This window comes from Bidens hawaiensis, unplaced genomic scaffold (assembly GCF_021521415.1).
Source record: "Bidens hawaiensis isolate Kalapana, Puna unplaced genomic scaffold, B.hawaiensis_p1.1 tig00019363_1, whole genome shotgun sequence".
In the NCBI taxonomy this organism is placed as follows: domain Eukaryota; kingdom Viridiplantae; phylum Streptophyta; class Magnoliopsida; order Asterales; family Asteraceae; genus Bidens; species Bidens hawaiensis.
In genome coordinates this window covers 91,768-163,856 of record NW_027492943.1, presented here as the reverse complement: position 1 = coordinate 163,856, position 72,089 = coordinate 91,768, and the positions used below count along the sequence as shown (strand labels likewise).

The window sequence follows — 72,089 nt, the reverse complement described above, 5'->3', positions numbered from 1 at the left end:
CAAATTCAAATATCCAAACATTTCAAATACTTGATTTCAGTATCCGTTATTTGAATATGAATAAGAAATTTCATATTTTGATTAAGATACTGAAATAGATATCTGAAACTCTGAATTTGAATGTGAATTTGTAAAATCTATGACATTAAATCTATGTTATGTAAAATCGAGCAAATAAGAGGGGAAGACGTCACAAGATGTCGAGGATTAAGATTGGCGGCTGATGGCGTGAGAAGAAATTTGTAAATAACCTAATTAGTACCTTAATGAAGTAGTCATAAACTCGTAAATGATACTTTAATGACAAATTGGATTTTAATAGTTGTCACTAGTCCCAATTTTCACACTATTTGTTTTCATTAGACCTCTATTAAAAAAAACTTAACGACTTTAGTTTTTTCCAAATTTCAAACTGATATTTTAGGGCTTTTGATCGGAATGAGGTTAGAATCCTTGCCAAAATGGACTTGGCCAGTAAAATAACATGAAGATAGAAGCTTAGGAAATGATTTCATTGTTATTATCTTGGGAAGTAATTAAAAAAAATTATATTATAACGGCTTCAAATAAATCTATGTGTTGGGTTAACGAATTAATTGGGCCTATGCTATCTCAGTGGGCTGAACTCAAATGGGAAACAGTTCATATGAGCCCACAAAAAAAGTTAGTGGAACGAGCCACATGGAGGAACTACTACGAAACTGCAAGCCAATAAGCCGATGGTGAACTGATAATTGCAATTAGCTGGTGGTTGATTGATAAGGTAGAGAATTTGTGTTCCGTCACTCCGCATGACACATGACAGAAACATGATTACGCATCGGAAATAAATTTAACCAAAATGAGGAAGCGTCTTTTGTGTGTGATATTTTCACTGTCCAACTTTACATCAATGATTAAAATGTTGGAAATTTAGTATAATAATTATTGTAATATAATTATTATTACTAAATGTAATTATATTTGAATGAGCAACCGATAAGTTGTAAGAGTTAATTGAATTATTCAAGTCTTATAAGTGGTGCATTCAAATACAACTTAACTCTTCTAGTTAATGGTGTATTAACTCAAGGCTTTTTGGTTGAGACATGGCTCATGTATATATACTACCATATGTCTTGGATCATTTGTTTTTTTGGTAGAGAGAAAAAATTGTTCATGCAATCCCACACGCAACCAAAAGAATTTCCCGATTTTTCAATCTTACGCGCTCTTGTTTCAGGTATAGTTCAGGTGCTAGGCAATCCCGACAGTACAATTAGCTTAGGTTGTTGTATCCTGGGAAACAGACAGGTTCACCTGGAAAGTATAATGTCAAAACCATCTTTCTTTTTCTTGGATGTAAATAACATTTCAAAATGCACAATATGTTTTAACTTTTAAGTGTGGTAAACTTCAACGAATATTATCCTTCGTTAACAAAAATTTTTAGAAATTATATATATATTTAAAATGCAAGTTTAATTTGTCTCACATTTACAACTGTTCATCCTTTTTACAAGTGAATATGCTTTGTGTACTCACGTCCAAAACACACCTATACATACACTAGGACCGGCTCCGAGAACGGTTAAAAAATTTGGGGCCGAAGGCGAAATTTTTTTTGGGGCTTAATAAAAAGGGGTATCTTGTTGGGTAACAATTTAATTTTTAAATGAGCCTTAATTTTTTGAGTCTTATGATTTGGTTGTGTGGAAAACATTTTTTTTTATAAAAATATGGTTAAAATGTCTCAAGTGAGGTTAGAACTCACAACCTTTTGTTTAAAAGTCATGCCACTTTACCACTAAACCAAGCTAGTGGCTGTGTAATTAAGTTTAAACATTATATATACATATTGTTTTTCATAAAAATATATATAATTTTTTTTTAAAAAAAAATTTGGGCCTATCGGGGTGTCGGGCCAGGGTCCGTCGACCACCCAGCCCTCCCTTATAGCCGGCCCTGACATACACCAATACATACATATATACACTTTACACATAGCATTGGACACGTGCTTTGTTTTCTGTTTATTTTACTTTACTGTCTTCCGAAAACCTATGCAATTTATGATGAAGCCACTAGATAGTGGTAACTCTTTCTCTTCATCTGCTTAATCACATGGTTTTCTTCACCTCTCCCACTTTTCTACCTCACTTCCTTTTCTATTCTATGCCTGGCGATTCATCTAGAGCATGGTCACAACATCAGGTAGGTTATTGATGTATATAAAAATATACATCTTTTTAACATCAAATAATTTTCTAAAAACTGCGACTTCTATCAAATAACATAGTTCAACTAGCTACTTATCATGTTAAAATGTTTTTTCAGGTGAATCCAAGTATCAAACGAAGAAACGAATGAAAAGGCAAAGAAAAATCAAAGAAAACCCAAGAAAACAGCAAAACACACCCCATGCTTTCTTGTGCAAGAAAAGACAAAAATCTGCAAGAAAAGACAAAATACTGGACAGCTGGACATGGGGCCGTGCCTCAGAGAACATGGGACCGTGGTCACCTTTCAGAAAAGACAAAAGAAAATATAACAGACACCAAAAAAACACGGGGCCGTGCCTCAGGAAGCACGCGCCTGTGGCGAGTCAGCATGCACGATCTGACAGAGCATTAAATGCGAGTGGACAGCTGGACACGGGGGTGTGTCTCCTGAGGTACGGGGCCGTGCCTGATCTCCCAGACAACCTATAAATAGAGAATCATGTTGCACTCATTTGGTGTGTTTGAAGAAACTTCTATACGAGTTTCATTTGTAAAAACACCCACATTACACTCATATTGAAGATCTTGGGGAGGGTTTGAAGGCTTGAAGGCTATCATCATCATCATCATTGAAGAAAGAAAATTCGTCCACATTGGGTTAGATTGTTCTAGTTTGATCATGTGTTTGTTATCCACATTGGGTTAGATTGTGTTAGATTGTTCTAAATGAAGAAAGAAGATTCATCATCATTGAAAAAAGAAAATTCATCCACATTGGGTTAAATTGTTCTAGTTTGAGCATGTGTTTGTTATCTTCATCTATTTTAATTTAATAACCATGCTCATTATCAGCTAAAACTCCATTTACCATCTAATTTCTATGATGAAGTTTTGTTTTACTTGATGATTATATTAGATATGTGATTTAGTTTAGTAAAGTACATGGTTATTTTGCAATTATCCTTTGATGAAAAATGTTTTATCACTTTGACTTAACAAATCAAGGTTGATGATTAACAATAATTCATGATTCACTCATGTTCTTGGAGACTAGATTTGGTAAAAAGAATACATTGATAACTTATCAAGATAAAACATGGATCCTTATATTATACTTAGAAATGATGAGATATAAGCTATGATCTATTTCTCTAGTTTTGATAATTATGAAATAACATTGTTAACACGATTGCTTAGGTTATCATGCTAGTTAAAGAAATCATATTTTAAAGGAATGTGTAATTATAACCTAATTAAATCAACCAAGGGGAGGTTGTGTGACTAAACTATAACCACCTGAAGTTGTTAGAATTTGTATTTGAGAAATCGAAGTTAATCATAATCTTTCTACTTTACTAAACTACTTGCCTATTTAAATTGACATGCTCGTGGTAGACATGAGATTAAGCAAGGGTGGACTTGAAAATATGCATGCTACTTTCTTTTATGTCATAGAATATGTTCACTTAGAAATGAGCTGCTATTCTATCATATATTATTATGGCAAGTTTATCACATATTTACGTTTTAATCATCAAGGAAGAATGTAGTGGATTCTTGATCTTAGATGGTAAAGTTCATATAATTGATTTACTCATTTAAAATTTCTCTTCTTGTTCACCTATATATTATAATAAGTTATTCTATTAAGGTTGAAAACCACCACAAAATGACTAAACTCCCCGATTGAATTAAAACGAAGATTTATTATTAGAAATATTTGTGTCCACTCCGACCAAAGGTGGCGGAACATGCCGAGATGTAACGATTGCCCATAAGCACATGACACTATTTAAAGCTACAATATTTAATAAACTCATTTCATTTCACAACATGGAAAATGTCACATAACAATATTCATAACAATTCATAACAAAATATAACAAAATATAGCAAATCAAATATTGTTCATTTTTGCTAATATCCTAATGGTATTTGTGACGTTTTCTTCAAGCATCCAAAATCAACCAAGATGTAAACCTGTAACATTTCATAAAATAAAGTTTGTCAACACAAAGGTTGGTGAGCAATTCATAGATCTTGAACAATATGTATATAATAAGAAAAACCACAATCTTGTATACAAAACAACAAATAAATAGCAATAATTTGGATAATATGAGGTCTCTAATAAGAATACATTAGCGGCACCGTCTATAAGAGAATACCAAATAGATTCGGATTTCTTGAGGTCGTTAATAAGAATACATTAACGTCACTGTGCTATAAGAGAATACCAGATAGTTCACGGATTTATGATTCAACCCTCCAAAAGTAGTAAACACATAAGCATATAATCATGTAAGCATAGAACACCAAATCGAGCATTTATTTAAGTAAAGTATACAATAAAGTTTGTGGTTTAAGACTCAAGTATAAAGAATTTAAACACAAATAATATGTGCAAGCAAGTTATGTGAGTGTATATATATCAAGAACACGAAGTCCTCCATGAAGCCTTGCCTTACGAGGTCCGAAACTTAACCAACCGGAGTCGGAGAAGTAACTACCAAAGGTAACAAGGGGTGTGTATTATATATATGTTGTACCACCATAATCAAGTGTTAGTAATGTTAGATGAACAAGTTAGAAAAAAAAGACTATAGTTAGTTTGACTTGAGAAGTCAAACCTTCAAGAATACATATATAAACAAACAAGCAAAGCACAAAACAACAAACAAAAACGAAAATGTGTGCAGGTGGCCGTAGACGCCGCGCAGCCTCCCCTTGGCCCCTTGGTCACACGACGCGGCCCGGGGGGGGGGGGGGGCTTGCCCAGCTCGTCTAGTGGTTTGTTTCGCCTCCAGAAGTTCGTTTTTGATGTATTTTAGTCGTTTTAAGTCCGTTTTCGAATCCGTAAAAGAGGTTTTTCAAATTGAAGAAATGGGAATGTTTTGGTAACATAAAAATCCAATATTTATATATCATGAGTTTCGGTTTACAAAACGGGTCGGTTTACAACGTAAAACAATGCATAAACGAATACAAACAAGACCCGAAATTGACGAATGTCACAGTATTCCCTACTTTAGGAAATTTCGTCCCGAAATTAGGATGAAGACGATGATGCAAAAAAATGTGGATACTTCTCTTTCATTGCGCCTTCTTGTTCTCAAGTAAATTCCGCGCCACGCCGTGATTCCCATCGAACTTTGACTAACCGGATACGACTACGCTTGGTTTTCTTCTCGTTGCGATCCATGATCTCGACGGGTCGTTCAACCATGATCATCAACTCATCGACATGTACTTCGTCGAGAGGTATATGGAGATTACCCTCGGCTATGCACATTTTGAGATTCGAAACATGAAATGTCGAATGAACACCGGCAAGTTCTTGCGGTAGTTCGAGTCGATACGCTACTTTCCCAACATGTTCAAAAATTTTGAAAGGACCAACGAAACAAGGAGCTAGCTTACCCTTTTTTACGAAACGGACTACCCCCTTCCAAGGAGATACTATTAGAAGGACAAGATCATCAGCATTAAACTCGATCGGTTTTCGCTGTTTGTCGGCGTAACTCTTTTGACGACTTCTAACGGCTAGGAGGTTCTTACGGATTTGATCGATCACATCTGTAGCTTCTTGGACCATTTCGGGTCCCGTGATTTAAGCTTCACCGATTTCGTTCCAACTAATTGGAGATCGACATTTACAACCGTAAAGAGCTTGAAAAGGAGCCACATCAATGCAAGAATGGTAGATATTGTTATAGGAGAACTCGATGAACGGAAGGTGAGAATCCCAATTCTCACCGAAATCAATAAAACACGCTCGTAGCATATCCTCGAGTTTTTGAATCGTACGTTCGGATTGACCGTCCGTTTGAGGATGATAAGCGGTGCTAAGATCGAGACGTGTTCCCAAAGTTTCTTGAAGAGATCGCCAAAAATGAGAGGTAAAACGAGCATCGCGATCGGAGATGATAGTCAATGGCAAACCGTGTCGACACACGATTTCCCGAACATATATTTGAGCATGCTGCTCGACAGAATACTTTTCGCGGATCGGAATGAAATGAGCAGATTTGGTCAAACGATCGATGATCACCCAAATGCTATCGTTGCCTTTTTGGGTGTTGGGTAATTTGGTGATAAAGTCCATAGCAATGCCTTCCCATTTCCAAACGGGAATCGGTGGTTGCTCGAGTAGGCCAAAAGGTATTTGATGTTCGGCTTTGACTTTTGAGAAAGTAAGACATTTAGATACAAACAACGCTACGTCCTTTTCATACCCGGCCACCAGAGGGTAGCACGAAGATCGAAATATATCTTTTCCGCACTGGGATGAACGGGATACCGCGAATTGTGAGCTTCGTCGAGTATCCAAGTACGATGATCATCCCGATCGGGAACCCACAAACGATTGAGAAAGTACAAAAGACCATCGGGTTTAGTTTCGAATTGAAGTTCGGCTCCACATGACATTTCATCGTACATGTTACCTTCTTCAATGGAGGAACGTTGAGCTTGGAAGATACGGATTTGAAGGTCAGTTTGAACAACAACGCTTAAGAGTAGATCAGATTTGACATTAACCTTTCGACTTAGGGCGTCGGCTACAACATTCGCTTTACCGGGATGGTAGCGAATCTCGCAATCCTAATCACTAAGTAATTCGGCCCATCGTCGCTGTCTCATGTTGAGATCATTTTGGTCAAAAATATGTTGAAGGTTTTTATGATCGGTAAAAACCACACATTTCGTACCATAAAGGTAATGTCTCCAGATTTTGAGAGCGAAAACGACGGCACCAAGTTCGAGATCGTGAGTCGTGTAGTTCTTCTCGTTGACCTTAAGTTGTCTTGATGCGTAAGCGATGACTTGACCTCGTTGCATGAGAACGCAACCAAGTCCTTAATGGGAGGCATCGCAAAATACAACGAAATCGTCATTTCCATAGGGAAGGGATAGAACGGGAGCATTGCAAAGCATGTCCTTGAGAGTACAAAAGGCTTCCTCTTGCTTCGAACCCCAATCAAAAGGTTTTCATTATGAGTGAGATAGGTAAGAGGCAAATAGATATTGGAAAAAATTCGAATGAAACGCCGATAATATCTGGCCAAACCGAGGAAGGATCGAATTTCCGTGGGAGTCGTTGGAGTTTTCCAATCCTTAACTGCCTTAATTTTAGCGGGATCAACATGAATACCCTTGCCGTTTATGATATGTCCCAAAAATTGAACTTCCTCGAGCCAAAATTCACATTTGGAGAATTTGGCATAGAGTTGTTCGTTTCTAAGGAGCTCGAGAATGGAACGCAAATGATGTTCATGTTCGGCTTTGGTTTTAGAAAAGATAAGGATGTCATCAATAAAGACAATAAATAATTTATCAAGGAATGGTTTGCAAACGTGGTTCATGAGGTCCATAAATTCCGCGGGTGCATTTGTAAACCCGAAGGGCATAACCAAAAATTCGAAATGTCCATATCGAGTACGAAAAGCGGTTTTAGGAATGTCTTCTTCGCGAACACGTAATTGATGATAACCCGATCGAAGATCAATTTTAGAGAAACAAGTTGCGCCTTGAGGTTGGTCGAATAAGTCGTCGATACGTGGCAAAGGATAACGATTTTTAATAGTTAGCCTGTTAATTTCTTGGTAATCGATGCACATACGAAACGAACCATCCTTCTTTTTCACGAATAAGACGGAAGCGCCCCAAGGAGAAGAGCTTGGACGAATGAAACCTTTATCGGAAAGTTCTTCGAGTTGGTTTGATAATTCTTGCATTTCCGACGGGGCTAAACGATAAGGAGCCTTAGCCACGGGCATTGCGTCGGGCACAAGATTGATTTGGAATTCAATCTGACTAACGGGAGGAAGACCGGTGACATCATCAGGAAAGACATCGAGGAAATCACGAGAAATGGAAATATCTTGGAATTTCCTTTCCTTTTTGTCCTCACCGAGAGAGCTAAAAATGGAACGTACTTTTGGCGTAAGTACTTTTGCGATTGAGCACACGACATGAGATTAAGCCTTCGAGGCGTTGAGTTGCCGAAGACCTTAAGAATTTTACCGTTGACAAGCGGAATGCGAATGAATTTATCGAAATAAACGACTTCGGCACGGTGCAAATATAACCAATCCATGTCTACTATGACATCGAAACTTCCCGTTTGCATTGGGATGAGATCGATGGAGAATTTATGATTAGCAAGGATGAGAGTACAATCATGGATGACGGAATTGATGGTAATAGAATTTCCATTGGCGGCTTCAACAGGGAACGGTCGGGAAAGCTTAGGTCGAGGCATCACAAGTTTCGACTCAAATTTCAAATAAATAACACTTCTATCGGCACCAGTATCAAATAAAATAGAAGCCAAATGATGGTTCACCAAAAACATACCGTTCACGACATCGTTTGCCACTTGAGCTTGATTCGCGTTCATCATGAAAGCTCTCCCTTGATTTCCATGGTTGACTTGAGGTGCTTGTTGTGGAGGTGGAGGTGGTGCTTGGATTGCTTGGATGGGTTGGATAAGTGGTGCATTGAGTTGGGGAATTTGTGGTTGGTAGGTTTGGACTTGATAGGCTTGGGTTTGGTAGTAAGGTAAGGTCATGGTTTGGTTAGAAAAAGTGAGGCGAGGGCAATTGTTGCGGAAATGGTTTGGATCTCCACAATTGAAGCAAGCTCGGGGTGGTTGGGGTTGGTTTGGTGGGTAGAGTGCATAACGGTTTTGGGCATTTTGGGGAGTGATTCTTGGTTGGTTGGCTTGGGTTGGTTGTGCGGATCGACATAAGGTATTGAGATGAACAAAACGGTGACAAATGGTACATTGGTGACATGGCAAATGTGATGGATGGTGACATTGGCAATTGTTACAAAGTGGTAAGGTACCGGTGTAGGGTTTTCGGGTTTGAGGTGGGGCTTGGGTTTGTTGTTGTGGTTGGGTTACGGAAAAGTTTCGGTAGTTGTTTTTGGGTTTCTTCTTGTTGTTGTTGCTGTGACGGGATGAGTTGAAGTAGTTGATGGCTTGTGGTGCGGGTTCAACCTTGGCTTGGGGAGCGGGCTTGGGCTTGGCTTTCTCACTCGAATTTTTGAGGGTTAGGGTACCCGCCTTCACATGATTTTCCGACAGCGCGCCGGCCAAAGTGATGGCATCCTTGAGGGTCACGGATTTTCTACTCATAACAAAGTCCCGGATTTGCATTGGGAAACGCCCAATGTATTTATCAATTTCACGTTCGGTTAGGGTAACCAAATGAGGAACAAGGATGCTCAACTCATGGAAGCGGAGTGAGTAAGCGGCGTTATCACCACTTTCTTGCTTGAGGTTCCAAAATTCCTCTTCGAGTTTTTGAAGTTCGTGCTTGGGGCAGAACATCTTCATTATGAGTGCTTTGAGATCGGACCATGGAAGAGCCATAGCCGTTTCCGAACCTTGGAGGTGCATAACACTACTCCACCATGTTAAAGCGGTTTCTCTAAACATGCTTGACGCGAAATTTGTAATTTTTTTTTCGGGGCATTCCCTGTGTCGGAACACACTCTCGGTCGATTCGAACCATTGCAACAAGGTAGTCGCACAATTGGTTCCACGGAACTCGGACGGGTTAGCACTAGTAAATTGCTTAAGTAAGTAGGATGCAGGTTTGCGTTCGACGGGTGTAACAACGGGTGCGGGTAGGGTAGCTTGGATTTGGGTTATAAGTTCGGGAATCACAGCGGCCATTTGTTTGGCGACGAGAGTGGCCATGCGTCGGGTGGAGTTCTTTCGCGGTTGGCGTCTTAGCGGAGGCATGCTAAAATTTATAAAGAAAATGGGATAAGTTTTTGGGTAAAAAAAAGAAATGAATATATGAGTGTGTAAAATAAAATAAGATATCAAATTTAATTATTATTATTATTTTTTTTTTGTGATTGTGAATCCTAGAGTTAGTGAGGAGGGGATGTTAGTGTTAGATAAAAATATAAATCTTTGTATATAAACAAAAAAACCGAAAACAATAGTAAATGGTTTATGAGAAGTTAAAGCTTTAAAATTTGAGATTTCAAGATTTATAGAGTCGGAAAAATCGTGCATGATCCACCATGACTTGATTTCCCGACACTAAAAAGTTTTTAAAACACCACATTGGAGTCTAAACTTGTGTACGTACCACCGAAACTTTTTCATGTTTTCGACTCAAATAACGATAATAACACAATAAATCGAGATACAACGTCATGTCAAAACGCTAGTATACGTACCACCGTAGTTCCATTGTTTTGACACTGAAAATAAGGATGGCGACCGGAACGCTCACATTAGACTACTTAAAGTATTGACATTTATAACACGATTTGTGGCCTAGAAAACGAGCATTATAACTCAACCATCCCCGGTAAGTAAATCACCTTCGATTCTTGGAATCTTTTTGTCAAATGGTAATTTATAATGTCTCGTTTTCTATGATGGCTACAAACCAGAAATAAACGTAACGTTTAAGGGATTTGAAACAACGGGATCCAAGTTAATCTTGTAATCCATAAAACACAATGAAAACTACTTTTTGCGTTTTAAGGTAAGGATACCTTGGAAATACTATGAAAGTGTGTGTATGTGAACATTTAGGATATTGGTGAATTTTAAACAAGTTTATAAATAAATAACATGCGATATGAATAATCAATTATAGAGTAAACACGTATGAGCACACGTATAGGATCCTAAGCATAACAATTCTAGGTCGTTACGTCTAACGACCTATCTTATTGTCATGGCTCTGATACCAATCTGTCACACCCCGACCAAAGGCCGCGGAACATGCTGAGGTGTAATGATTGCCCATAAGCACATGACACTATTTAAAGCGACAATATTTAATAAACTCATTTCATTTCACAACATCGAAAATGTCACATAACAATATTCATAACAAGTCATAACAAAATATAACAAATCAAATATTGTTCATTTTTGCTAATATCCTAATGGTATTTGTGACGTTTTCTTCAAGCATCCAAAATCAACCAAGATGTAAATCTGTAACATTTCATAAAATAAAGTTTGTCAACAGAAAGGTTGGTGAGCAATTCATAGATCTTGAAAAATATGTATATAATAAGAAAAGCCACAATCTTGTATACAAAACAACAAATAAATAGCAATAATTTGGATAATATGAGGTCGCTAATAAGAATACATTAGCGGCACCGTCTATAAGAGAATACCAAATAGATACGGATTTCTTGAGGTCGTTAATAAGAATACATTAACGACACTGTGCTATAAGAGAATACCAGATAGTTCACGGATTTATGATCCAACCCTCCAAAAGCGGTAAACACATAAGCATATATTTATTTAAGTAAAGTATACAATAACGTTTGTGGTTTAAGACTCAAGTATAACGCATTTAATTTGAATAAGTATGAAATGTCACCCCCAAAATGAAAGATAGAAAACGGGGTATGAAAGTACTCACGTTCAAGTAATAAAATTGAAAGTTGATAATTTGGAGATTTTCCGGAACGACGGGTTTAACGTATGAAGTCTAAATAAAAGAAAATCTTGGATCTAGAAAGGTTGTCTTGAATATCTTTAAACAAAATAATTGTTGCAAAAAGTAAACAACTAAATTTTAAGGTTTAAAATGTAACTATTTAAGAATTTATATTAATAACCCTTTAAAAATGTAAGTTTGCTCGAAACCGGGTTAAAGTATCTAACCTTAATATTTACTTAGCCAATGTTAAGTAATAAGGTCTATAATGCAAATTCCATTGGGTTAAATATACTAAAACGGGTCTTTAACGAGTGTTCGGGTTGTTGGTTCTGGTCTTGACGAATGGTCAAACCCAAAGTCAACTTTCCAAAATATTAATTGTTATGAGATAACTCATAAAAACTTTATAAGACTTAACCAAGTATGTAGATCTATTGTTTTAGAACTAACAACGTACGTTAAGCGAGTGTTTGGTTTTTTCGGTCCAAACTTTGTTATGAGATCAAGTTGGATCCAACATTTCCAAGTACTTAAGAAAATAATAAAAATCAGTTTGTAAACTATTTTTAATGAAATATACAAGTCTTGATAGCTAAAAACACACTTGTGTGTCTTAAGCGAGTAAAAATCGGATCGGTTCGGTTTCCATCTCATAAAAAGTTCATAGATGGATTCCACATACCCATATATCATATACCTTCTATAATAATGTACAAATGAAAATATTTAAGTTATACAACTAAAAGTCAACAACGAATCTTTTTAACAAAAGTTCGGTTTGGTTCGGTTTCCATCTCACAATGAGTTCATAGATGGATTCCACATACCCATGACTTGTAAATGTGACTAACAACTAAAATGAGAAGAAGTTAAACACAAATAATATGTGCAAGCAAGTTATGTGAGTGTATATTGTCAAGAACACGAAGTCCTCCATGAAGCCTTGCCTTACGAGGTCCGAAACTTAACCAATCGGAGTCGGAGAAGTAACTACCAAAGGTAACAAGGGGTGTGTATTATATATATGTTGTACCACCATAATCAAGTGTTATTAATGTTAGATGAACAAGTTAGAATGAAAGACTATAGTTAGTTTAACTTGAGAAGTCAAACCTTCAAGAATACATAAATAAACAACCTTGAATCTATGGAGGATTTGAGAGAGAATTTGGAGATGTAGAAAGTGTAAATATGAAGGAGATGGGTGTGTATATAGGGTAAGGGTCAAAGCTTATTTACAAGGTTCTCTTTTATGTTTTATATGAAAATAGGTTGGTTAAACAAACAAGCAAAGCACAAAACAACAAACAAAAACGAAAATGTGTGCAGGTTGCCCTAGACGCCGCGCGGCCTCCCCTTGGCCCCTTGGTCGCGCTGTGCGGCGTGCCCAGTGGGGGGGGGGGGCTTTCCCAGCTCGTCTAGTGGTTCGTTTCGCGTCCGGAAGTTCGTTTTTGATGTATTTTAGTCGTTTTAAGTCTGTTTTCGAATCCTTAAAACAGGCTTTTCAAATTGAACAAATGGGAATGTTTTGGTAACATAAAAATCCAATATTTTATATATCATGAGTTTCGGTTCACAAAACGGGTCGGTTTACAACGTAAAACAATGCATAAACGAATACAAACAAGACCCGAATTGACGAATGTCACACTTGGCCTATAAATACAAGTGTATTTCACTCATTTTAATCTTGCTCATTCACTTCTTTTTTCTCCCAAACAAAGATTATATCTTCATCTCTTCAAGGTTTCTTAATAACAAGAACCATTCTTTATTTTTTTTTGTTACTTATAACTTATGGCACAACATATATATAATATACACCCCTTGTTACCTTTGGTGGTCACTTCCCCGGTCTTGGTCGGTGGAGTGTCGAGCCTCGTAAGGCAAAGCTTCATGGAGGACTTTCGTGGTCATTGTTATATATTTTCCGCATCTAACCATCTAAATTTATTATTTCTTACTAACCATGCTTAAATTCTGCTCATTTTAGTTTGTATATCATATTATGAAGTGCCATGGTTATGGGTTTGAAGAGACTAGCCTCGGTTTAACCGTAAATAGTTCCAAACTGTAAACCGAACTTGTTTACTAGTTTTGTTAAATAATTGTTTAAACATGCTTATTGTTAGATTTAAGTTTCTAAAATCATTTTTATAAGTTCTACGGTTATGGGTTTGTAGAATCTTACCTTGGTCTTAACCCGAAACAAGATCCGAACCGAAAACCGAACTTTCGTTTAAAGACTTTATTGTTAACTTTTTGGTTGTAAAACTTAAGTGTCTTCATTTATAAATTATTATACAAGTTCCTTGATATTTGGACATGTGGAAACCATATATGAACTTATTGTAAGATGTAAACCGAACCAAACCGAACTAAATCGATTTTCACTCGCTTAAGACACACAAGTGTGTTTTGAGATATCAAGACTTGTATAAATCTTTCAAAACACTTTATAAACTGATTTTAATTATTTTCTCAAGCACTTGGAAATGTTGGGTCCAACTTGATCTTATAACAAAGTTTGGACCGGAAAAACCGAACACTTGCTTAACGGACGTTGTTAGTTTTAAAACAATAGAATTACATACTTGGTTAAGTCTTATTAAATTTTATTGAGTTATCTCATAAAATTCATTATTTTGGAAAGTTAACTTTGGGTTTGACTAAATTATCAAGACCCGAACCAACAACCCGAAACACTCGTTAAAACCCTTTTTTGTATCTATATTATAAAGGGGTTTGCATTCTTACATTTTTACCCACCTTATGTAACATTCGTTAACTTTCGGACCCGAAAACCCGACTCGTTTATTTATTTTTAATTATTCAATATAAATAATTATAACTTCGAGCATCATGCAAATTCAATCCTAAACTATCAAAATAATCACTTTTGACCCACCACTATAAACTAGGGACCTAGTTGCAATTTTTATTCAAAATTTCTAACCTCCTCTCTTCTCCCTTGCGACAGCCGACAACATCCCCCCCCCCTCCTTTCTTGGACCAAAATTTACGGACTAAATCAAGCAAATTGATATAATCAAATCATTGACAACCTAAAACGCGTCTACCGACAAGATATACATGGTAATTAGTTAGCAAAGACGACGAATTGATTCGTAATTGCGAATAAAACGAACCGTGGCCTAAATGGTTCTTAAAGCACTATATAAACGTCACTATAATTCAATTAAATCACACCATACCACCCCTATTGCATTGCGACCCTAACCCCTAACCTAATTTCAACATACACAGCCGTTAAGACCTTCGTCGATCAATCCAAGAGCCATGACAACTCATCTCGTCGTTCACCCTCATTTCATCATCAATTACGGTAATTAAACTTTTCTTTGTACTCGTTTTTAATCAACAAACGAAAGCCCTAAGTCAATTTGAATCAACACCAAGCGATTTAACCAATTTAAAGTCTAGGGTTTGATTTAGGGAAGAACATAAACTGCATATTGTATTTAATTTTCCTGTTGTATTGTTTCATCAAATTGTGGCGCTGGCCTGATGGCCAACGATGTTGTCCTAATGCTTGAACCGGCCTGGGGCGCGGGTTCGAATCCCCCAGGCTCGGTTTTGTTTTTTTTAATTGTTATTATTATTTTTAAATACTCTTAATCAAATATTTTGATATTAATACATGTATATATAATTAAATATGCATTTTCTTCATAAACGAACTCCGGATTTAATTTCGTGTCATTGAACCTTTATTAACCATGTAATATACATATATGTGTATATATATATATATATGGTGTACATAATAGATAAAAATAACAGTAAATCCTTTTTATCAATCGCTTAAATGAGATGTATTTGTTCTCTTATCAAAGCTCAAACTTTTTATCTCGTATCTTTCCGTTAACATATTATTGTATATAATATTTAGTAATAATAATAGTAATAACAAGGATAACAATAACAACAATAACATTTATAAATATAACAATAACCCTTTATATCTAACAATAATGTAGCTTTCAATATTTTTAACCACATCGAAGCCCGTCATAAAACTTAACCTTTCGTTATGACTATATTTAACTCTCTTTATCGTTAACAATTAGGATTAATTGTCGGCAAACCTCGAGGAGCTTGACCGTTTCCATCCTAGCCTTTTCTTTTATTATCTCGTCCTCGTATATCTTACGCTATAAGGTAAGTTACATATCCCCCTTTTTCATCTTTTAAGTTTTGAGGGTGACATGTATACCTTATTTACATTACACATTTTTATTTCTACATCTATTCAAAACACAATTCAATATATGTTTATGTGTGGCTATTGCATGGTCTATGAAAATGCTCTATGTGGTTAATTGTTTATTTTATGTTTGATGGTTGGTATCTCATCCTCATCTATCCTCATCCAGTATGATCATACATTTACCCAAGTACATTGATTTTGTATCAATAAGAACGGGTCCACATCTATTTAGTTTTTTACATTTTCATAGAAATAGTAATACTCATCATTTACATATGAATTTTGGTTTTTATCTATATATGTATCTCAACTAAAACTTATGTATTCTCACCAAAATTCGTATTGACAAACTCTATTTTTATACATGCTACAGGTACAAGTAATTTACATTAATCAAGATTGAAGATATTAGTTTTACCATAGGTTATTTATTCAAACAATAAATATGTTGTAATTGTTCTGTTTATTGAATTTGTGTACTTGTTTTGATATTAATGAATTAAATAATTATTGTCACTTTAATTAGTGTCTTTCGAGCTACTGTCCAATCAATACGTTACGCCCCGGCATGTTCCGCCTTTGGGCGGGGTGTGACAGATTGGTATCAGAGACGAAGGCTATAAGATAGGTGGTTAGATATAACGGCCTAGTAGCATGCTTAAGGTCCTTATACGTGATATGCCTTTACGTGTTTGCACCCTGAATTATATTATTGATTGCAGTAGCTTAAATATTATTTAATGATTTAATATTATTCTTGTACACAAAATCACACACTTAATCCGAGGCTATGCCTCACTCTCAAAATTGTTTTCAAAACTTTAGGACGACTTTTTAAAAAAAATGGGAATTTCCTTAAAAAATCCCGCCTTTTTACTCCCCTCTCCTTGAGGATGATTCGTGGGACGGATATGTAGTAACTGTAAGAGGGACACACTTGTTTACCGAACCCTTGACACCAAGGCTTGCGAGCCTAAGGAAGTGCAATGCGCATAAATCTCAATCAACCGCGAGACCTGGTTGCCTTCATGGAGTGTTCGTTAAGGGTGTGGAACTTATTAGGCCAAAGCATATCACACCAAACGTACCCGAATCTGCTACCCTCATTGTATCAAGCGTGGTCATGTGACGATCACACTCTTAAATCAACGATGAGATTTTTGTTATTTTGTTAAGAATGAAACTTTTTTTCTCAAATTATCAATTTCATCAATACCCTAAGTTAAAGTTATTAAAATTTTATTTTGTATTCTTGTGAATTTTCACAAAACTCGAAATTTCACAAGTTATACAAATTTTCTCTTTCCAAAATCATAACAAATTTTTCACGTGTCGTCATTGTAGCATGTCTTCTTCCCGCCTTATCAACCGTAACCGTCGCAGCGGCAACTCTGGCCGCAGCATGTCGTCCCGCATTGCTAAAGGCATTGTGGAAGCCCTCCCAACGATCATCTCTCAATTGCAAACTGTGAATGCTTCTTCATCATCCACAACTCTGAACCCAATTGCTTACCCCCTCAAACAATTCAAGAGTGTCAACCCGCCCGAATACTTCGGTATCGACGGTGCTACCATTCTCCTCCAATGGTTCGAAGAAATGGAGAGAATATTCCTCCATTGTGAATGTCCTGAGGATAAGAAAACCACTTATGCCTCGAGCATGCTAAAAAAGAATGCCCTCAATTGGTGGAACGGTGAGAAGCGCACGCTTGGCACCGAGGTTGCCATGGCCTTGCCATGGGATGACCTCAAGAAACTCATGCTCAAGAATATTTGCCCGAAACATGAGCTTCGAAAGTTGGAAGAGGAGTTTTGGAATTTGAAACAAGAAAGTGGAAATGACGCCATTTACAACGATCGTTTCCATGAATTAAGCCTTCTCATCCCTCACATGGTCACTCCCCTTGAACGTTCAATCGACAAGTACATCTCGTGTTTGCCTATGCAAATCCAAGATTCTGTCCTAGGTTGTGACCCTCAAACCCTCCATGATGCCATCACCTTAGCCGATACCCTCACCGAAAACCACGTTAAGGCTGGGACCTTGACGCGGAAAAATTCCAAGAAGCCCAATGATAAGTCTGCATCCGAGCCCACCAAAGAACCCAAACCCAAGTATTCTAAGCCCGAATCCTTCAAGCACAGCAACTCTCCTTATTACCGCAACAATAAAAGAAGGTCCAATTCCCAAAACTATGTTCTGGCCCAATCGCAAGCCCAACCCACCAAGAAGCCCTACACAGGACCCCACCCATTATGTGATACGTGTAACTTTCACCATTCGCCTAACCTCAAGTGTCGATAATGCACCCATTGCAATCGATTTGGTCACCTCTTTACCACATGTCGTGAACGTAACCAACCTTTGATGCAACCATTTACCTCACCTCTTATCCAAACCTTACCTTATACTCAAACGTTTACTCAAGCACCCCCAACTATTAGAGCTTGTTACAATTGTGGAGACCCTAGCCATTTTCGCAATGCATGCCCAAGACTCACACACATGAACCAAATTCAATCCTACCCAACTCAAACCGCTCAATATCAAGCCTACCAAGCCCAAGTAAATCAACTTCAACCAATCCAAGCTCAACCCATCCAAGCAATTCAAGTCCAACCCATTCAACCAATTCAAGTCAACCAAACCCCAATAAACCAAACAGCCTCAAGTGACCAAGCTACTCAAGGGAAAGTGTGTTACATCAACTGTTCCCAAGTCTAAGCCTAACCCTTTATGAAGACATGCTACGCAAAGACATTTCTTTTATTTAGTTCTTCATTTAAATCTAATGTATTGACTTCATTAAATCTCCAGTTTTGTTAGGAATGAGAATTATGGTTATTTATAATGGTGTTCAATCACTCATTTATTCCTATTTTTTCATTTAGTGCACTATTTATTATTACACGATTTATTATCATGATTTAAGTGGTCAATGACCGGTCAATTACCGGGACTATGTGCATGGTGATGTGCATAGTTATCTAATAGTACCGGTATCATAAACTACCTATGACCGATTTCCTACAAACGTGTTGGAAATTGGGACTATGAACATGTGTTGTACATAGTTATCTAATAGGAGTCACATGTACAAATTTTATTTCGATATTTTAATACATGGCTACCCAAACCCTCCAAACTCACCTCATCCTCATGGTACTCTTATCTCATCTCATCAATTTTATAATCTTGGTTTCAAACCTTATCTATTATTATACTCATAAGTCATGTGATTTGTTTGTTGTGTGAACCTATTTATTATTACGTGAGTTTTTTCGTCATCTCAAGTATTTTCTCTACATCGTATGTGTAAGTTACTTATATAATTTCAAATTTTTCCTCTATCTATTTATTTCATTTTGTTGTTATAACTCTCGATGGTTAACTTCAACAATTTCGTCATTTTCATTTGGATTATTTTACTAGTTAATTATGTTCATCAATTTTCATTCAATTTTTTTACTTCATCGCTCTTGATCAAGTGATTCCATTTAAATATCGATTTAAAAAAAAGTTTTCTTACCTTTGTTTTCAAACCCGCACAACGGGACGAACCATGTGCATCATGCGACGATCTAAATAATTATAAGAGCACGCATAATTATCAAAATCCTCGCCTAAAAATTTATGGTGAATACGGTTGTGTGTCATAACTCGGAACCCAGGGTGATTTTGGCTAACGGTACAAACATCGATGTGATAAGGGCATGGTGGATACGCCGCTGGTACATCCTATATATAAGTGTCTTTATCATGCCTTCCGTTTGTAGCGTTATTTGGGTCACCTGAAGATCTGTGTTATTTTTTATATATATAAAAAAAATCATTTCTTTCTTAGACCCTTACTTACTTTATTTATTTTATGGTTTTTCTATAATTTCGGGACGAAATTTTCAAAAAGTTGTAAATACTGTAACATTCGTCAACTTTCGGACCCGAAAACCCGACTCGTTTATTTATTTTTTTTAGTTATTCAATATAAATAATTATAACTTTGAGCATAATGAAAATTCAATCCTAAACTATCAAAATAACCACTTTTGACCCACCATCATAAACTAGGGACCTAGTTGCAATTTTTATTCAAAATTTCTAACTTCCTCTCTTCTTCCTTGCGACAGCCGACAACACCCCCCCTCCTTTCTTGGACCAAAATTTACAGACTAAATCAAGCAAATTGATATAATCAAATCATTGACAACCTAAAACGCGTCTACCGACAAGCTATACATGGTAATTAGTTAGCAAAGACAACTAATTGATTCGTAATTGCGAATAAAACGAACCGCGGCCTAAATGGTTCTTAAAGCACTATATAAACGTCACTATAATTCAATTAAATCACACCATACTACCCCTATTGCATTGTGACCCTAACCCCTAACCTAATTTCAACATACACACCCGTTAAGACCTTCGTCGATCAATCCAAGAGTCGTGACAACTCATCTCGTCGTTCACCCTCATTTCATCATCAATTCTGGAATTAAACTTTTCTTTGTACTCGTTTTTAATCAACAAACGAAAGCCCTAAGTCAATTTGAATCAACACCAAGCGATTTAACCAATTTAAAGTCTAGGGTTTGATTTGGGGAAGAACATAAACTGCATACATTGTATTTAATTTTCCTGTTGTATTGTTTCATCAAATTGAGGCACTGGCCTGATGGCCAACGCATGTTGTCCTAAAGCTTTTACCGGCCTGGGGCGCGGGTTCGAATCCCCTAGGCCCGGTTTTGTTGTTTTTAATTGTTATTATTATTTTTAAATACTCTTAATCAAAGATTTTGATATTAATACATGTATATATAATTAAATATGCATTTTCTTCATAAACGAACTCCGGATTTAATTTCGTGTCATTGAACTTTATTAACCATGTAATATACATATATGTATATATATATACATATGTGGTGTACATAATAGATAAAAATAACAATAAATCCTTTTTATCAATCGCTTAAATGAGATGTATGTGTTCTCTTATCAAAGCTCAAACTTTTTATCTCGTATCTTTTCGTTAATATATTATTGTATATAATATTTAGTAATAATAATAGTAATAACAAGGATAACAATAACAACAATAACATTTATAAATATAACAATAACCCTTTATATCTAACAATAATGTAGCTTTCAATATTTTTAACCACATCGAAACCCGTCATAAAACTTAAAATTTTGTCATACTATATTTAACTCTCTTTATCGTTAAGAATTAGGATTAATTGTCGGCAAACCTCGAGGAGCTTGACCATTTCCATCCTAGCCTTTTTTTTATTATCTCGTCCTCGTATATCCTACGCTATAAGGTGAGTTACATATCCCCCTTTTTCATCTTTTAAGTTTTGGGGGTAGCATGTATACCATATTTACATTACACATTTTTATTTCCACATCTATTCAAAACACAATTAAATATATGTTTATGTGTGACTATTGCATGCTCTATGAAAATGCTCTATGTGCTTAATTGTTTATTTTATGTTTGGTGGTTGGTATCTCATCCTCATCTATCCTCATCTAGTATGATCATACATTTACCCAAGTACATTGATTTTGTATCAATAAGAACGGGTCCACATCTATTTAGTTGTTTACATTTTCATAGAAATAGTAATACTCATCATTTACATATGAATTGTGGTTTTTATCTATATATGTATCTCAACTAAAACTTATGTATTCTCACCAACATTCGTGTTGACAAACTCTATTTTTATACATGCTACAGGTACAAGTAATTTACATTGATCAAGATTAAATGTAACACCCTGGCTAAAGCGGAATACGCCCGAGTGTGACGTACAGACTGCTCAAAACACATGTGACACTATTAAGTGACAATAATATCGTTAATTAATTTAAACATCATGTACACAAGTTTGTAACAAGAAATACAATGAAAAATACAAGAACATTTAACAAATTGTCCATTTATTATTATAACCTAAGTTCTAGTGTCCTCGTCACGACAACATTCTCTAAATAAGGTACATGTGGCATATATATAAAATAATGTCAACTAAATGAATAGTTGGTGAGTTCACACAAGTTTTGATATAAGTACATAAAAATCTACAATTCCGTGAACAAATGTAAATAAACAAGTAAAGTCCTTTCCAGTTGGGATTGTGCACCAACGTACTCGGATAATAGCGCAAGTAAGTGTCTTTTCCAATTGGTAACAACCAATGTACTCGGATCGGGGGTCCCTATTCCACTCATAACATCGAGGTCCTGAGTGCATAGGGGGGCGTATGATCATACTTATTGAGGAAACCATGAGCAAGTAATCTTTGAGCAAGTAAGCAAATACACACACAAATCCATGTAACGAATTGTAGTTTGTAAATAATAAATAAACGAAATTGTAATGTTGATAGGATATATATGCTACCCCCAAAATATGTAAAGGCGTTAAAAAGGGGGTGTGAGAAACTCACCTGAAGTTGAAGACAAACTGGAAATAAAACCGAAAGTGCATAAATGAAACCAAAGCAATTGAACGTTACGAACTAGAATTAAAAGTACAAAATTAATATTAACTAACGTCTTATAAAAGTAGATAAATCGGGTTGTCGGAATTTAGAGTTGTTGAATGTACATTTTATTATGGAGTTGGATATTATAATATTATTTTATATATTAGCGAATTTTAACGAATTATTAATTTAATATTACGGGATTTATATTAAGTTTGAATATTATAAAGGTTACGGAAATATTGGTGTTACGATTTTATTTTGAAAACGAAGGTGTTAACGAATTATAAAGTCTAACGAACGAAACATAATATATAAAAGTTTAAAACGAATTTGTCGGGTTTGAAAGATTGGTTTTTAGGTGACAAAATGATAGATTATAACTATTTTTATTTAACTCAATATAATTTTATTTGATTTAAATAATTTTTATAATTTTTTTTTATTTGGTTAACAAGTATTAAAAGATAGGTTTTAAAAAAATAAAAGAAAACAAAACAAAAAGAAACTGCTATGACCCGGATTCGAACCCGGGTCCCTTGATTGACATGTTACAAGACTAACTAGATGGACCAGACCATTTGTTTGTTTGGATCTCAGAAAATAAAAATATATAAAACAAGCTACAGGTTCATCTTATTCATAAAACCCTAGGATTTCAATTCATTCATTTGGTTCTATGTTTGCTTAAACATTGTTACGAGTTTTGTTAATCGGCTAAAACTATAACAATTGATATAACAATTACCTTGTATTGTAACGAATTGACGGAGAACCATGGCTGGCCGGAGTCGGAATAAAACGAACCAATTATAGGTTACAGAGGGTATATTAGATGGAGATGAAGGTGTGAGCGAGTATAGATGAACGAGTAGGTTCTATTTATAGTGTCAATTGGGTCGTTTAAGGTTAAATGATTGTTTATTACGTTTTAATATAATTTCCGGTGGTTAATAGGTTTAATTGCGGCTTGATTAGGTGTTATTACGGGTTATTAATCGAATATTATCACTTTTCGTTACATTCTAGGGTCGTTACGGCTTTTAATTGGGTCAAATCGCGTATTAGAGTGGGTTTTGGAGTTGGCCGGAGCCGAACTCCGGTGGCCGGAATCTAGTACCGGAAAAATGTGGGGACAGGGGTGGGTGAGGGCTGGGTTTAATTATTATTATTATTATTATTATTATTATTATTATTATATATATTTTCACATTTAGTCCTTCATGTTTCAAACAATTTTTAAAACAGAAAATTAAATGCATAATTACCATTCGAACCTTGAACTTTTGAATTGTTATATATTTGTAAATGAGTTAATATGTTTTTGGATTATTTTCACATTATACCCGGCTTGTTTGGAGCTCGATAAATAAAGACTTTAATAATCGTAAATCATTGAGGATAATATATTACTGATAAACAAGAAATAAGAATAAATTGAAATGACAAAACGAGTCGGTTTGACGAATATAAATACCGAAAACATAAACATACATGAAACGAAACTTGGGATACATCTCGAATCCTTTGTGAAGTTATGTTTATTTAATGTTTTAAGTTCGTTTAAGTTTGAGTTTTGTAATCTTTTATTATTTAAGGTTTTGAGTCAAGTTTTATCTATTTATTATGTTTTATATCTTTTGGTGTCTTGAGTGTTAAGCTTTAATTCTTTATATCATATCATGTGAAGGTTAAGTTCGTGTTTTGTTCGTTTTACTAGTCAATGACTACATGATTAGTTCACTTAAAGTTTCGATTTGATTTCATGTAGATGGTGGCTTTGGAGTCAAGGAAAAAAAGTTCTAGAAGTTTCTCATCGTTACTTGGAGTTCAAGAAAGGGACCTAACATGAATAAACAAGAAATAATAGCAAAAAACGAAAATTCACCCCCAAAGGGTGTCGCGCCGCGCCTAGGCAAATGCCTAGGATGCCTAGGCCGGGCGCCTAGGCCTTCTGGTCAGCCAAAAATTGCAAGCCCAAGCCCATTCTCGCTTATATAAACATCTTCATTCCCTAGCCGATGGGAAGCTTTTTGGAAGCCGATTTTAAGAGTTTTTCCAAGGTTTTGAAGGTGATTTGAAGCTAGGAACTAAGGAGGATCGAGAGAGCTTTCATCCGGGTGTTCGAGGATCAATCGCAAAGGGTTTTATTGCTCTAACTTTCGTTCCTTGTTCATTATTCTTGATGTCTTTCTTCTTTGTTTTTAAGACTTGTTTAGGATTGTTTTTAATAATGATTCTAGGCTAGACTTCATGTCTACCTAGGTTTGATGAACATGTTTGAGACTTGATTCTTGCTTTGGACAATTGTTTGATTATGGTTTTGTTAATTTAATAGTAAAAGACTTGATTTTTCTTTCTTGATGCATATGAGTGTTTATTATCTTGATTGATTGTTAATTATAGCTTCACATAGATCTTTTATCTTTTGATTGTGTTCTTTAGATTTAGGGTTTATGTTTAAATCATTACTTGGTGTTTTGATTATTGTGATTGAATGGGCCCATTAGATCATAGAAGCTTGTTGATAGTTGGTTAGGGTTTTGAATGTTTTGCTAAATTCCAATAGCTGTAAGGTTAGGAGTTGTTCATGTGTCTTGGTCAATCACATGCTAGGATAGTAGTGACAATATTTTTGCTTATTGTGTTGATCCATGTTCGTGATATCATGTTAGTTTATCAAGTTATCTAAGGTTTAGTGTTTCGTAAGATTGCTTGCTATAGATACTATTAATTAACCCTAATTGATGACTTTGCGGAAATCAATAATACTGATTGCTTAATAATCTAATAATTGTTCTTTGGGATTTCATTTGATTCAGTCAAAGGTCTTTAGGGTTTTGTTAGATGAATATGTTTAGAAATCAGTTTCCATAATCATGTTATTTGTCCATTGCTTGATGATTGTTGATACATGGGATTCTTACCTAGGTAGATTCCTTCTCTGATTGGTTTTGATCTTGTGTTTAATTGCTTGTCTCTCGTTTGCTTGTTTATCTACTTTCTTAGTTTAATCTTAGTTTAATATTAGTTTAAAAATCCCCCTTAAAACATTAATAATAAATAGTCTTGTCGTAAGTCGAATCTAATTAGTTAATTAACGTAATTTATAGAGTCATGTGGGTTCGATATTCCGGACTTACTTAGCTTTAGTACAATTGACCGGTTCACTTGCCGGTGTTTTGTGTAGTTGAGTCTTAAGTCTAGTTTTTATTACTTGCTAATTTAGTTAATATTTAATTGACTGTTTTAAGCACATCATACGGATTTACGTTTCGTAAAAATACAAACGAACATGGACCATGGATCACTTTTCGTTACATTTTAGGGTCGTTACGGCTTTTAATAGGGTCAAATCGCGTATTAGAGTGGGTTTTGGAGTTGGCCGGAGCCGAACTCCGGTGGCCGGAATCTGGTACCACCGGGAAAACGTGGGGATAGGGGTGGGTGAGGGCTGAGTTTAATTATTATTATTATTATTATTATTATTATTATTATTATTATTATTATTATTATATTTTAAATATATTTTCACATTTAGCCATTCATGTTTCAAACAATCTTTAAAACAGAAAATTAAATGCATAATTACCATTCGAACCTTGAAATTTTGAATTGTTATATATTTGTAAATGAGTTAATATGTTTTGGATTATTTTCACATTATACCCGGCTAGTTTGGAGCTCGATAAAATAAAGACTTTAATAATTGTATATCATTGAGGATAATATATTACTGATAACAAGAAACAAGAATAAATTGAAATGACAAAGCGAGTCGGTTTGACGAATATAAATACCGAAAACTTAAACATAAATGAAACGAAACTTGGGATATATGTATATATATAATGAAAATATATAAATTTAAATAGAACAAAATCGAAAATTTAAAATGGGTCGGATTTTCGGGTTTGAAAAGTAATGAATGTTACATTAAAGATATTAGTTTTACCATAGGTTATTTATTCAAACAATAAATATGATGTAATTGTTCTGTTTATTGAATTTGTGTACTTGTTTTGATATTAATGAATTAAATAATTATTGTCACTTTAATTAGTGTCTTTCGAGCTACTGTCCAATCAATACGTTATGCTCCGGCATGTTCTGCCTTTGTTCGGGGTGTGACACCTTATTACTTAACATAAGTTGAATAAATATTAAGGGCTAGATACTTTAACCCGGTTTTGAGCAAACTTATATTTTAAAAACTATTATTATGTTTTCTTAAATATTTATATTTTAAACCTTAAACTTTAAATTGTTACATTTCCTATTATTTATTTTATTTAAAGACTTCCTAAACAACCTTACCAATTCAAGACTTCCTTCACCTAGACTTTGCTCGTTAAACCTCATCCTTCTGGTTACTCGTTATTTTACCAAAACAAGTTTATTACTTGAATGTGAGTACTTTCATACCCTGTTTTCCATCTTTCGTTTTGGGGTGATATTGCATACTTATTTCAAACTAAATGATTTATACTTGAGTCTTAAACCACAAATGTTATTGTATACTTTACTTAAATAAATGCTCGAGGTTCTATGCTTACATGCTTATATGTTTGTGTTTACCGCTTTTGGAGGGTTGATTCATAAATCCGTGAACTATCTGGTATTCTCTTATAGCAAGTTTTCGTTAATGTATTCTTATTAACGATCTCATTCATAAATCCGTGAGCTATCTGGTATTCTCTTATAGAACTGTGCCACTAATGTATTCTTATTAGTGATCTCATATTATTCAAATTATTGCTATTATTTATTGTTTCATATACAAGTTGTGGAAATTTCATATTATATACATATTGTTCAAAACTATGAAATTGCTCATCAACCTTTGTGTTGACAAAATTCTATTTTATGCAATGTTACAGGTTTGACTTTCGTTGACTTGAGGACTTGACGAAAAACATTATCAAAACTATTAGGATATTAGCAAAACGAACATTACATATTTGTTTACTTGTATTCAATTTGTTTTGTATGAACAAAATGTGATTTTTTATTGATTTATGAAACAAATGAGTTGATTAAATATTGTCAATTTAATAGTTCTCGTGTTTTGGGCAATCCGTTGCACCCCGGCATGTTCCGCCGCCTTTGGTCGGGGTGTGACAACTTGGTTCTTACCAATACTATTCTACATATACGATAGGTACACTTGCTTATTTTGTGTGTGTTTAGTCTTAGTAAAAATCTATGATATATATAAACGAAACCACAAAAATCCTTCGTGTCGCGATGTGGTCGCTCCCTCTTTTCTTGGAGTCACCAGATTTGCTTGATTTTTAAATGGAGGCTTCTCATGCATTTGACCCAAATTCACAGGTATGAGTCTCATCAAACCTAGATATTTCCTAAACGGGTTATAACATCTCATTAAATTTAAAACTAATCTCACCAAATATTTGATATAAAAATCCTATAAAGTAGGGATATACTAAAAATTAATATCTGATTTATTTAAAAAAAGATATATATTATTTATAATTAAATAACCAATTTTATAGTAAAAAAAATAAACGGGTCTTGGGTCTCATCAAACCCCATATAGCTTTTAAACCGGGTTATAACATCTCATTTATTTGTGAAACAATTTATCATCAAACCATAAGTATATTATTAACTTTCATACAATAAAAATTCAATAAATAAATAAATATTAGAAACAAATAATATAAAACAACCCCCGTAATCAAACCCAGATATTTCTTAAACATGTTATAACATCTCATTAAATTAAAAACTAATCTCACCAAATATTTGATATAAAAATCCTATAAAGTAGCGATATATTAAAATTTAATATATGATTTATTAAAAAAAGGATATATATTATTTATAACTGAAAAACCAATTTTATAGTAAAAAAAATAAACGAGTCTTGGGTCTCATCAAACTCATATAACTTTTAAACCGGGTTATAACATCTCATTTATTTGTGAAACAATTTGTCATCAAACCATAAGTATATTATTAACTTTCATACAATATAAAAAAAATTCAAAAAATAAATAAATATTAGAAACAAATAATATAAAACAACCCTGTGATACGGGGAATAAAAACTAGTCACTTTATAAATTAAAAACACAATCTTGTGCAAAAGCTAAATTCCAACCTTTTAAAACTTTCTAAGCGCACGGACACGCACACGCACACGCACACGCACACGCACACGGACAACAGTTACCATAAGCCCTAAAATTTGTTGTATTTGTTGCTTCGATCGTTTACTCATTGAATATGTTGTAACACTTTGGCCGATCAAGTCGTCCCCCCCCCCCCCCTCGGGATAACATCCGCTTTTATCAGTTTTGTTATTCTAGGTTTTGAAGAAGAAAGAGTGGCAAGAAAATCTACTGGGAATTAGGGTTAGCAAACTCAGTCGGAGTTCGAACTGAAAAACGAAGAAGACGGTGGTGGCTGGTGGTTCTTTGCCGCTGTTGTGGGTGTTTTGTGAATCATTAACTGGTAGGTAAGAAATACTCGTCAAATCAAGTTTGTCAAATTACATTGGCACTTTGTAATTGATATTTAATTCTTTCTTAACTTTTCAGCCTGTAAATCAAAAGATCGGAGACGAGTTACTTCTTTCTATCTCTAGTTTTGTACATGTAATGTTATTATGTTATCAATTTCAGTTTCGAGTCATAGCTTTTTTTTAAACCGAAATTAGTTGATTAGTGACCATAATCTATAAAGCAATTCAATGTGACCTTAGGATGCTTTGGACATTTGTTTAGTTCACTCAACTTTGTCTTCCGATTTTAATGTTATTTGTTTTCATTGTGTAAGTAAACCATCATATTTTACAATTGGCATTCATTACAAATTTATGGTTGCTGGACTTTCAAGAACTTACTCTTTACTTACAATCATTTGGTATGAAAAGCTAATAAAAAAGGTGACTGCAATTACAACACTAGATATTAGTGATTTTTTATAATTATACTAATGATTTTTATTCTTTAAAGAAACCATCAAGGCATCGAGTGATGGTGCTAAACAGGTTCTCAGCGGTTAGGCCAAACGGCATTGCTTACCCAATCAAATTGGCTTCTTATGATACAACATAGGTAAATGATGAATCAGCCCCATTTGTGCTTAGATAGTTTAAAGATTAAAACATCAATGATTTTTAGTTTAACTTTTTTTTATTGATAACTTATATTACAGGTGAAAAATAACAAAACTATATCGAAAATTCAGTTTTTCTAATACATGTTAAAGGGAAAGAACAAACAACACCCACATATAGAATTTATATTTTTTGCAAATTGATCTGGAAATTGTAAGGGTTTGTTCTCCATCTTGAATTTGGTGTTCTAGCTTCGGTTTGATTCTGTCTAAGATATAAATGTTACCAAACGGGCGACGCGTTAGTAATACTAAGATAATTTTTATATTTGACAGATTAGTGGGGGACTGAAAAGTTTAGCAGTACTAGGGAAAGTCGTTTGAGACTGCACGGGAGTTGCCCAAGTGGGAGATTAAAAGCTATCTTGGATGGCATACTCAAGTAAGTTCAGTTCCATCACGTTATCTTCAGATAGTTTGGTTTGCAAAATGAACTTTGTTGTTTGAATTAGTTTTTACCAATTTAATTTTTAAGTTATTGGTTGATTGTTTTCAACTTATTTGTGGCAGGGAAATTGCCGTTTGTTTTGTGGGCTCCATGTGGACAGTGATCGAATTAAGGGAATGACAAAGAAGAGATTATGGAGAATACTTGAGAGGCATATCTTGAATGTACACATCATTGCGAACTAAAACATCATTCTTTGTGATATCCACCCTCTTGGAAACGCTTGATAGCTTTAGCTCTAGCACAATGTGTTCTCTTGGTAAGGCATTATATTCTGTGTTTACATATTTGTATATATTATAAATATTTCATATTGGTTTTTAATTTATAATATAAGGGCTTGGGAATTGTTTATCTTTCAGCCCTCTAACCCTCTTGCCATAACCAAAGCCGGGTGAAGAATTGCCGACCTTCTTAAGCATGTTTGAGGTGTATTTGATAAGGTATTTTCTCAAATCAATTTTAACATGACCAGCCCGAGTTGCTTCAAATCAAATTTCGAATTTTCATTATATATCATTTTGCAAAATTACAGATTATGAAACTCAAAGAAGCAGCATGGGATTTTATAATAAGTTAAAATTAAAATGTCACTTTTTTTTTTGTCTATCAATTATGTAATACATATCCTTTTATCATTCAGGATGATGTAATTGTACCATATATGCTTTTATCATTTAGGATGGATTAACTTAAAATTTCTTGAACCAGTGTCAACGTCTCCACGATTGCTCTACAAACCAAAATATCAATGTCTAATTATTAGACTCTAATACACATGAAACATGTCACCAACTTGGCCCGTCGCAATGCACGTGTATGCTTACTAGTTTTATCAATGTTTCATATCTTTTAAGAACCCATTCTTTTGGACATTTGAACCAACCTCCTTCAAAGTTACAACCATACATCCTTTGGATACATTTCTGATATTGTGTTCTCGAGTTCACTTAATGAAATACATGAAAAAAAAACGAAAGCATTTCTATTCCTTTCCTTTCATTTCTTCTTATTCCTTCCAAATAAAAGGAAAACATTAACATCATAACCCCCCCCCCCCCCCACACCCCCGGGTTGCCATCTCTTTCTCTCATTTTCTTTCTTTTAATGTAACGTGGGAACACTCCTTTCCTTTTTTAAATGAAACTCGGGAACATAACCTATACGTTTTTTTAATATTTGGAACCACCCGCAATAGAGACGGTATTGGTACAGTATCAAAGGCAAAATTTCGATAACGTACCAATTCCGAAACCTTAAGAAGTTGCTATCGAATTGCTATCGACGATACTTGATTCGTTACCAATACCTTGTACCATTTGGTCATCCTTAACCCCTAACACCGGAGTGATGTGAGATGTGATGTCAACCGTTCATATTGATTTATGTTTTTTTTAATATTTCTCAAAGTAGGTTGATAGCTTAACAAGAGAAAAGTTGTTTGTGACACAAATTATAATATTTATTCAAACACTTTATTTGATAATGGTGACATGTATGAATCATTTCAAGAAGTATATGCTTTATCTACGTTGTTTTTTAATTAGAGGGCCAAGACCTAACTACTTAGACTTTAAAAAAAGAAATTCATTTGTCACTTAACGATCGAACTTTTCAATTTCTTTTTTAAAGGATCAATGAATCATTCGATGTATTTGTTTCAATTTTTCCTCTTCTTTTTCCTCGGAATCAAAACATTTTTTTTTGTCATACTCATTAAGTTCCAATTAGTATCCATAATACAAGTAGGATCCTAGTAAATCTTGTGGTAGCAACGGAATCGAGGAAAGAGAAAAGACAGTTCTCTTCTTTTATATTAGCATTAATTCATATTAGATTCTCTTATATTAGTATTAATTCATATTATATTAAGGTTAGTAATATGTTGTAAATCTAACTATACTATTAAAGCAAGATAATACTTTTTCACATAACCTCTTCACATAGGATGTCATGTAGATACCATGTGATCAGTTTCCTATTTTATCAAGCCAATCAATTATGTTATGCTTGAAAATTCCAATAAATAAAGGAAATATTCTAGATGAATGAATATATATACAATTTCGTAAAATATTCTATTATTATGTTATAAGTTTGGTTTAAAAAAGCACGTTTGAGGCGAGAAGTGACCTAAGGCGAATGCCTCTTCGTTTTAGGCTAGTCAAGGCGAGCAACATTTAAAACGCGGGCCTGAGGAGAGATTTTTAGACAAACAATGACCTAAAGCGAAGTTGAGGCGCTCACCTTTCATACGCCAGTGGTTTTTAAGCATCTAAATATTTTAGAATATGCTTTTTAGGTTGTATGTGTAGGTAGTTTATATATTAAATCATATATCTATATCTACACTATATATAATGTATAAAATTAAGACACCTTAATTTTAAGGGATTTACAAATCAATCAACACATGGTACAACCTTTAATACACCTAGAATAAGGACAAACATGTCTACTAAAGAGTCAAATAGTTATTAAATAATTGTTACAACATTAACCCCTTTACTTTGCTTAAGTTTTGTAAATTTTAAAAATAGTTACAATTATGATCCTTGATCTTTCACTCATATGTGATTTTGATTTTCATTTTTAACTCAACTTCCCTCGTGATTTTTAAACATTAATTACTTTTTCATTCACTAATATTTTTTTAAAGAAATTACACCATAAAAACGAGTATGTTTTCCTCTTTAATTTGAGTATCATATTGTTATAGTTTTTTAATCATTAAAAAAATAACATTTTAAGTAGGGTCGTTTGGTTTTGATGGTTATTAAATTAAATCGTGGGTCAAATCGGTTAGTAACCGGTTTTTATCGTCGAAAACCGAAACGAACCTTTGAAAATTGAAAACGAACGGCCAAAAGTTAATGAAAAAAATCAACGGTAAAATCAAACCAATGACCAGTTTGAATTTTTTTCGGTTTCAAATCGAACAACGTACACCCATAAACTTGTTACATGATTACAAAGGTATGTGTTTTCCGCTGCATTGCGCGGACACTCGTCTAGTAATGCTTAAATATAGCTATATTATGGGTCGAGATACCAAAAACCCATGATATACACATATATAAAAATTATATAAGTATGTTCACCTCACGTATGAATGCTTTCGCTTTTGCGCATGACGCTTCAAGTTTATGTTTTAATCCTTGTCGCTTTGCTTCACCTATCGCATTTTAAAAGCGAGGTTATAAGTTAACCTTAGAATGTGTTCAAGTATAAGATCTTAACATTTCTTCTAATCAAACCGGTCATTATCCAATTTTATATCTAAAGAGAGTTTTAGAAATTTCTGAATTGTAAATTTTTATTATCATTATTTATATCTTATAAATCCATTAAGTATGTCATTCTATATGTTATTAAATTTAATTTTTTTATTGTAATTTTTTAAGGGGCAATTTCATAGATAGACATTTTCTTTTTTATTAACTACACGTGTATCATAATACTGGCTCTTTACTAGTATAATCAATATTGTGGAGACATTTTTGATGGCTTGTACTTTCTACCAACATACTTAGAAATATGATTATACAGAAGCTTACAAACTTTTAATTTAATGGAAATATGATTATAGAGAAGCTTACAAACTTTTAATTTAATGGAACACTTCCAAAACAATTAAATAAAGTTATCCTATTAATTAATTATGTATAAAAACATCATTACACGTCCAACTTACTATTAATCCGTCACTTGTTTTTCCTTGCCGGAATATGTTTATCAATGACGACAAAACAACCTAGTCAACAAACCACCACCAGCCGCCACCGAGGCCCACACATTTGGACGGCTGTTTTGACCCCATGGCCCACCATCCTTCCACCTACCCTCCTTCTCATTCTTCTTCCACCATTTTTACTCCACTTCTGTCCTGCAAAACACAACAACAACAACAATAATAATAATAATAATCAATGGAACCAACATCTCCACCAACAACTCCGCCGTTGAATTCTCAGCCACCGGCTGCCACCACTCCCACTCCTCTTGTTGTCCCAAAGGCTTTCAAATACCAAGAAATGTAATCAAATCTTTATTTTTTAGTTCTCAGCATGTTCCATTTAGTTTGATATTATTATTTTGTAGGTATTCGAGTCCTACGGACTCAATCATGTCACCTGTTTCAAAGGGAATATTATTTGCAAGAAACAGGTCCAAGAATTCATCCCGTACTTTAAGAAACTCGTCCACGACTAAAGAACAACACAAGGTACGTATTTTATATTTTCGACTCTGCTAGGTGTTTTTTTTATTTGGTTGTAACTTGGAAGTATAACGGTTACCGTTGCAGATTCAAGATTAGATTCCAAGCTGGCTGCTCTTGAATATTAACGGGTTGATTGAACTCTTGATGCATGCTTACGATCTTAAATATTATTATTCTTGTTCTGTTTACTTTTGATCATAATTGGTTTTCTTTCAACCAGTTTTATTGTAAATTGCAAAGGTAAAAATAAGAAGTGAAGATATATAGGTGGAGTCAAGTTGGTACTAACTCGGGTTTGAGTCACTAATAATACGAGTCTGCTGAGTTGATATTCATGTTGTACTCAACATACAAAACTGATATCAAGTATTTCTTGCATTTCACTAGTTAAAAGTGTCGTTGACTAGATTACTCCTTCGTTAGGAAAATTGGCACAATAAAGTTGATTATAAGGCCACTGATACATAATAGACTAACAGCGGATAGCGATTCTGGATGGTAAATTTGTTCATGTTTAATACTTCTTCACAAATAGCGTAGGTGTGACCGATGATGAAACACTAATAAAATCTAGCTCTAGTGACTCATACAATTGTTCCTTTAGTTCCTTCTCTTCAACTCGATCATTAGGGGTCCTTAGGTGCTTTGGAAATGGGCTTGGAGACGGGTATCGATTCTTGATGATGAATTTACCTCCACTTTGATGGTATTCCTAGATGTTAAGAGATGATATCAAAATGATATGTAAATATTAAATGCACGGTTTTGCTATCGAAGTGTCTTTAATCATAGCCAAGAATTCCTCGCATATGCAGGAATTAAAGTTATGTGCTGACCGTCAATGCTAGTGCTGAAAAGTTGGCACTAATGTCAGCTATCATTGATGTTCAGTTACTACGGAACAAGAATTGCCATTGGCGGGGGTCAGTGATTAGGGGCGACGCCCCTCTTGAATCTTTGGGTTCGTTAATACATGAAATAAGAGTAGTTTTGAATGAGCGTGTTAAGCTAATCTTCTAACTCGTATCAATATTTATTCTTTTTTCCTTTCGATCTTAAGTAAACTTAGTTATACTAAAATGATCATGATTATACCAAACTCACTAACAACTAACCCATACGGGGTAAGTGTACATCCTTCCATATTCATAGCATTATGTATTACAGGTTACTTGTTGCCTTCGCTTCTTACGTTACCTCACTAAATTTCATAAGTAGCCCACTAAAACTTCCGTTTGTCCTTTATACCACTCTATTAAACACATTAGCCTCAAGAATTAGTCCATAAAATTGGTGAGAGCTTCATTTTTTCAATTGCAAACTTTTCTTACACCCCACTCTTTGGAATTGTGGAAAGAACAAGAAACAAGTAAACTACAAAATTTTAAATGTGCTGAACTCTGCCATCTTAGAAAAGAATTTATACACACTGATCTCCACTGGTTTTGATAGACTACTATTGAAGAACAACTGTTGGTGTGAGACAAGAGTAGATGTAACATGGGTTAGAGCATTCCCAACCCGTCCCCCATCCATATATCTATAATTACACTAAAAAACACTACATTCCCCTCTATTGTTCAATTAAATAATATTTTTTTATACCTTTATCAATCCAGTTTTCTCTCTTCTTTGCTCACAACCAATTCAATAAATATTAAAAAATAAATATGGGCAAACAAACTTTCTCCAAATTTACAAAAAAATTACTATTTTTCTCTATTCACCATATAATTTACACTCACAACCATTCATAATTTTAGGTAGAAGTGGCAATGTGAGTGAGTTGGGTTGGATTTGGGTGATGAGTTAGAATGGGTATGGGTCAGAATGGATTTTTAAAATAGAGTGTTAGGATGGGTATGAGTCAAGATGGGTAAAGTTAACCCATCTTGACCCAAGCGAAGGTTAAAATACCAAGGGTTTAAAAAACCTCTCAAAAAAATATTCAAAAAATTAATAAAAAATTATATCTCAAAATATAAATCAATAACGTAAAGTGTAAAAATGCTAAAATGTTTCCCCCCGTCATCCTCGTTCATAAAAAAAAAAAAAAAAAAAAACAGCCCGGTTTTGTATCAGTTCAGGTTGATTTTTTCGGGGTTATTTTTTGTTCAGTTTTGCTTTTTTTCATTTCGGTCGGTTTCGGTATCTTTTCGGTTTCAATGATTTCGGTTTCGTGGGTTTTGTTGAATATAATTGGATTGAGCTTGTTTTAATTCATTCTAATCCATAAACAAACATTTCTAACCTATAACCAAAAGTCATTAGTATTTCCCCAACCCATTTTAACCTATTTGAAAAATTCTTTTGATCCATCCTAACTCATTCCAATTTTAAAAATTATTCATATTAACCCAAAATAACTCATTTGGGTTTGTTTTGCCACCTATAATTTTAAGGGATGGGTTGAGAATGCTATAATGAATTACACTTCACGTGCTATTTAATAGACAAATGGTTCTTATCATTTAATGAATTACAAGCACTCAGAGTAATATTCTCATTGTATTATTAATTAAACATATGATTCTTAAAGTTGTACCAATTACAATTTACAATTACTCGATCAATCTTCTCACTATATCCTATAAAACCCGAGACTCTTAGAGCATCCATAGAGCATAGCGTTAGCTCTAAAAATGCCACCATCCAAATAACATCACCATCCTTCTCCTTTCTTCACTCACAAAAGTAATCATTTCATCCTTGTACATGGACGTGGCTTCCATAAAAAGCCGGAAAAACTCCCCCAAAACGCTAAAGAATATCACATGGACTTAAAACATGGCAAAAACATTCATGGTGGATGCTCTTACATCCGATGGCTTAACTATATGCATATTTTGAGACAATATATGACTTAACTATATGGGATGAAGGTAGCTCCATCATTTCTTGATTATATCATCTCAAACGGGCATTCAATATTCCCTCCAAGGTTAGCATCTTTCATTCAAGTCATTTCAGCACCGTCAACAAACCTTAGACTTTTAGTATGCAATGGGTAAGTCTTTTGAAGATGGTTTTACCTTAATAACATGCGGGTTTAAGTCGAAGTTAGGATAACTGTGTTGTGTACACTAATAAAGGTACGTAATGGGTAAGTCTTTTGAAGATGGTTTTACCTTAATAAAGGTACGCAATGGGTACGTAACACAAATTAAAAACATCAATATTAAAGATGATGCAATTATTTAAAATCTCTGTTGATCCTGACGAAGAAGAAAGCCTAATGGGTTTTTTAACAGTTTAAAAGTTTGGCTTATTGAGCCCCTAATAAACTTACATAATTGTAGTACAAAAACATAGAATTTTATATACCTAACCATGGAGCCAAATCGAGGACACAATTAAACATATTTACCCTTTTTATGCCGGAAGTTAAACCTCTAATCACAATATTCATATATGAAAGAAAAATGGTCTCTAGGTAGGGCTTTTTCTAAATGTGTGACAATAATTAGTAAGTAAAAATAAGAGAAGAATTCCATGCCTACAAAATTACTTAACTAGAATATTTATGTTGGAAAAAATTTATGAGCAAATTGCTATTTAGTGTTTGATATAATTTCGTTCAATGATTCAAATGAACCAAATGCAGTTATCAAGTCAACATTTTGGGTTGTTTTGTGTTCGAGCCCACAACAATATTTAGCTAAACTAGTCATGTCATGATCGTATTAATCTGGCTTGTTTCACAGGTTAACCATTCTATTTTCATATTTGCATTTTTTTAATCTCAAATAGTCTAAATTGATTTTGTACTTTTACTTTATATCAAAATATAAAACATAAAATAGATATAAACATGAAGTTTAATAGTTTTAACTAAGGTTGGAAAAGTTACCAGACAGACCCTAGGCGGTTAAATAGGAAGTTGGGTGTATTTGGAGTACTCTGAGAGTACTCGGACATGGTATATTTTAAGAAAATTAATTTTTACGTATTACATATATGTCAAATATCATAAGTTCACTAATATTTATTAAAAAATAAGTGAATATCAATATAAATAAGAAAAACACATTTTAAATTACTATATTTTTCTAAAAATTTCTAATTATTAATTAAAAAAATGATATTCATCTTTAACAGTATAGAAATACAAATTATATTTTATTTTTTAATTCAAAATCGGCCCAAGTTAACCGACTAGATGAGATTCTGTTGATGTTGACCACATTTGATCGAATTCTTGGTAACTAGGCGGAGTTAAAGAAACTTGTATCGAGTACTAGCAGGGCCGTCTCCGAGAATTTAAATGCTTCAGCCGAGCTTAAATGTAAAGGCCCGTAGGCTCTAACGAGTAACGAAATAAAATGACCCGTAGGCTCATTATCTCAAATGGGTTATGAGTAAAAAAAAGATTGAGTCATCTATCTAATAAAAGGATTAAGATTTGTACATATTTTATAAAATAAAAGTTAATAATATATAAAAAATAAAAAAAAATTGGTGCCCCAAAAGAATTAGTGCCTCGGCCGGTCGCCCGGGTTGCACAACCCAAGAGCCGACACTGAATACTAGGCTGTGTAGACCTATTTTTACAGCATTGGTTTAAACGCATCTACTTTACACAACTTCGTATATTTTGTTGTAAACGTATAGCATTAGGGAATTAACACGAACAGAAAAATTGATTTAAGAAATCATGTTTGTGTTGACCTGTAAAACTCATGTCGTGTTTGGTTTGTATGCTCGATATGGTTTCTGGTTCTTGAAGTAATATTACGACCATATCAAATTTTCAACATTCACACACATTTATTTTAAAAAAAAAGTTCATAAAATTTGGTGTAAAAACTTGAAATATAAATTTTTGGGAAATATATTTACACCCATAAAAAAACTGAAAAAAAAGCAAGTAAAAAAATGAATGAAATGCTAAAAACAAACAAAGTCACAAACGCGTTTTCTCAATGAACTCAAAACAAGTCACTGTTGAATTCAACCTCTCTCTCCATGCTCTGAAATTCTAATTCTAGGGTTAGGGTTTTGAACTAAACCCATTTCAATTATACTTATACTTTCTTCCTCATCAAGATTCAATCTTTCTTTCTGAACCCTCCTTAGGGTTCCAGTAATGGGTCGTCTTCACAAACCCTTTAACCTACTGCTAACCATCTCCTTCATCTTCACTTCATTCTGGTTCAATTCAGTTTCCGCCGATGATTCCGACAAATCGGCGCTTCTGGACTTCAAATCAGCCGTTTCGGACCCTGCCGGACTGTTAACCACCTGGGTTTCGACCGGTTCGGATTATTGTTCTTGGATCGGAGTCACTTGCGGGTCTAATTCTAGGGTTGTGGCTGTTAATATCACCGGTGGAGGTAATTATGGAGACTTTACTTGTGATATGTATGATCAGTTTCCTTTGTATGGGTTTGGGGTTAGGAAGAATTGTGTGGGTCGAAATGCGAAATTAGTTGGTAAGCTTTCGTCCTCGATTTCGAAGCTTTTGGAGCTTAGAATATTATCCCTTCCGTTTAACAATTTGAGCGGTGAAATTCCTGTTGAGATTTGGGGTATGGAGAAGCTAGAAGTGATTGATCTCGAAGGGAATTCGATTACCGGGAACTTACAGTCTCAATTCAGTGGGTTACGAAGACTTAGGGTTTTGAATTTGGGGTTTAATCATATAACGGGGGAGATACCAGATACGTTATCGGAAATGAAGAGTTTGCAGGTGTTGAATCTTGCGGGGAATCGGATTAACGGTTCAGTTCCTGCGGTTATTGGCGGGTTTGGAGATTTGAGAGGGTTGTATTTGTCGTTTAACCAGTTATCTGGGTACATCCCGGATGAGATCGGGTATAACTGTAATAGTCTCGAGCATTTGGAGCTTTCTGGTAATCTTTTAGTTGGTGACATCCCGACTAGTTTAGGGAACTGTACGAAGTTACAATCGCTTTTGTTGTATTCCAATATGCTTCAAGAAGAAATACCTGTTCAACTCGGTAGACTCAAAGCACTGCAAGTTTTGGATATTTCAAGAAATAGCCTTAGTGGTGCAATACCGAGTGAACTCGGAAGCTGTTTGAATTTGTCAGTCCTCGTGTTTTCAAATCTGTTAAACCCGATTCCTAGCTTTTATAACCCTGATGATGATTTATCACAGTCACCGGAAGACGAGTTTAACTACTTTGAAGGTGCAATCCCTTCGGAAATCACGAGTCTCCCGAACCTTAAACTGTTATGGGCTCCACGGACGACTTTAGAGGGAAAGTTTCCGGACAATTGGGGAGCGTGTGCCAGCCTGGAAATGGTCAACCTTGGTCAAAACTTTTTTGTTGGTGAAATCTCCAAAGGGTTTGATACTTGCAAGAAGTTACATTTTCTTGATTTGAGCTCAAACAAGTTGACGGGTGAGGTTAGTGATAAGCTCGGTGTTCCTTGTATGACGGTTTTCGATGTTAGTGGGAATCATCTTTCGGGCCCGATCCCGTCTTTCCGTTACACAACATGTGAACCGTTTGATCTATCAAATGCATACATTCAGTATTTTGTATCTAATGATTTACGGGCCAGTTCAATGTTTCCAAATAATGTTGGAGATCTTGCAGTAACCCATAACTTTCAGGCAAACAATTTTACGGGCCGGTTTGATTCTGTTCCGATTGCAAGAACAGGGGAGAACACGGCTTATGCTTTTCTTGCGGGTCAGAACAAGCTTACTGGTGAGTTTCCGGGAATATTATTTGAAAAGTGTGTGAATTTGAAAGCGATGGCTGTTGATGTAAGTTTAAATGGGTTATCGGGTCAACTCCCTTCACGTATTGGTCAAATTTGTAAAGCTCTGACTTTTTTAGATGTGTCGGGAAACCGTATATCGGGAATGATTCCAACTAGTTTTGGTGAGTTGGGTTCGCTTGTTGCGGTTAATTTAAGTTGGAATTTGTTTACTGGAGTAATACCCGATAGCTTCAACAAGATTACAGATCTCAAAAATCTGTCAATGTCTGGTAACAATCTCACGGGTCGAATTCCTTCTGGGTTTGGAAAGCTCGGGTCTTTAGAAGTTCTAGAACTGTCCACCAACTCTTTGGTTGGAGAGATCCCAGGGGATCTTGTAGATTCGAGGAATCTGACGGTTCTTTTGCTAGACCATAACAAGCTATCTGGCCCAATTCCACATGGTTTAGCTAACTTGAAAATGATCTTGAAATTCAATGTCTCGTTTAATAACCTGTCGGGCCCGTTACCACAAAATGATATTTTAACAAAATGCAGTAGCGTTACTGGAAACCAGTATCTGCAATCGTGTAAAATCTCTCCAAATTTGTCTCCTGATCAGCCCGGTGGTAATGATTATGCAAATCTTTCGGGTTCACCGGAATCTGCACCGTCAGGCAGGGGCGGGTTAAATTCAATTGCAATTGCTTCCATCACATCCGCCTCAGCTATATTTTCGGTCATGCTAGCTCTCCTTGTTTTGTTCTTCTGCACCAAATGGCGGCCTAAATCGGGCCCACGCGCCCACGTGTCTGTGCGTAAGGAAGTCACTGTTTTCACTGACATTGGAGTCCCGTTAACTTTTGAAAACGTGGTTCGGTCTACGGGTAGTTTCAACGCGAGTAATTGTATCGGAAACGGAGGATTTGGAGCTACATACAAAGCTGAGATCTCGCCCGGGTTTTTGGTAGCAATTAAACGGTTATCAGTCGGACGGTTTCAAGGCGTACAACAATTTGATGCAGAGATTAAAACATTGGGTCGCCTTCGCCACCCAAATCTTGTAACGTTAATCGGGTACCACGCGAGTGAAACTGAGATGTTTTTGATCTACAACTATTTACCAGGTGGCAACTTGGAAAGATTCATACAAGAAAGATCAACCCGAACTGTCGATTGGAAAATCCTTCACAAAATCGCTCTCGATATTGCCCGTGCGCTCGCGTATCTACACGATCAATGTGTTCCTCGTGTTCTTCACCGTGATGTGAAACCAAGTAATATTTTGCTAGATGATGATTTTAACGCATATTTATCAGATTTCGGTTTGGCAAGGCTTTTGGGTACCTCTGAAACACACGCGACTACCGGGGTTGCGGGTACTTTCGGGTATGTGGCACCCGAATACGCGATGACATGTCGGGTTTCTGATAAAGCAGATGTTTACAGTTACGGGGTGGTTTTATTGGAGCTGATATCGGATAAGAAAGCGTTGGACCCGTCCTTTTCATCATACGGGAACGGGTTTAACATTGTGGCGTGGGCGTGTATGTTGCTGAGGCAGGGTCAGGCGAAGGAGTTCTTCACGGCAGGATTATGGGACGTGGGCCCGCATGATGATTTGGTTGAAGTGTTGCATTTGGCGGTGGTTTGTACGGTGGATTCTTTGTCAACGCGACCGACGATGAAACAAGTTGTACGGAGATTGAAACAACTGCAGCCTCCATCGTGTTAGTCATTTTTTTGTTTTGTTTTTTTTTTGTTTGTTAGGTTTTTGAGATTGTAAATTGTAGCATAGTTTTTGTGGGTAAAAAAATGGTTTTATACATGTAATGAGTCTCTATTGTTTGTTTAATAAAAGCAAAAGGTAGAGATTTTTTTGGGATTTTACCACTGTTGGTGGGTGTCTGATATGGATATGTAAATGTCTGGATTCGAATTCAAATTGCCCGACTCGGAAAGAAGGTTATGGTGGCTTGTTTTACTTCTAAGTAGTTACACAAGATAAGCTTTATCTATATAGTTGAATTGTAACAAAGTTTAGATTTATCAAAATCTTGAGTTTGTTGTGCATCCTTAATATGCCCTTGCAAGATGGAGGATCCGTTTGGGACTCCAATCTTGGACCACAGCCTAAGAAAAGTAGGGCATGGACCAAGAGATTTGGTAAGCGCATCAGTTGATAGATTGGATCAGATGAGTTGACAGTTATGGCCCGAAGGGAACCATTAAACTCTTTTTCCGAAACATAGTGATAGTCTGGTGCTACATGATTTATACGTGATTGATAAACTAGATTGGCGCATAGATACGTAGCACCCGTGTTGTTATATCAGTGTTATGATATTACGCAGGAGAGCATGGTATAGAAATACTAAAGAGGCTTCAATAGCCGCGATTGCCAGGGGTTTGGACTCCCACGTCAGTAGATGAACGAGAGAAGCTTTTGGCGAGTCGACTTCCAAGAAATGATATTGATGGGCCCTATTAGTAATACTACCCAAATTATAATTAGAGAAGGACGTGAGGTGAAGTGGAGAGTCACCGGTGAGAGAGATTGCCAACGTAGTTGAGAGGGAGCATGCATGACCTGACACGACTTGATGATGGCCAAGGCAATAACAAAGTTTAAACGTTAATATTGAATTAATGACCCCCAATTTTGATAATGACTTAGATTATGTAACTTGTTTTTATTATGTTTATTAAAGATTATCATATACCACAAACATGTCCTTATACACTTAATAAAGTCATTTAAAGCTTAGATAATCAACAAATTCAACGTATGACAACCATGCTGAATATTGGTGGCTGTGAGTTTGACAGGACATTAGGAAATGATGATGCGTTGTATAATGGTTGAAGTAGAGCCGGCTGGAGTCGTTTGCTTGCTGATGGCCATTGGTGAATCGAACTAGACTGGACGTTTGAATGGATTGAACTCACTAGAGATTGTATTGGGCTTTCATACAATATAATGGTTACAGAGAATTGATTGCAAAGGGTTTAATATATAGCCATACAATAGAGACTACAATATACTCAAAAGTTAGTTACAACAAGATAGCCTTTATTTGTGGTTTTGAATTTTAACTAAGTTAAGATTTATCATTATCTTAGAGGTTGGTGTATATCATTGATAGTAAAATAATATGGCTAGTTCACAGTGGTTTCCACAATGCAAAGATTAATGACTATTCATCAACAACAATACTAAGATTTTTGTACTTCTATTTTCATATCTTTTGGATAACAAAGTACACAAAAGCCGTCCAGAGGATTTCTTGAAACAAAAATATCAAAACATCAACTAAACAAGGATGTAACAACAATATGTCGGAGTGGGTGGTCAACATCACCACCACCACCGTGTTTAACAAACTCAGCCGGAGTTAGAAAGCTTCCATGGCATACACATACTATTCTAACCTCTTCGCCTTTTCCATATCTATACAAAAACCCTTGTATCCTTTTGCCATCTGGCCCTTCACCTTTGGTGGAAACACACGGCATTGTTTCATCGTATGCACGATGATTGACGGATTTGGTCTTCGGATTGCATTCAACTTTATTAAGTTCAGAGCATTTATTTGTCTTGCTTGTATCTCTATTTGTTTCTGATAATAAATATATATAAAAGGAAGCATAAATTAGATGATAGAAGTTGCAGAAACATCAAACATGATCAGTTTAAGAGCAGTTTTGGATCATATTTTAATTTCAAAGTTCACATAATCTTTTCTTGGATTCTCAAGTATGCAGTTAAGTATGTCACATCTTACCTCTATTTTTCCTGTCTAAATCACTAATAACTCTTATCACTCTTCGTATATGACATATAGAAATAAGCACCAAATACTAAACAACAATATTAATCCTTGTCTTCTAACACATGAAAATTATGATTTTGCACCAAATACTAACACATGAAAATTATGATTTTGTACTTTTTTCAATGTTTGTTGAGACATAAAACGTGCCAGTTTATTAACACTTTTTTATTGCATTTAATTTAACTTTTTATTTTTTAAATATATAACAATAACAAACTAACAAAAGCATGTGGAAATAGAGATGAGCTCACTACCGATACCCAAATTCGCAAAAAATGGATACCGGTACCTAAAATGTTCAGTATGGTACAAGTCCCGAAAGCAAAAAATTCGATAACATATTGGTATTGTACCGAATCGTACCATACCAATAGCGTACTTATCTCAAAACTTCAAGATTGGTATCAGCAATACCGAATTCGATACTGATACCCGGTGTTATTTGCACATCTCAAGTTGGAAACTTTTACCTAATTTCCTAAATCCTAAAGTTTTGTACAAAACTACAAATAAATAATTCATAAACAAAGATAAACCCATAAAAAAAAAAAAAAAAAAAGATTGATACCTTGAACAGGTTGACTATCCAAATCCGAAACACCAGAAGACCCACCACTTTCCTGAGACCCAATTGACCCCTGCGATGTAAACCTTATCGCCGGCGCCGGTGACTGTTTCAATCCCCGGTCACGTCCATCCACCAGATTCTTTAACTTCTCAACCCTTTTCCGCTTAGCCTCCGACCGCCGCAACGACTGCAACTCCTTCCTCTTCCGCCATTCCACCTCCGTCTCCGGCGGAAGAGAACACGTCCGTGTTAACGATAACTCCACGTCCACCGGAATATCCACAACAGATGAAGCACGGCATAGCTTATTATTATTCTTTGTTACTGATCTTTGTGGCTCTAACCCAAATCTACCATTTAATGATAGGCCTAGACTCAGCTCTACGGTATCCACCGGTGCAAGCTCATCTTTCGGGTTCACCGGAAAATGATTGCTTCCGCTGCCGGAGGTGAGTCTCGGGAGTAAATCTCTTAAATTTTGACTTCCGGGCATGACTTATAAATATATTATAAAGGATTGTGGAAAAGTGAGTGATCGGAAGTGAAATTTGGCCGGAAATTAATGAGAGTTTGAAACAGCCGGCGAGAGAGAAAGAAAGAGAGGGTGGGGTAAGGACAGAGGAAGAGTTTTATACGATGGTGAAATATTATAAAGACGAAAATGCCCTTTAACATTACAAAATGAATGAAAACAAACGTCTAAACTGATAATAAGAATCTAATATTTGAATCTTATTTCTACTGGTTTGTATCGTAAATTTTGAAGGCTACTTGCCCGGATTAGTTGTGATTAACTAATCTCGTTGGGTAGTAGAGTACATGGACCGTCTTTTGTGTGGTATCGAATGGACAATCGCACAAGACCTATTTTCAAGAGGCGTCTAAGTTTGTTTCCAAGAATGTTAGGGGATACATACGATTTATTTAACAACCTACAATAAGTCATTTTATACTATAATGATTTTGTGTTGTTCCTAGTTATAAGAGTTATTGTTGTACCAGTTAATTTGTTTATATGTATTAAGTTTTATATATTGAGCGCTCATTTTCATTTTTCGTATGAGATATCGAATATCAATAGACCGAGGAATTTGCATGGAACCAAAAAACACAATTCAAAACTGAAGAAACAAAAAAACCAATTTGAAAACACCAAACCGAGACAACTGAACCGAAATAAAATTTGACGGTTTGGTCTTATGTTTTCATTTTTCAAAAGTATTTTAATTTAAATGTATACTAATCGGTTGGTTATTTACTAACACAATGATCTATGCCTAAACTCATTATTTTGGGCAATTTTTCCACTCAAAACTTTTACGCTTAAATGGTAAAACCAAAAGACTTAAACCGAATCAAAGCAGATTATTGAAAGATCAAAACTGAACGGTTTTTAAAAGTTAAAATACAGGTGTTTTGGTTTTCTACTATTAACGGGTAAGTAAATTTAACGCTTACCTATCGTAATAATGTTTTGAAAGACATCTACCCGATACAAACTTATAAAAAAAACTTAAAATGGATTTCTCATTATAAAAACAAGGAGTTCTCATTATTAAACAAAAAATATATGAAAAGGACAATAGAAAACAAAAACAAAACGCCGAAACTAGCGTTTATGATAACCAGTATAAAGTTGACACGTAATGTTCGTGAGTCATTGACACGTGTGTACCAATTCACGTATTCTCTTTCTAGATTAGCTGTTAGCCAAGGTCATGATGACGTGGAAGAAGCATATTACTAAACGTGTCAAGCAATTAGTTTCGGTGAATTTGTTTTGTCCTAGTTTTTGGGGTTGGATAATGACAGCGAACACCGTTGTGACATGTGTTTGAATATGATTCATTGGAAAGTATAGAGTGCCGGTAATTGGTTTTTGGGAAAACAGTGGGCGTGTTTCCTCGGACGTCAATACCAGATGCACGTTGATATTTCATGATAATACTAAGCGACTTGCCCACGCGATGCAGCGGTGTACGCACAAACACAACCGGTGTTAGTATGTTTGTAAACTCGCAACGGTACGTGCGTAGCCCGCCGGTGGTATGCATTTAATGTGGCATCGGGCGTGTAACCGGTGCCAGTAATCGCGCCATAAAATACCTATACACGAGCAACCCGATATGTATAAACAATGTCATCCACGTAACTGATGCTTGAACGCGCATAACATGTGGCGACAAGCAAGAAGCGAAGATGAAATGTACAATAATTTCAAATAAACTACTTTTAACACAATCATTTTTTACGGACATGTTCCGACCCGAAAATGTGTTAGCCCGTTTTGACAAGAACCTTTTTGATCTAAACTCATCCCAACATTAACTAAATTAACCCTTATTGTATTAACTTGTTCCAACCCTAACTCGTTCCAACACAATTAGTCGAACATGTCCAACCCATTGCCGGTAATAACTGGTAATCATGTAACATGTTAGTTTTTTAAAAAGTAATAAACTATAGCAATACCATACTCAAATTAAAGATAATAAAATGCTCGTTTTTAAGGTATAATTTTTTAGAAAAAATATTAACGTGTGAAAAAGTTACGACCGTTAAAATGTCTTGGGGGTAGTAGGTTAATAATTAGGGTGGAAATGTGTAACTACTTGATATATTAACAAAACTTTATTGAAGTTAAATGACCATTATTGTATATTATTTTTGAATAGACAAAAACTATTTTACCCCTATATTCTTAAAATTATATGCATTGCTACTTGCACAAAATGCAACAAAAATGATACCTCTTAAAATTTAATTAAGAGGTCTCTCACACCTATATTATATATAGTATAGATTAACTTGTGTTTTCAGAATTGTATATATTATACAAAATCAAACAGTATTTTAAGAATATCTTGTATGTTAGAAGTAAGTTTTAATCTCATATACAATAATGGTCACCACCATCATTAGTCGATTCAGAATATCCATCTATGTGGATGGTTTTTTGGGAACTTTTTAAATAATCAACAAGTATTTTAACCCTGCGGCAACGGTCTGTTGTCGAGGCATAGTGTTTATAACAGGCATGAAACAAAAGAGCTAAAAAATGTAAAAGAAACAACATTAAAAAGGCACATATAAATTATAATGTAAACTTCAGCCAAAATGTTTATGGCAGCAATGAAATTAAAGAACTAAAAAATGTGTATAACACACAGCAAAGATTAAAAGTCACCTATAAATTACACCACAAAGTTGACCCAAAGTGTTTTGTCGAAGCAAAAAGTGGTTGAAAAATCAGGTTACCGATGAAATTCATAAAACCACTACCATGACTATCAAATCAGGGACAAACATGCAGCAAAATAAGGAAATCCATTCAAAAAGCACAGATACAGCAACAGTTTGTTTTACAAACAGTCATGTTAAAAGACACCAAAAAAAACCTATTTAACAACGCATACGATGAAACCAGTGCCGGTATCATGTGCGAACGGTATACCTGCAGAAATCAGAAACCGCTAACGAAAAGTGTAGTAAAAATCCTAATGCAAATCAACACTAAATCCAAAAACTAAAAAACCGAAGATGCAAATTACACACCAAAGAGTGACTATTCTGTGCTAATTCTGACCCTGATTAGAGAACACAGCAGATGAACAAAGGATTAGAAGAAGAAAACCACCACTGAATAAGTGAAGTCGAAGAATGGGGTTGACAAAGCTGTGCGCATAAAGATGACCGGCTTGTGTGTTTTGAAAGTGAGTTGGTAAAGATGATTGACTTTTGAGGAATATCAAAGAGGTATAGAAGGCATTAGGGAGTTGTACTGTCTGCAAAGTAAATTAGACTTTTGATGAATAGTTACTTTTGTGAGTGAATCATTTTTTGGTTTTTACTATATATATATAATGTAAGATATGATTATAGAACTATTTTACAATTAGATCCGTCTTTTGATAAGACTTAGGAGTTTGTATACACTTGCATTGCATCAAGGATTTTTTTAAGCTTGGTCAAACGTGCATTTAAATCTTTCTCCTTTTTAATCAAGTTTTATAGATAAATTTTAGAAATAGAGACTAGATCATCTTTTATTCATATTATGTGGATGATTTTAGATTATGATTACCACAGTTGACTTTTTTATTTGTTAGGTTTAGAGTCCGTTGATACATGACAACCCGATTAATACATCTCTCAGTTGGTTTAGTGCCCCCTTTTTTGCCTTTTTGTTTCTGAGGCAAACTGCATTTATTTCATTTGAAGTGTTTTTATCTTTAAACTATGAAGCCTCTATGATTGTGGTCCATAGGTGCCAAGCATATATTGGTTGTTCTGCATCTCGAGCTGAGTTCGAATGGAGCAAGTTAGGCTCAAATATGCCCTGTAACCATATATACTTGATAGGTTAATTCTATTAGCATTTTCAAATTTGAATCTGCTATATATATACTTGATAGGTTCATGTTAGTAGCATTTTTAAAATTTGAATCTGCTATATTTATATATATATAGGTTCATGTTACTAGCATTTTCAAATTTGAATATACTGTGTTATGATAGATGATATTTTGAGTTAAATATTTATTTATCTAACTAGATAGATAAATTCTGGCAGGACTCTGGAACGAACTTGGCTGTCACCAATAAATTCAATTGACGCTAGGACAGAAACTCTCTTAATGGGTGGTGGTTCCTCACATGGTTTCCTGTTTTGTTTCTTGTTTGTATGTGTTTTTTTTATGACATCAGCATCATTATAAGGATGTGTTGAAACAAAATTATTGATTCTCCTATATGAAATAACCAATGTTTTGACCAATTGTACCTGTATGATGCAATTGTAATTTATTTTTTAGGAGTTAATCACATGGATTACCCTACATGTTTAGTCTTAAGCAGTTTAAATTTGTAAATAAAATAATTAACAAACCTACCACACACCACTGGCGGCTACTACCACCACTCGCCTAGGGTTCGGATCTAGAGTGGAGCGCCAAAAACTAACCCCAAGAGGAACCAAGAGAGGGAGAGTGGGAGGAAGAGAGCGGTTGGCGACCTAATGCGCTGCCTGAAACCCTAGGACAGTGATAGTAGTTGGAGATGAAGAAAATGGTGGTTGGCGATGCATTGGGAGCGAGAGATCAATGGGCCTGGTAGCCGGGGAAAAAGGGAATATCACCAATTGCTTTCGTGTGAAGGAATGAGAAAGAATGAGAATTGAAACACTTAAGTGTCTATAAAGGTCTAATTGTATAGAGTTGTATTGATAATTGTAATTTGGGTTCGTACAAGAGATGTGGTTATATACTTGACTCATATTTATATAACATTACCTCTATCATCTACTAATTACATTGTGTGTGATATTCCCTTACAAGCCAAGATCAATACACGACCTGTAGCTTGGAGCGTAGAGCTATGAATTTGTGTGTTTGCATGACTTGGAAAAGATGTTTGCAGTTAGATCTTCTGTCTTTATGAATCGTACTCGTAATCTACCTTTTGCAACTTGATCTTGAACATAGTCAACTTTAATGTGTTTTGTTCTTGCACGGAAGACTGGATTTGCAACAAGAAAGGTTGCATGAAGGTTATCACACCAGAGAGTTAGCATATCTTTTTGTATACACCCCTAGCTCTTTTAGAAGTGTTTCTAGTCAAGTTAATTCTACCATGACATCAGCTAGAGCCTTGGTATTCAACTTCTGTAAATGACCAGAAAACAGTTTTCTACTTTCATGCTATTTAGGAAACGAGATTAGAAGCCTTTATATGGCAAATCCTATCGTGGATCGATAGTCTTTTAGGCGGTTAGCTCAACCCACATTCGAGAAGGCACAAAGAGACGATGTCCCTTGCCATTGCGTTTTAGTGAAGGCCTAACGGTGAGACCTTAAATTGTGATGGATAATCAGTCTGTGATCATTTGTGCCTTTTAATTAAGGGCATGTATGTACTGGCATACTTGATAACAAATATTATATCAGGCCTGGACAGCGTCCCATATTGTAGGCCACCAGTAAATTGACGTTTTTTGTTGGATTAGGCAAAAGAGGATTATTTCCAAGAGACAAAGGTCAGGAGGTTCTCATAGGGAAGAAGACTGGTTTACATTCGGTAAGTCCATAGCGTTGTTTATAATAATGAATACACTTCTCTTGTGAAACAAGCATTTTTTTGTTTTGACGTATAAGTTCAATCCTGAGAAAGTAGTCAAGAGAACCAAGATCCTTAACTGTAAATGCTTTGGAGTAGTTAAATGACACGATTGACCGTAGTTGTACTATTTATAGTACAATGATATCATTCACATAAACAAGAATATACAAAAGGGTTGTGTCACTTTTGTGTATAAAAAGAGAAGAAATTTATTTCTTTGAGCCACTCAAGCTCAAGTTATAAAGGGAGCGTGACAGACTTTGAAACAAACCACATATTTTTTTAGCCCATAATGTGAATCATGTAGTAAGCAGACATGATTCAGGTATTTGGGATCAACAAAGCCTTTCATGTAAAAAAACATTTTGAACATCAAGTTGACATAGGGGCCATTCTTTAGTAACTGCAAGTGAAAGAACCATTCGGATTGTTATGGGTCTGATTACAACATTGAATGTTTCATTGAAGTCAATGTCGGGATGCTAACGAAACCCTTTAACAACAATACAAGCGAAACCTTATAACAACAATACAGGCAGAACCCTTTAACAACAATACATGCTTTGTAGCATGTGACAATTTCCATGCTAATTTTTTTGTTCTTGTATTCAGAAAACATTAGATTGTGGAGCATGCGTCACAAAAGTCCAGGTACCGTTTTAACAAGCGCTGAATATTCATCAGCCATGGTTTGACACCATTTTGGATGTATGACGACAATGGTAAAGGTAGTTGGTTCGACATTTGTTTGTGAATGAATGGAAACATTATTATCAGAGGGACTCTACCGAATACATGGTTTAGGATTTTAATGGAGATTTGAGGGACAAGTTCAAGGATGAGGAGTTTGATTTGAGGAAGATGTGGATTGGGAAATGTGTGGAGATGACGGATAAGCATTTGATGATAATGAAGGAGAGTGAGTTGTAATGGGGGAGTGTTTGAGTGCATATGACGAGGAGAATTTTTTTTGAAGGGGGGGGGGGTTGTAGTATGTCTTCAAAAAGAATTGTGAAGTTACATAATGAGATGTAGAATTGGAATCACTATTTCGAGGATGTGATGGAGTTGAATTTTGGAAAGGAAATTATCTTCAAGAAAACGGACATGTCTAGCATGCAGATGTGATCGTCTGTTGGGTCAAAACATCTACAGTAATGATGTTGTGGAATGAAACCATGGAAGATGTAAGAATTGGAATAAAAATCCATTTGCGACTATTTTATGGTTATAGATGAGGAAAGGATTAACAACCGAATACTGGAAGGAAATAGTAGTCGGGAAGACAATTAAAAAGATGTTATACTGGCTTTTTGTTTGAATATGTTCGAGAAGGCATTTTGCTGATTAGATAAATGGCTGTACCAATAAAATGTCAGAAATGTTACAGATGATTGTGCATGAAGATTAAGACTAGTTTCAACGACATATCAGTGTTGTCATTCTACAAATCCATTTAATTCACTTGTGTATGGATAAGTGACGTGAGGTCGAAGACTCACTAAAAAATAAACCGATTACAACTAGTTAGATAGCGTTAAGCGGGTATCGAACACAGAGAGTTTGTGGAAAATGCGTTACTGAGTAGGTATAAAATTTATCTATATTAAACTAAGTGCACAAATTAAATTCTATGATTTGGTTGTTTGATTTGAATAACAAAAAGAACTAAAGCAATTAAGCGAGTTTTAATCAATATGAGAAAATATGCCTTCCCTCGGTTTCAGGTTTCCATGAATGTTACAGTTAATGTTTAACTGAGATGAACAATAAATAAAGTTCGTGTTTATGTAAATGATTGTGATAATTGAAGATCAAGTACTTGGATTATACAACGCAAGGTAATCACTCATATATCAATTAGGTTATCTAATCCCGAGTCCCTCCCGATTAATCTCAATTACATACAAAACCAAGAATTGACGGCTTAGAACACGAACTCAATAAACTAACAAATTAACAATCAATTCATCAACACCATAATAATTTAATCAATAAGATCAAACTAAAATATCAGAAATTGTCTAAACATTCAACCAAACAGACATAATAAACCTTACAATCCGAGGGAAAACACGAAGGAGTTTAGCAGAGCATGATTCGTTTCTTCATCCCTTCGATTATAATAGTCATACGAATTAAAAACAAGTGTTTAATGATTACCACACTCACAATTGATCAATAATCTCTCAAAATCACCCTTAGGTCGTCTCTAGATGAAGAAAAGTGATAATGATGTAAAAAGTTGTCCAAAAATATAAGTTATAATGGCAGTTACGATTCCAGCGTCGCGCCCACCGTAAGCTACGGTGGCCACCGTAGCTTACGGTGGCTTCCAAAAAGCTGACGGTGGTTGTTAACTGCCTTACGGCAGTCTTTCTACTCCAGCTCCCACCGTAGCTTACGGTGCCTTCAATTTATTTTTCATCTTGTTTTCTTCGTAATTCCTTCGTTCCAAGTCCGTTTTATTCATTGTTTTTGCCCACGTTCTCGTAATTCCATCTTCTATATTCTCATACCTGCCATTATACGAGTAAACATAGTTATCTAATTCAACAAGATAAACCGATTAAACGCATAATTATTAACGAACTTAAACCACTTATGGGTTGTCCCATGGACCTCCCATCACATTCCCACACTTACCCGTTGCTTGCCCTCAAACTTTGCAACTCTAACATTGCATACTTAAAGTTTAAATATGCAATGTTCAAGTACTATATTAGTTCAAATAAAAATGATGGTGTTAGTGATGTATATAGTTGTTTATTTCATTGTTTACTTAGCTTGTTTGTAACAAGTCGGATCGGATCGCCTGAGCTACTTTCAATATTCCCTTCCATACCCTTACACTTGGCCCCATTATAACCCGTTTTAAGCCCTCTTGATTTGCATTCATGTCAAAAGCATTTACATAGGTGGAGATTTGATGATTGTACAAGCGTATGCGAGGAGCATTGATTAAATATGAAATGTATGGATGGTCACCAAGAAAATGTTAATGTATAAATGTGTGTTATGTATAGGTAAAAACTGAAAGCATGTTAGGTTTGGTTAGAAATCTTCGGTTTAAATGGAACGTCAAGTGAACTAGTGCAACCGATAGAAATAAGGAAATAGGGTATGACTTGGGACCTTAACCGAACCGGAATTTTGGTATCATTGGTGGCTACAAGTTGAAAATAATAAAAAGTTGGTGTCGAGATGTTGCTTGAGGGCAAGCAATGGGTAAGTGTGGGAATGTGACGGGTGGTCCATGGGACAACCCTTAAGTGGTTTAAGTTCGTTAATAATTATGCTTTTAATCGGTTTATCTTGTTGAACTAGATAACTACGTTTACTCGTATAATGACAGGCATGAGAAGATAGAAGATGGAATTACGAGAACGTGGGCGAAAACGGTGAAGAAAACGGAATTGGAACGAAGGAATTATGAAGAAAACAAGATGAAAAAAAAATTGAAGGCACCGTAGCTTACGGTAGCCACCGTAAGCTACGGTGGGTGCTGGAGTAAAAAGACTGCCATAAGGCAGTTAACAACCACCGTCAGCTTTTTAGAAGCCACCGTAAGCTACGGTGGCCACCGTAGCTTACGGTGGGCGCGATGCAGGAATCGTAATTGCCATTATAACTTATATTTTTGGACGGCTTTTCACATCATTATCACTTTTCTTCATCTAGAGACGACCTAAGGGCGATTTTGAGAGATTATTGATCAATTGTGAGTGTGGTAATCATTAAACACTTGTTTTTAATTCGTATGAGTATTATAATCGCATGAGAACAATATGCCCATAATTATGTTCCAATTCATGCTAATCATCTTCAAGCATAACACATTCAAACTCACTATTCATATTATTCAACCATTCAAGCAAGTGTGGATATAGAAACAATTATGAACAACTTACAATTCTATTGCAATACACCATCAAGAATGACAATATATTACATACTTTGGTGTTGTAGAAGATGAAGATGAACAAAGCTTCAAAATAAACCAAAACCCAAAAATTTTCGTACTTAATTTCCCAAAAATCGACTAGCAAAACGAGAGATTCTTTCAAATACAATGGTATAATTGCAAACCTTGTGAAATTCTAGCTAATTTAGACCCAAAAATCAATTGATTTGGTTAGGAAATAAGAAAGTTATGATGGTATGATGCATGGAGTTTAGGTTTTAAGAAGATGAAGAAGATGTTGGTGGAATGTGTGGTGAAAGAGGTAAAACCCGTTTATGTGGTGGGAATTAATTGTGGGTTTTCTTTTTTTTTTCTTCTTTTTTTTACACCCGGCCCAGCTGATCAGCGTCCACCGTAAGCTACGGTGGCTACCATAGCTTACGGTAGACCCTGGGTTAAAAAGCCATCGTACAACAGATCCTGGCCAGCGAAGAGTTTTTCAACTCTACCTTAGCCTACGGTGGGTACCTTAGGTTACGGTGGCCCCTGTAGGTTAATTAAAATTTTTTTTAACGAAAACATTATAAAAACACAAACAAAAACCTACTAAAACCAAAAATTACACAAATTACCCTACCCCCTTTGAAAAATCTGAGTTGTCCCCAACACGGTAAAGAAATTTGTTAAAATTTCCCGTACTTGAGTCGAACTTACTTAAAGACGAGAACAGTAATTTTTAAAACCAGACCTAATAAAAACTAAATTAACCTACACTAAAAATATACAACATACCTTGGCCTCTTAATTTGTTTTCTCATTCGGTGAGCTTAACAAATAACTCACCTTATCCACATCGAGCACATTGATGTCTTTTCCTTCCAAGTAAGGTTTAAGTCTTTGACCGTTCACCACTTGTTTCGTTTGGTCTTGAACATATTCTATCTCCACATCACCAAACTGACCCACTCTTGTGATGATATATGGACCCATCCACTTGCTCTTTAACTTACCCGGAAATAACTTCAACCTTGAATTGTACAACCACACCTTTTGACCCACTTCAAAGATCCTTTTTCTCAACTTTGCATCATGGACCTTTTTTAGCTTGTCTTTGTATGCGAAAGCACATTCATACGCTTCATCTCGGATTTCCTCAATCTCATTCAATTTCAACTTCCTCAATTCACCCTCGTCCTTATAATCCGCAATCACATTCTTAATCGCCCAAAATGCCCCGTGTGCCAACTCCATTGGTAAATGACACCCTTTCCCATAAACTAACCGATAAGGAGTTGTGCCAATAGGAGTTTTGTAGGCGGTCCTATATGCCCACAATGCATCATTTAACTTAGAAGACCAATCCTTTCTATCGACCCGCACCGTCTTCATCAAATTTTTCTTTAATTTGGGGATTGGACACTTCAACTTGTCCACTTATTTGTGGATGATAAGGTGTAGCATTTCGGTGATTCACATTGTATCTTTTTAAAAGTTTCCCAAAGTTGAAATTCTTAAAATGCGACCCGCCATCACTAATAATAACCCGCGGGATACCAAACCGAGAAAAGATGTTTGATTAGACGAATTTGCAAACTACCGAATGGTCATTGGTTCTTGTTGCTACCGCTTCTACCCACTTGGACACATAATCGACCGCAACCAAGATATATAAAAATCCATTTGAGTTTGGAAATGGACCCATAAAGTCAATTCCCCATACATAAAAAATCTCTAACACCAAAATCGGTTGCAGTGGCATTTCATCCCATTTCGACTACCCAGCTTTTGGCAATTCAAGCAATATCGGGCATACTCACCTGCATCTTTAAAAATGGTGGGCCAATAAAACCCACTTTGAAGGACCCGGTAGCCCGTTTTCTGACCACTAAAATGACATCCGCATGCCGATACATGCGCATGAATCAAAACTTCCAACACCTCGGACTTGGGAACGCATCTACATATAACTTGATCCGAACCAATCTTGAACAAATCCGGTTCATCCCAAATATATTGTTTCACTTGAGCCATGAACCGTTGCCTTCTTTTCTTCACCCAATGACTTGACATAGATCCCGTGGCTAAATAATTCACAAAATGAGCATACCACGGAGCGGTCGATACGGTTAACAGTTGTTCATCGGGAAACCATTCGTTTATCTCTATCGAATCATCAATACATTCCAGTGGAATCCGAGACAAGTGATCCGCCACTACATTCTCACAACCTTTCTTGTCCCGGATTTCAAGATCGAATTCTTGCAACAATAACACCCATCGAATCAAACGCGGTTTCGCGTCTTTCTTTTCCATCAAATATCGGACCGCACTATGATCCGAGTACACCACAACTTTACTTACCAAAATATACGACCGAAATTTATCCAAGGCGTACACCACCGCAAGTAGCTCTTTTTCGGTAGTGGTGTAATTTAATTGCGCCTCGGATAAAGTTTTGCTTGCGTAGTATATTACCACCGGCTTTTCTCCACTCGTTGACCCAATACCGCTCCAACCATGCTATCGCTAGCATCACACATGATTTCAAACGGGCTTGACCAATCCGGTGATTGCAGAATGGGTGCTTGTACCAACTTCTCCTTCAAACTGTCAAAAGCTTGCAAACATTCATCAGTAAACTCCAAGGGGACATCCTTCAATAAAAGATTACATAAAGGTTTTGAAATTGCACTAAAACCTTTAATGAATCTCCTATAAAATCCGGCATGTCTCAAAAACGATCTCACCCCTTAAACATTTTTTGGGGGTGGTAAAGAGAAATTACTTTTATTTTAGCTTGGTTAAATTCCATTCCCCTACTTGAAACCACATGACCCAACACAATGCCCTCTTTCACCATGAAGTGACTTTTTCCCAACTCAACACCAAGTTTATCTCAACACATCGTTTTAAAACTTTTTCTAAATCAACGAGACATGACTCGAATGTTGAGACAAAAATAGAAAAATCGTCAATAAAAACTTCAAGTGATTCCCCGACCATGTCAGAAAAGATGCTCATCATGCATCTTTGAAAAGTAGCTGGAGCATTACACAGTCCAAATGGAATTCGCCTAAAGGTAAAAGTACCATATGGACACGTGAATGTGGTCCTATGTTGGTCATCGGGATGAATTGCAATTTGATTGTAACGCGAATATCCATCCAAAAAACAATAATATTTTTGACCGGAAAGTTTTTCAACTATTTGGTCAATGAATTGTAATGGAAAATGGTCTTTTGAGGTTACATTATTTAATTTTCTATAATCGATGCACACTCGCCACCCGGTTACCGGTCGGGTGGTGAATTGTTCACCATTATCACCTTTTATTACCTGGATGTCGACTTTCTTGGGCACTACCTGTGTCGGGCTCACCCATGCACTGTCTGAAATGGGATAAATGATCCCCGCATCCAACCACTTGATAACCTCCTTTTTCACCACTTCTCGCAAATTCGGGTTCAACCGCCTTTGAGTATCCCTTGTGGGTTTAGCCTCCTCATCAGTAATTATTTTATGCATAACAATGGAAGGACTAATACCCTTTAAATCCGCAAGCGTCCATCCAGTGACAGCCTTATATGCTCCCAACACTTTTACCAACGCCCTCTCTTGTTCTTCCTCCAAGTTAGAAGCAATGATAACCGGAAGGGTTTCATTCTCCCCTAATAATGCATACTTCAAGTGACTTGGGAATTCCTTCAATTCAACCTTTGGTGGACACTCCAAAGACGGCTTTGTGTCCGAATTGATCTCCATTGGCAAACTCTCAAATTGATGTGTCCATGGTGGCCTTCCCTCTTGCATAGCTAAGACATCCTGGTTTTGTTCTTCCATCCTCAAAGCACACACGTGTACCTGTTCAGAATAATCACAAATACAAGCTTCTACACAATCTTCATCATATTCATGAGGAATACAATGGTCCACCAAATCTGCCATAAAACATTCTTCACCACTCAAAGAATTAGAAACGTTAGTAAAAACATTAAGGTGCATTTTACGATTACCAAACGCCATGTCAACGGTACCAAATCTGCAATCAATGATTGCATGAGCAGTGTTAAAAAATGGTCGACCCAAGATAACATTTTGTTGTTGACTTGGGTCACCCGAAGAATAGTCTAACACCAAAAAGTCCACAGGATAGTAAAAATCCTCCACTTTCACAATCACATCCCACACGATTCCACGGGGAAGTTTATGAGAAAAATCCGCCAATACAACAGTGGTTTCAACACGTTTTAAAGGACCAAAGTCATATTGGTCATATAAACCCCCCGGGAGAATGCTTACTCCGGCCCCAAGATCTAGTAACGCCCTAGACATTTGAAAATCGCCTACTTGAATATTAATTAAGGGCGTTCCCGGATCTTGAATCTTAGGAGGAAGATCTCCTTTTAAAACCGCACTTACCCGCTCAGTTAAATCCACTCGCTTAGGCACTTTTTGTTGCCTCTTTTGAGTGCATAGTTCTTTTAAAAACTTAGCATACGCGGACACTTGTTTTTTTTGCCTCAAGTAGAGGTAAATTCATTTTTACCTGTTTAAACACTTCCCACATCTCCTCCTTTTGAGGACCCCTTTTAACAATTACATTTTTCTTACCCGGGTCAAGTAAAGTCGAAGGAAATGGAACCGCATTTGGTTCGACTTCCTTGTCTTTATCTTTTAAATTAGAAGTTTAACCCGGATTTTGTAACGGTTTTTCAAAAGTGACATTTTTAGTGGGTTTATTAGTTTCAATTTCATTACCCGTAATGTCCTCGACTTCCCCATCAACTAAACCCGGTGATAAATCCTTTTTGTATTCTTTACCACTTCTTAGCACACTAACATGATTTATAGGAACATTACGAGATGAATTATGAGACGGGTTTACCTTAGTGTCGCTTGGTAGTTAACCTTTATTTTTCTTAAATTCTGACACTTCCGTTGCGAGTTGACCCATTTGTGTGGTCAACGATTGGATGGCCCTATCTCTAACTTTATCCTTTTGCATTCTCACTTCATCAAGTTGATTTCTTCGTTGCATGTCTTGTTGCATCAACTTCAACATGTCCATAACTTCATTTCCACTTGATGAACTTTGACCCGTTGACCCACTTTGACCGCCACCTCCTTGACCTTGAAACCCTTGATTATTCCCGCCATGAAAATTACCTTGGTTATTATATTGTTGGCGAGGAACATAACTGCCTTGATTTCTTTGAAAATTCGGGTTAAATTGAGTAGCCGGGTTTCCATATCAGAAATTTGGGTGATTTCTTAACCCGGGGTGGTAGGTGTTGGAGTTCATGTTGTAATACCTACCACCTCCCCCTTGAAGTGCATTCACCTCTTCCATCGGTGCTTGACCTACCCCACATACCTCCGAAGCATGACCCAACTCGTTACAATTTGTACAAACATCAATTACCTGATTAGTGGTTTGTACATTTCCTTCTTCCACGGCTTGCACTTGCGGTCTACCAATCGCCGGTCTTGCTCTTCGTCTTGTTTGGGCTTTTCTCTTTGAAGTGACTGCCATTTTTCCAAATATGTCCAATCATCTTGTTCATAGTTAGTACCAAATGAACCATTTGTAATCGACATTAAATTTTGTTCATCTTCCGCACTCAACCCTTCATGAAACGCATTCAATAACTCCCAAAGAGCAATACCATGATGAGGACAATTCTTAATCATCGTATTAAACCGCTCAAACGCTACATGAAACATTTCGCCCGATTGTTGTTGGAAAGATCTTAGACTCCTTCTTGCATCGTTAGTATTTTGAGCCGTGTAAAATTATTCCAAAAATCGTTGTTGCATCTCGTCCCAAGTGTAAATTGATGCGGAAGGCAATGTGTGGAACCATCTCTTTGCTTTATCTTCCAACAAAAATTGAAAAAGAACCAATTTCACCTCATCCGCCGAAAAACCTTGACCCCCAATTGTGTTGCACATAGAGTCTTATGCCTCCAATTGAAAATACGTTTCCTCCGTTGCTAAACCCTTATACTTTGGTAGACTTTGGAGTGCATTGGTTCTCACTTCAAATGTCCTCCTTTGTTGATTGTGAGGAATAACCACCGGAGACAGATTATTGGTAATTATTGGTCGGAAATGGGCTTCAATCCCCCTCACCATTTCTCTTGCATGCCTTATTGGTACCCCCATTGGTACCCTTGGTTGACCCATTTGCCTATAAACGGGCCTTGGCTGCGCAAATTGTTGTTGAAACTGTGGCTGGGGCATTTGTTGTTGAAATTGTTGATCTTGAGGTTGCCCTTGTGGTTGTTGAACAATCGGTGGCGGTTGAACTTGTTGATGAACAACTGGTGGTGGTTGTTGAGCTTGTTGTTGAATCGGTGGTAGTTGAACGTTTTGTTGAACAGCCGGCGGTGGTTGTTGTCGATTAAGCTCTTGCAACGGTTCCGGTTGTTGCCATTGTCCATAACCAAAATTTCCCGGATTTACCCTTTTGCTTCCGTCACCTCCCATGTAGTAACCTTCCACTTCATACCCTTCAAATTCATTGTCAAACCCATACCCGTATCCGTCACCTTGTGATCTTGAATGTTGCATGAAAGGTTGGGTTGATATTGGTAGCTTGATTATGATTGTTGAAAGGTTGGTGGTTGGTTTTGTTGAGAAGATGATGCACCAAAGGTAGGAAAAAGGTTGGAAATATATAGCAATGTGGATGATGTTACGTAGGTGTATTGAGCAGGGATGAGTTCGGTCATGGGTGGTGGTTTCACTTGATGCTGTAGGTATATTAGTAGTGATCAGTGGAAGTGGATTTGGTGGAGGTGTAGTCGGGATTGGTTGACCCGAAGTGGGAACTGGTGAATCCATGGTGCCGTTCGATGTAGTTGGAGAGCCAAGAAGGTTGTTCTCCCTAAGTAGGACTCGGTTTCTTTGAAGCGTTATATCAATCTTGGGATCAATTACTAGTGGTGATGACCTGTTAGAGCCTCTAGTATGCATACACTTGTAGGTACCTGCACACTAACACAACCAACGTAAACCCGAAAATAACAAACAAAAACTACTACAACAAACACACGTTGCGCACTACTCCCTGGAAACGCTCCAAAATTTGACGTGAGGTCAAAGACTCACTCAAAAATAAACCGATTACAACTAAGCTGGTATCGAACACAGGAAGTTTGTGGAAAATGCGTTACTGAGTAGGTATAAAATTTATCTATATTAAACTAAGTGCACAAATTAAATTCAATGATTTGGTTGTTTGATTTGAATAACAAAAAGAACTAAAGCAATTAAACGAGTTTTAATCAATATGAGAAAATATGCCTTCCCTCGGTTTCAGGTTTCCATGAATGTTACAGTTAATGTTTAACTGAGATGAACAATAAATAAAGTTCGTGTTTATGTAAATGATTGTGATAATTGAAGATCAAGTACTTGGATTATACAACGCAAGGTAATCACTCAAATATCAATTAGGTTATCTAATCCCGAGTCCCTCCCGATTAATCTCAATTACATACAAAACCAAGAATTGACTGCTTAGAACACGAACTCAATAAACTAACAAATTAACAATCAATTCATCAACACCATAATAATTTAATCAATAAGATCAAACTAAAATCTCAAAAATTGTCTAAACATTCAACCAAACAAACATAATAAACCTTACAATCCGAGGGAAAACACGAAGGAGTTTAGCCGAGCATGATTTGGTTCGTCATCCTTTCGATTATAATAGTCATACGAATTAAAAACAAGTGTTTAATGATTACCACACATACAATTGATCAATAGTATCTCAAAATCGCCCTTAGGTCGTCTCTAGATGAAGAAAAGTGATAATGATGTTAAAAGCCGTCCAAAAATATAAGTTATAATGGCAGTTACGATTCCAGCGTCGCGCCCGCCGTAAGCTACGGTGGGCAGTTACGATTCCAACGTCGCGCCCACCGTAAGCTACGGTGGCCAACGTAAGCTACGGTGGCTACCGTAGCTTACGGTGGCTTCCAAAAAGTTGACGGTGAGTGTTAACTGCCTTACGATAGTCTTTCTACTTCAGCACCCACCGTTGCTTACGGTGGCTACCGTAAGCTACGGTGCCTTCCATTTTTTTTCATCTTGTTTTCTTCGTAATTCCTTCGTTCCAAGTCCGTTTTCTTCACCGTTTTCGCCCACGTTCTCGTAATTCCATCTTCTATATCCTCATACATGCCGTTATATGAGTAAACGTAGTTATCTAATTCAACAAGATAAACAGATTAAACGCATAATTATTAACGAACTTAAACCACTTAAGGGTTGTCACATGGACCACCCGTCAATAAGATAATCTGTGGATTATGCCAAGAGATTCAAATAAATTTTCTAACAGTCTAAATTCATTACTGGTCAGTTTGAACTTGTTTGATTTTGGTGTTAAATTGTTGTTCAATCATTTGAATAAAGGATGCGAAGGTTTTGCCAACATCAGATTATTGAACCAAAGGAAAAAAACCCACCTTTATTTTGAAAAATTCCCAACATAAAGCATGTAGTATCGATAATCTTCAGAAGACAAGACTGAAGTGGGGACCACACATCAAAATATAATAATAAATATAAGTTGAGTTACGCAATGTTAAACTTGATAAATGTGTTTTTATAGACTTGCCAAAGGTTGTAGTTACATGTAAAGAACGACTAGAAAGCATAAAATGAAGAAGACACACATGTGGCGATGAATGCATGCTTGTTGATGGATTGGAGAAGTGGAAGACGGAGAGTGTAGAGCCCATGATCACTCAGACATGTGAGGAGGTTAGTGTGTGGAATTGTCATTCCCAACAAAAACCGAAGAGTAAAATTCAAAGAATATACTGTTATCTGAGCAGTTGTTTTGTACAAATAAAAATTGCTTTTTAATTTCGAGGACGTGAAAGATCTTTGATATCTTAAAATATTGTTTGATGAGTGAATTTTAGATGAGTGAATATGAAGGATAGGAAGACTTTTACCATTATCATCATGCAGGAAGTCATTACCATGATATGCATCAAAATTGTCAAGGATCGCTAAGTCCGGTGCCAAGTGACTATTTGCACCTGTATCCAGACACCTTGTATTTGAACTAGGAAAGAACCTAGTTGCCCGCATAGTTTGAATTTGGAGGGTACAAAGTGTCGATGGATCACTATTCGAGCAGTTTTCAGGAATATCCCACACTAGCCACTAGTTCCAAAAACTGTGTTTGTGCAGAGTCCCAAGAGAACTGACTGCACGTGTCACCACGACCACGACCTCTGTTGTCGTCGTTGTTGTTATATCTCTCATGACTAGAACCTCGATATCCTTGATTGGTATTGTTGTGATTGATTGGAGGACACAATGTAGAATGCTTAGGGTGATTAAGTTGTGGTAGTGATTGTGGGCATCAATTGATAATCAAGTTAAGAGACCAATTGCTGGAGAGACTGAAATTATTGTGAAGCTTGAGTAGTAGATGTATTGGACATAAAGGCAATGGCTATAAAACGTTGTGGTGGCTTTGTTACCAAACAATCATGGTCTGTAAGAAGACTATATAGTTCACTGAATGCCAATGGAGATGGACGAGTTAGTAAAGTAGATTTGAGAACGTTGTATTCCTCACGTAAGCCAACTATAACAAACAAAAACAAGTCCTTGTCTTTGACTAGTTCATCAATGTTGGCCAAAGTAGAAACATACTCATGAGCACGTATAAGATAAGCAGAGGATGTTTCATCTCTTTTCATACGAAGCTTAAGAAGTTGTGTCTTAAGCATGTATTATCGGGAAGAAGTGTGTGGGGCATAAGCCCGAACAAGAGAGCCCAATAACTCGTGGGCATTTGTTGTTGAACGTGAGCAATGAATTCCTTAGTGACATGACAATAGATATAAATATAATACGAATATGAGCATCATTAGTAGTCTTTGTTGCATAATTTGGATTGAATTAAGGGTGACAGTTGCACCAGATGCAATGTTAACAGATTGATTGGGACACGGGATTGTGTTGTTAATATAGCCAACGTGATTGTTTATGATTAGTAAAGACTCAATTATAGTCTACAGTACCATAATATTATTGGTGATAAACTAAAAACAAACTTGAGAGAATTATGCGATGCCTGTTTCGTGTGAGATAATGAAGTTATTGCAGCCATAATGGTTTGTGGTAACTTGTGTTATGCGACAACATGGTTTTTGCGACAACTATAGCTTGCAAAAACTTGGGTTTTGCGATAACTAAAGGCTATGTGAAAAATGATCGGTGATTGTGACAGACTATTAGAGACAAACACGATGGTGCGATTGTATGCTATGGACAAGAGCTCTTTGTTGTAAAATGGTAACCAGAAACACCGATATTGGATTGAAGTTTTCTTTAATATTGATTCAAATTTTATTATATTGGTACAATGCCTGACTCTCTCTCTCTCTCTCTCTATATATATATATATATATATATGATCAGTTTATGATCCTTGATTTATTCTTTTTTTTTGACATTTCTTTCTGAAACTCCCCCTCAAGTTGAGTAGTTGGATTTCCGATACTTAATTTATCTAGACAATAGTTGAAGAATTTTCCATTAACTGCCTTTGTCAGAATGTTTGCTAGTTGATATTTTGATTAAATAAGTGGGAGTTTAATAATTCCTTTCTTGATTTTTTCTTTAATAAGGTTCCCGTCGACTTCTATTTCTTTTGTTCGATCGTGTTGTATTGGATTCTCTTTGATTTGAATTGCAGCTTATAATCACACATAAGTTTAATGATTTATTTCGGTGGAAAACCAATTTCGGTTAAGAGTTTTCTTATGAATAAAACTTCTCCTATTCCTCGTGCTATCCCCCTGAATTCATCTTCTGCACTTGAGAGAGCAACAACTTTTTGCTTATTACTTCTTCATGTCACGAGGTTTCCGTCAACTAACGTAAAGTAACCTGAAGTAGATCTTCGGTCCCCTACATCCCCTGCCCAGTCAGGATCCGTATTCAACGTCGATATAAGCTTGAATCTCCAAATTCCCATTTTATTTGAAGAGAACTCCATGACTAGTTGTCCTTTTGAGGTACCTGATGATTCTCATAACAACTTCCATGTGGGCGATTTGGGTTTGGTTCATAAATTAATTTACAACCCCAACAAAATATGCCATATCAGCCATGCATGTGAGAGGTATATTAACTTTCCCACTAGTCGTTGGTACCTTTCTTTGTTTGCTTGTTCTGCTTCATGTTCCATATGAACGTTATGATTCACTATCATTGGGGTTTCTGCTGGCTTGCAATCTATCATACCTGTCTCTGCTAGGAGGTTGAGAATCTACTTACTTTGGCAAATGAAGATTCCTTCTTTATACCTTAGTACCTCAATCCCAAGAAAGTACATTAACCTTCCCAAATATTTCATTTCAAATTTTGCAAACAAGTTCCTTTTTAATTGTTCCATTTCTTCCTTGTCGTCACCGGTAATAATCATGCATCGACATATATGATCAGACATGATATAAGGGTTTCGTTTATATATACATACATGCATACATACATATATATATATATATGTATGTATACATATATATATATGTATGTATATATATAGAGAGAGAGAGAGTGAGAGAAAAGATCAAATAAGAAGTTTGATTATCCTAAGAAGGCTAAGAAGGAGGGTATTTTTGTCTAATACCTTAATATTGAAAATCCACTTAATTTAATTTCAAAAACCCACTTAATTAAAACCCACTTAAATTTTCACTTATCTCCTACAACCACCGCCCACCGCCACCACTTTGCCAGAAAAGTCTTCGAAAATTTTGTCGGAAAATAACACACTATGAAAAACACAATGAAAAAGACACAATGTAAAAAACACTATGAAATAAAACTATGAAAATAAAAACACAATGACAAAAACACAATGAAAAACACAATTAAATTACACAATGTAAAAACACAATAAAAAAACACTATGAAAAAATAAATCACACTTGTATAACACAATTTTGTAAAACACAATTTTGATAAAACACACTTTGTAAAAAACCTATGAATTTTTTTTAATTTTTATATAGCAATATGGTACTCATATAAAAGATAAAAAAACACTCGTTATTATGGTGAAATTGTTTTGAAAAAAAAATGTCGTATAAAAAAGTTATGATCGTTTTAAAATGATGGGGGTGTTTGACATGTGCCTTGCATGTGGAGAGAGAAAGTCAACAAATGTGTTATCCCTATTATGCCCTTACCCTTGTTATACACTTTATGATCTCTCTAATCTAATCTAATCTAATCTAATCTAATCTCAACCATTCAATTTTAAAATGAATGGACAAGATTATTTCCTATCCTTCTTAGGAAAACTAATCTTCTTATTATAATTCAACCCTATATATATATATATATATAGTGGGGTTATAATAAGAAGTTGAGCGTGTCTAAAAAGTGTAAAAAGTAATCTGGTGCGTTAAATATGTTGATCTGATGGTAGATATGTAAATTGTGTTTATTGTGCGGTGTGTTTTATTAGATCTAATCTAATCTAGTCTAATCTAATCTAATCTAATCTCAACCATTCAATTTTAAAATGAATGGACAAGATTATTTCCTATCCTTCTTAGGAAAACTAATCTTCTTATTATAATTCAACCCTATATATATATATATATATATATAGTGGGGTTATAATAAGAAGTTGAGCGGGTCTAAAAAGTGTAAAAAGTAATCTGGTGCGTTAAATATGTTCCTCTGTTTGCTCTTGATGGCAGTACATACTTCCCTTATGTTTGTTTTTGTTCCATGGTTGTCTTTGGTCATAATTATATTCCATGGTTGCTTCTTCATGAACTTCTACATTTGGTTAGGGAGTTTCAACCTGTTTAGTTGTCATCTCATGCGCATCCTGGTTAGGGATAATAGATGGATTAGTTTATGAGATTCGAGAATTACTTACTTGAGGTACCTCGAGCATTAGGTTGGGAGAATCTTGGTTAGTGGGGTCCGTAGATTGTGAATGACTTGGTTACTCACCTTGGGTAATATGACAGATTTAGCCTGATAACGGTATCCAGCTTAATCAACTTAGTGTGCCCATGTCTTTCTTCTCCCCCCTGACCACTATGTTGGGAGTTGTAAAACTATTATGTTTCAAGGAAATCACAGTCCATTTTGTAAACATGTGACACCTTAATGGACTATATCACCGATATCCTTTTTGATAGACTCCATGCCCCACATACATGCATTTTTCAACACATGGATCAAGTTTTTTTTGGTTGGGTTTTGGTATATGGACAAACATAGAATAACCGAATACCCTAGGTTTAAGGGTAAGATGTGGGAGAAGTTTGGTAAAATGAGTGTAACATCCCAAAATTTTTTAAATAATATTAATTATATTATTTAATATTGGTGGGAAGGTTTACCCGGATTAGTGGGAAAATAATAAAATAAAGTAGGAGTTATACGAGTCGGGCTTGTGTTGGGTTAAGTAATATAGGCAATGGACTTGGGTTAAAATGGAAGGAAGATAGACCATGGGCTCAAGCCCATGACCCATCATATAAATACCTTCATTTTTCCTAAATAATTCATTTACACATATTCCATACACCACCCAAAACACACACTTAGCTCTCTCACATCCTACGTTCTCTCTCTAGCTGAAATAGAAGAAGAAACCGTGCATCAACCTAAGGTAAGATTAGTATGATGTTGTATGAACTCAAACCCGTTAGATTTAGTCACGAAACGACAAGCCGACACCGTTAAACCGTTAAAGTCACGAGATCCGGATGGAATCGGGTATAAACCAAACCTAAGATGAGCTTAGGGGTCACCCTAGCTCAGATCTGGATCGAACGGGACGAAAAACGGTGATAATGGTGGTGAAATAAACGACATCTAGCTTTTCCGGCGAGATCCCGTTATTCCGGAAATGGCGGCGCCGGAAAGGCGACGCCGGAGATTCTGGTACGAGGTTAAGTAGTGTCAAGGAATATTCTGATGTAACCCTAGTTCGTTGGGGGAAGCGTAACGAACTAACTTTGATTCGTTAACAAAGACATAACGAATTAGCAAGTAATTCGTTATGCCTATTCGCTAAGCCGAGATGACGAATTGGAAACATTTCGTTAAGATGGGATAACGAACTAGAGGTAGTTCGTTAAGGGAATGAATGACGAACTAAGTCCAATTCGTTAAGCAGTTCGTTAAGGGAGAACTGACAAATGAACCCCAGTTCGTTAAGGGTTCAGTTCGCTATGAAGTTCAATTCGTTAACCAAACCTTACGAATGAGGTCCAATTCGTTATGATGACCAGTTCGCTACAAGGTCCACTTCGTTATGAGGACTGGTTCGTTATATAGTCCAATTCTTTAAGGACTGGATAACGAACTAGAAGATTGGCAGAATGACAAAACGGTCCCTCTACTTAGAAAAGAATGAGATAATTACATAGTAGCCCTTGGACTTTGATAATTAATGAAAGACACCTTTAAAGTTTAACGTGTAACGATTAACTAACCGGTAAAGATTCAATGAAGTAAAACTGGCTTAGACGCCTAAGGCTAATTAAGTAGCAATGAGAATGGCTAGAGCGGTACTTAATATTGTAATTATTAAACAGTTAGACGCGCACAACTTGAGAAGGAATAACCATTAGCGGAAGAAGTAACCGAGTTCAGGTGAGTTTCTAGCCCCATTTCCTTGTTATGTTTTCGGGGCTGTGTGCATACTCGATGTGAAGTGTGAATACTCAGGTAAGTGTATGCTATAGATGTTATACGAAGTAGCTATTATATAATGCTTGTCGATGCGTGAACGATCTTCGGATATTGCACGTCTCGTCAAGGATGGTGATTGTCTAGTGGTTATTAGTGTGCATGATTGCTAAGATGTGACTTGTTTACTATGTAAATAATGTACTGATAGGAAGTGGGTTATAGACAAGTAGAGGTAGAGTGAGATAGAAGTGGATATGGGTCTAGTAAGAGTGTTAAAGTGGCAAAGTGGCATTACGTTATGCGTTATTAAAGTGGCAAAGTGGCATAACGTTATTCGTTATTAAAGTGGCAAAGTGGCATAACGTGATTCGTTATTAAAGTGGCATAAGTGGCTAAGCTGTAGGAGTAATTAAGTGGCTAAGCTGTAGGGGTAATTAAGTGGTTAAGCAGTAACAGGTTAAGTAGTGGACTATGTGCCTTCGGGCACGTATATAATGCGTGTAGTGATTGTATGATAAGTTGCTTGATTAACTAGAACTCACTCAGCGTAGCTGACTTTTAGTATGCACGCAGGTGAGCAAACTAAAGAGCTAGCATGAGGATGGCACATGGCATGGATTGAGTGGCTGACATTTGAAGATGGAAGAAATGATGTTTTAAATATAATGTCTCGTGTTATGGTTTTTAAAGAAAAAAATAATGTTTTGTATCAAATGATTAAAGGTAACGTTTCCGCGAAAGTTTTAATTAACTATGATTGTAAGAACGGTGTTTATGAGTAAATCCGACGTTAAAGTAGGGCTACCGGGTTCGGGGCCTTACAATGAGTCAGGGTTTCAATTGGTATTTTGAGTTGAAGAGCTTATGTTGTAACATCCCGTTTTTAGGTGTTTTAGTTAATAAATGAAATACGGGTTATTATGAGTCGGGCTAGTGTTGGGTTAAATGGATATGGGTTATGGACTTGGGTTATGAAATAAAGAGGAAAAGACCATGGGCTTAAGCCCATGATCCATAATTATATAAGTCATAAATACCTATTAATCCCTCATTTCACACATATTCCATACACCACCAAAACACACACTTAAGCTTTCTCTCTACTTTCTCTCTCTAGCCGAAATCACCAAGGAAAACCGATCCCGATCCCAGGTAATGATAGTATGATATTTTTTGAGCTTAACCCCGTTAGATATAATCACGAAACGACGAGCCGAAACCGTTAAACCGTTTAATTCACGAGATCCGGGTGGAATCGGGTATAAACCGAACCTAAGATGAGCTTAGGGGTCACCCTAGCTCAGATCTGGATCTACGGGGCAAAAAACGATGAAAAACGAGTTAAAACTCGTTTTTCCGGCGAATCCGCGGTTTTCCGGCGACGGCGCCGGAAAAGGGTAATACGAGGTAATAAATGTCAGGGAATGTTCTGACATACCCTGACCTAGCCCTAGTTCGCTAATGGGAATTTAATGAATTAAAGGTGATTAGCTAGCTGATTCGTCTATGGGAGCATAACGAACTAGCTACAGTTCGTGTTCAATTCGTTAAGGGGAAAGGCCAATGAATCACCCTTGATTCGTGATAGTCACTTCGTTAAAGGAGATAACGAATTACCCTTGATTTGTTCTTGCCAGTTCATTAGAAGAGATAACGAATTAGATGGACTAATTCGTTACATGGACTAGTTCGCTATGGACTGATTCGTTAAGGAGTCCAGTTCGTAAAGGGTTCAATTTGTTATAGGAACCAGTTCGCTAAGATAACCCAATTCGTTATAAACCAGTATCGAATTAGAAGTTTAACGGAATGACAGAACAGTCCCTAGACTTAGAAAAGAATGAGATAATTACACATTAACCCTTGGACTTTGATAATGTATGAAAGATACCTTTAAAGGTTAACGAGTAACGATTTACTAACCGGTAATGATCCAATGAAGTAAAACCGACTTAGATACATGAGATTAATTAAGTAGATGATAAGGAGAGCTAGAGCCGTATTTAATATATGTATGATTATACAGTTAGTCGTGCACAACTCAGGAAAGGAATAACAATTAACAGTGAGCGTAACTGAATTCAGGTG

General features: G+C 35.8%; 1 protein-coding gene and 1 pseudogene across 1 annotated transcript; one reads left to right on the top strand and one right to left on the bottom strand.

Annotated features, from left to right (window-relative positions):
- Nucleotides 1-39,062: 39,062 nt before the first annotated feature.
- LOC143558226 (LRR receptor-like serine/threonine-protein kinase RPK2 pseudogene) lies at nt 39,063-42,749 on the top strand (annotated as a pseudogene).
- Nucleotides 42,750-44,145: 1,396 nt separating this feature from the next.
- LOC143558221 (ninja-family protein AFP3-like) lies at nt 44,146-45,759 on the bottom strand. Its single transcript, XM_077047104.1, has 2 exons — nt 45,266-45,759; nt 44,146-44,481 (listed from the first exon to the last, which is right to left on the bottom strand). The coding sequence occupies exons 1-2, from the start codon at nt 45,756-45,758 to the stop codon at nt 44,171-44,173; spliced, it is 804 nt and encodes a 267-aa protein (XP_076903219.1). The 5' UTR covers nt 45,759; the 3' UTR covers nt 44,146-44,170.
- Between the last annotated feature and the right edge of the window lie 26,330 nt (nt 45,760-72,089).

Excerpts from the sequence above, each read along its gene's own strand:
- LOC143558221 (XM_077047104.1), bottom strand. The coding sequence starts at position 45,758 with ATGCCCGGAAGTCAAAATTTAAGAGATTTACTCCCGAGACTCACCTCC. Across the intron at positions 44,482-45,265 it reads GGATAGTCAACCTGTTCAAG|AAACAAATAGAGATACAAGC; the intron begins GTATCAATCTTT and ends ATTTATTATCAG.